The 70,598-nt window shown below is 47.0% G+C and overlaps 2 protein-coding genes and 1 long non-coding RNA gene across 4 annotated transcripts; all 3 read left to right on the top strand.

The window, feature by feature from the left end:
* Positions 1-10,847: 10,847 nt before the first annotated feature.
* KCNG4 (potassium voltage-gated channel modifier subfamily G member 4) lies at positions 10,848-32,401 on the top strand. Its single transcript, XM_048515191.1, has 3 exons — positions 10,848-10,917; positions 13,507-14,300; positions 30,438-32,401. Exons 2-3 carry the CDS (start codon positions 13,557-13,559, stop codon positions 31,215-31,217), a joined length of 1,524 nt encoding a protein of 507 aa, XP_048371148.1. The 5' UTR covers positions 10,848-10,917; positions 13,507-13,556; the 3' UTR covers positions 31,218-32,401.
* Positions 32,402-46,872: 14,471 nt separating this feature from the next.
* On the top strand, positions 46,873-64,474 carry LOC125443574. Its single transcript, XR_007246144.1, has 2 exons — positions 46,873-46,921; positions 64,008-64,474. It is a non-coding gene; the product is annotated as an uncharacterized LOC125443574 (long non-coding RNA).
* Positions 59,364-62,834, top strand: HSBP1 (heat shock factor binding protein 1). 2 transcript variants are annotated; one of them, XR_007246143.1, is made up of 4 exons: positions 59,364-59,521; positions 60,462-60,528; positions 61,680-61,877; positions 62,287-62,834. XR_007246143.1 is itself a non-coding variant. In XM_048515787.1 (4 exons), the coding sequence occupies exons 1-4, from the start codon at positions 59,477-59,479 to the stop codon at positions 62,295-62,297; spliced, it is 240 nt and encodes a 79-aa protein (XP_048371744.1). In that variant the 5' UTR covers positions 59,365-59,476; the 3' UTR covers positions 62,298-62,834. The 2 variants fall into 2 exon arrangements, 1 of the variants encoding a protein (XP_048371744.1); XM_048515787.1 differs by having other exon boundaries at positions 59,365-59,521; positions 61,680-61,796.
* Positions 64,475-70,598: the final 6,124 nt, after the last annotated feature.

Below are 70,598 nucleotides of genomic sequence, written 5' to 3'. Positions count from 1 at the left end.
AAGGGGCATGCCAGCTTGCAGGCACTCTGCAATTTCATCTTCATTTTGGCCACTGACCATCGCAAGGGGCTGTTTATCTTTGCAGGATGGAGCTGTCAGAGTGCTCTGACATTCAGATCTGAAGGTTCCTGTGTGATGTCGATGGTAGGAAAAGCCAGCAGACCACTCGGCCAAAGACTTTTTGGTTTCAGCCTGGACAACAAATCAAGAGCCATCGATGGCTGCCAGTTCTTCATTTGCAGCTATGGGACTGGAAAGGTCAGGTCTCTTCAGAATTTGATTGAGGACAGTACCCAAGACATTAAGGGTGTCCGTGTGGGTTGCGTTTTGGAGCATATCCTAAAAAAAAGACAAAGAGTTTGGATTTATATCCTGCCTTTCTGTCCAGTAAGGAGACTCAAGGTGGCTTGCAAACTCCTTCCCCTTCCTCTCCCCACAACAGACACCCCTTGTGAGGTAGGTGAGGCTGAGAGAGTTCTGAGAAAACTGTGATTAGCCCAAGGTCACCCAGCAGGCTTCATGGGGAGGAGCAGGGAAACGAATCCAGTTCACCAGATAAGCGTCTGCTGCTCGCTCACAACATAGGAAGGAGAAGGAGTGAGAAGGGGTAGGGAAGGAGTTTGTTAGCCGCTCGGAGGTTCCTACAGCTTAGAAAAGCAGGATATAAATTCAAACTCTTCTTCTCTTCTACCTCACAAGGTGTCTATTGTGGGGAGAGGAAGGGAAGGAGTTTGTAAGTGGCTTTGAGACTCCTTACAGTTGAGAAAGTGGGGCATAAATCCTCCTGCTCCTGCTCCTGCTCCTGCTCCTGCTCCTGCTCCTGCTCCTGCTCCTGCTCCTGCTCCTGCTCCTGCTCCTGCTCCTGCTCTTCTTCTTCTTCTTCTTCTTCTTCTTCTTCTTCTTCTTCTTCTTCTTCTTCTTCTTCTTTCTTTCTTCTTCTTTCTTCTTCTTCTTCTTTCTTCTTCTTTCCTCCTCCTCCTCCTCCCCCTCCCTCCTCCCTCCACCTCCTCCTCCTCCTCCTCCTCCTCCTCCTCCTCCTCCTCCTCCTCCTCCTCCTCCTCCTCCCTCCCTCCTCTTCCCCTCCCTCCTCCTCCTCCCCCCCCCCCTCCCGTCCCTCCTCCTCCTCCTCCCTCCTCCTCCTCCCTCCTCCACACCTCCTCCCTCCTCCCCTCCTCCCTCCCTCCTCCCTCTTCTCTTTCTCTCTTTCTCTTTCTCTCCTCCTCCCTCCCTCCCCCTCCCTCCCCCTCCCCCTCCCTCTCCCTCCCTCCCCCTCTCTCTCCCTCCCTCCTCCTCCTCCTCCTCCTCCTCCTCCTCCTCCTCCTCCTCCTCCTCCTCCTCCTCTTCTTCTTCTTCTTCTTCTTCTTCTTGGGACATTTGCCAGAGAACAAGGAAATGTCCCTTGTAAATGAGAAAGCTGGAACCCAGGTGGTGGCTGTTGGGTGGCCAAGTCATAAAGATGCCTGCCAATGATGTATTTCTTTGCAATTCTTAAAATTGTACAGCTGGCATCAGGCTTTTTTATCCTTGAACGCTGCAAGACAACCATTCGGATGGGTTTGCCAAATTGACTTATGGGATGGTGGACGGTGCTCAGGTCTTAAAGAAAGGGGGTTGCCAGTTATGGGGTGGAAAATTCCTGGAGATTTGGGGGCGGAATCTGAGGAGGGTGTGGTTGGAAGAGGGGAGGGCTGTCAGTAGGTTATAATGCCCTGGAATCAAACAATCTAAGTAGCTTTGTCTTCTCCACGAGAACTCATTTCAAGACTGAAAGATGCCACCTGGAGATTGGCAAGAAGAAGAAGAAGAAGAAGAAGAAGAAGAAGAAGAAGAAGAAGAAGAAGAAGAAGAAGAAGAAGAAGAAGAAGAAGAAGAAGAAGAAGAAGAAGAAGAAGAAGAAGAAGAAGAAGAAGAAGAAGAAGAAGAAGAAGAAGAAGCTGACGATGGTGGCGACGGCGACGGCGACGACGACAAAGAAGAAGACGAAGAGGAGGAGGAGGAGTAGTTTGGATTTATACTCCACCTTTCTCTCCTGTAAAGAGACTCAAAGGGGCTTACAAACTTCTTTCTCTCCCCCCTCCCCTCCCCCCCACCCCATCCCTATTCCCTTCTCCACACCCTCAAACCAAACTGTAGGATAAAAACTCTGCTAAGATCAAAATCTTTCTGAACTTAAGTATGTGGTTAGCACAGGCTCCTTTGCAGGACGGGCTCAAAAATCTTGCCTCATTTTTTCAAACAAGGATAACTCTTGCCCTGACATTTAATGTGTCATAAATGGAGTGCTGGATTTGTGTAGTAATTCAGTTTAACAGTACAGTATTAGGTGCAACAAGACAAAAGGAATCCATTTTCTCCAGTAACAACCCTCGTGACATATTCCCAGGTCTTCTGTCTATAGCTTTCATGATGTTAGAAATACATTTTTATTTGGGGAGAAGAGAAACGGGAAGAAAACCAGCATTTCAGATTCAAAATCCCGTTGATAGCCAAGAAGCCATGAAAGGATTTATATTTGAATGTAGTAATTCAGCAGTGAGGTTAATGCTAATCTCCGCTCTCCCCCTTTGTATGGGGATGTTTAGAATGTGGCCTTTTTATGTTCTTAAGAAAGCTATTGTGCAGCAGCGACTGATCTTTGCAATAACTTTCTTGCATAAGAAACGTGTTTATACATTCATTGGGGTGTTGTGTGGTTTCTGAGCTGTATGACCATGTTCTAGTAGCATTTTTTCCTGACGTTTCGCCTGCATCTGTGGCTGGCATCTTCAGAGGATCCTCCCCAGTGATCCTTAGTGGTTCCGGCCGTGATACCCCAGTGATTCCAGCCATGAAAGTCTTCAATGATATATTCATTTATTATTTACTTAGGACTTTTATTAGCCACCTTTCTTCCTTGTGGAACTCAAGGCAATATAAATAGAATGATCATAAAAATATACAATGTAATAGAATTGCAGTTGCAATATAAATAAAAATGCCATAGAAATAGAATGATTGTTTTAGTATGTCTAGAGACTCAGTCCCTCCAACAACCTCCAAATGTTGCTGGTACAAGCAATTCTTTCTTGAAAATGTTTTGAAAACATTTTCAATTGCTGTGCGATTTCTTTAAAACGTTTCCCACGCCTCTCTGCCGTCACCGGACTTCCTTGTGAACACCATTTTCTGAGCATGCACCAGCTGTCTCACACTGTATTTCTGTCAGTTTTTTTAAAAAATTGGGGCGGGGGGGTCATGTCTATGTAGCTACATAGTTCGCAGCACAAGGCTTTAAAGCTTCATAGCTAGGAATCTAAGAAGTTTAAAAAAATGGAATCGCCACAAAATGGCAGCCAGGAAACATTTTTGAGAAGGTGGACAAATGCGATTTTTTAAAAACGTTTGCAAAACGTTTCATAAGAACATAAGAACATAAGAACAAGCCAGCTGGATCAGACCAGAGTCCATCTAGTCCAGCTCTCTGCTACTCGCAGTGGCCCACCAGGTGCCTTTGGGAGTTCACATGTAGGATGTGAAAGCAATGGCTCTCTCAGGTTGTTGCCCTTGAAAAGCACCTGGACTGTTAAGGCATTTGGCAATCTCTAGATCAAAGAGGATCAAGATTGGTAGCCATAACCGAATTTCTCCTCCATAAATCTGTCCAAGCCCCTTTAAAGCTATCCAGGTTAGTGGCCATCACCACACCTCCTGTGGTAGCATATTCCAAACACCAATCACACGCTATGGAAGAAGTGTTTCCTTTTATTAGTTCCTAATTCTTCCCCCCAGCATTTTCAATGAATGCCCCCCCTGGCCCCAGTGCATTAGAGAAAGCAGAGAAAATTTCTCTGTCAACATTTTCTACCCCATGCATACTCTTATAGACTTCAATCATATCCCCTCAGATGCCTTCCTCTCCAAACTAAAGAGGTTCTAAACGCTGCAGCCCTTCCTCATAAGGAAGGTGCTGCAGTCCCTCAATCATCCTCGTCAGCTCTTCTCTGCACCTCTTCTTTTCTATCTCTTCAATATCCTTTTTTGAGATGTATACCAGAACTGAACATTAGTAACCCAAGCGCGCTCATCTCACAGCGCTTTATATAAGGGCATGACACAATCTTTGCAGTTTTATTCTCAATCTTTCCCAATTATCCCTGTAGCATAGAGTTTGCCTTTTTTTTCACAGCTGCTATACATTGAGTTGACATCTCCCATGGAACTATCAACTAAGACGCCTAAATTCCCTTCCTGGTCTGTGACTCTATAGCACCACCCCTGTAGCATGTGTATGTAGAAGTTTAGATTTTGGCTCCCCATGTGCATCACTTTGCATTTTGCTACATTGAACTGCATTTGCCATTTCTTTGCCCACTCACCTAATTTATCAAGGTCCGCTTGGAGCTCCTCGCAATCCTTTGTGGTTCTCACCACCCTACATAATTTGGTATCAAAACTTTCAAGGGATTGTGGAGAAGGGGCCATAGACTGACAGTGTGTGGCTGTTTAAAAGACTGACATGTTTTTATCCTAGCAGATGTCCTTGCAGACAAGAGCCTGCTTCATCAGATGGATATAGCAGTGGTTTCTTATTAGGCGGACACATGTCTATTGAGGTGGTTATGAGCAGAGCCAAGAACTCAATAGCCAGGCCTGGTGGCTATGAGATGTCAGCATACTGGGGGATAACAATATCGTGTCAAATTCAAATGGAAAATTGCAGAGAGCTTTCCGGATGGCAGTTATTGGGAAAACCACAGCTGCATTAGTTTTGCTAAGCTAATCAGTACCTGCCTGGGGAATGGTATCCGATTGCCCTATCTCAGTGGTGGCGAACCTTTGGCACTCCAGATTTTATGGACTACAATTCCCATCAGCCCCTGCCAGCATGGCCAATTCACCACCACGAACGTATCTTATCAGATCTTGGAAGCTAAGCAGAGTCAGTACATGGAAGGGAGGAAGACTTTGCAGAGGAAGATGATGGCAAACCACCTTGTTGGTATTTGCAAATATCTGTCACAGCTCATTTATAAAAGGGTTAACTGTAGGTATGTAAGCAAGTTGCTGAGGTCGCTGTTTATGACCTGGTCTATTGATTAGCTATTGGTCAGCCAGCCATTGCTTACATGTTAGTAAGCACGTACATCAGAAGGTATAAAGTTACCTGCTTTCTTTGTTTCAAAGGAGACGTCCACATGGACAGAGAGAAGTAGGAAGAACAAAATGTCGCCTTAAGTGTATAGTTAGTACTGTAAATATGTAACAGAGCAGTACAGCGTTTATTTGTTTTATTCCATGCAACCTGACCCCTTTTAAATTAGTAAAAACTTTTATATCAAGCAACTCAAGGTATTTCTGGCTCTCTTCTTTCCCACGGGGTGTTGCTTCCGTATCTCTGCAGTGGCGTAGGAGGTTAAGAGCTCGTGTATCTAATCTGGAGGAACCGGGTTTGATTCCCAGCTCTGCCGCCTGAGCTGTGGAGGCTTATTTGGGGAATTCAGATTAGCCTGTACACTCCCACACATGCCAGCTGGGTGACCTTGGACTAGTCACAGCTTCTCAGAGCTCTCTCAGCCCCACCTACCCCACCTGTTTGTTGTGAGGGGGGAGGGCAAGGAGATTGTAAGCCCCTTTGAATCTCTTACAGGAGAGAAAGGGGGGATATAAGTCCAAACTCCTCCTCCTCCTCCTCCTCCTCCTCCTCCTCCTCCTCCTCCTCCTCCTCTTCTTCTTCTTCTTCTTCTTCTTCTTCTTCTTCTTCTTCTTCTTCTTCTTCTTCTTCTTCTTCTTCTTCTTCTTCTTCTTCTTCTTCTTCTTCTTCTAATCGAACCCCCTTCACACCTCTTCTTAATAATTTGCTTAGAAAATTCTGTCGGGGGTCTCCATAAGTTGTCCGACAGTTGCCCGCACTTTACATACACACAATTAATTCTTGCAAAGGGTGAGGGGAAACCAGAGTTTTCTTATGCCTTTGGGGGCACGATCAAAGTAGCCCACCTCTTTCGTTCCTCCCCAGCACATCACAAGGCAGACAGCTTTTGCGTGTTGTGTTCTTTCCTAATGACAGATTTTGTACGGGTCTATTAGCGACATAAAGGTGTCTGGTCCTTTTTCAAAGCCGTTCGAAGCCAGAGGCCGTCGCGGAGCTGCAGAGGACTTTTCATCTTGTGTGCTCAAGCAGAAGAGGTGTTTTTATGCTCTCTGCGTGCAGGACTGTCTCAGAAGTGGAAGCAAGACCACGTTAATTTATCGCCTCCTATGATCACGGTGCACTTTATGTCCAATTTGGGACGAAGGGGGGAAACACGCCCAAACACATGGTTTATGACATTTCCAATTTTTCCTCTGACACAAAAGATTTTATAATCCAGAAACATCAGCAGCCGCCCTCCAGGAACTATGCAAAACTGAGCTATTTAAGAATGGTTTTCTGCACAGGCAATAGAGTTGCATTGTATAAAATGGCTCCCAAATTTACCTGGGACTGTGGTCTATATTGCTGTGGATAAGTAGAATCCCATTATGCAATTTCTGTCCCTTTTAATGTACCGTGTGAATACTTATGCTCTGCTTCAGTTCCTTTTGGTGGTTCTAGACTTCTAAAATGCCCGTGCATTGGTTAGTGGCATATCGACAGAAAATGGAGTCCGAGGCAAGAACTGAGTGTCCCCCCCCAGGCAGACCCTAAGGTGAGGAGAGGGGCTGGAGGCCAGCAAAGGCCAGCAGCCTGCGGGACCCACCTTCCCAACTTGTTCTGCTGCTTGGCGGGGCCACCACGCAGAAGGCATGCGAACGGGGCAGTGGAGAGTAGCAGTGGCCCAGTGGCATCCTCGGGGCAGTTGGCCTGGTGTACTATCCGTCTTTCCTTCCCCGCAGAGCACTGATCATGTGGGACCCGGGGGGGGGAAGGAGGAGGGGTCTGCAGGATGATTTTCCACCCCCATGTGACTAAATGGGCACCGTCCAGGGACATTTGCCCCCTTATGTCCCCCTGGGCGGTACACCCACGATTGGATGTCCCGGCTTGTCGACTATACTGACTCACTATGTGTAATTCACTAGAGAGCAGCAGTGGTGTAGGAGGTTAAGAGCTCGTGTATCTAATCTGGAGGAACCGGGATTGATTCCCAGCTCTGCTGCCTGAGCTGTGGAGGCTTATCTGGGGAATTCAGATTAGCCTCCGTGCACTCCCACACATGCCACAGCTGGGTGACCTTGGGCTAGTCACAGCTTCTCAGAGCTCTCTCAGCCCCACCTACCTTACAGGGTGTGAGGGGGGAAGGGCAAGGAGATTGTAAGCCCTTTTGAGTCTCCTACAGGAGAGAAAGGGGGGATATAAATCTAAACTCTTCTTCTTCTTCTTCTTCTTCTTCTTCTTCTTCTTCTTCTTCTTCTTCTTCTTCTTCTTCTGCGGGATGATTTTCCGCCCCCCATGTGACTAAATGGGCACTGTCCAGAGACATTTGCCCCCTTATGTCCCCCTGGACGGTACGCCCACGATTGGATGTCCCGGCTTGTCGACTATACTGACTCACTATGTGTAATTCACCTTGAGTCCCTATGAGAAAGGCAGGCTATAAATAATGGAGAGAGAGAGAGAGAGAGAGAGAAATTACTGCTATTACTTTGCATGGCTCTTGGAAGAAGCTGGAGCCACTCCTCTGGTCTGAAACTAGTATTGTGGTCCATATGACTGAGATTTTCTTCAGCCAAAATACAACCTTGGAGGAAGGTAGGCTGGAACAAGGGGGATGTGCCGGAATAAAGAGAAGACTGGATTATTTTTTAACCCCCCCCCCCCCCCGGCCTGTTTCCCCATCTCCCCAGACTCCCTATCAGCCCCCTCCTACCACCTTCCAAAATTAATTCCGTTCATGCTTTCTTTTCTCCCTGACAATACATGCTTGAAGCGCCTCTGCCTGTAACGGATACCCGGGAAAGCAATTATATTCACATTATATTTAAAGCATTTACAAACGTTGCCGGTGGTGATGGTGGAGAGTTTGAAAAGATGTGGGCTGTTCGGGCTGAATGGATGTAACAGTCTTACAAGAATGTTCAATGTTCAGAATGCTTTCTGAGCACAGAAAGCCCCCCCGGGTGGAAATGTCATGACTACTGAACAGCAGAACACAACCAGATGCTCAAATGCAAACACCCCGTCGTGTGTCTCTTGGCTGTTTTGGAAAACAAAAGTTCAGGACAGGGGGTTGCTTATAGTGTTGCCCTCCTCCAGGTGGGGCCTGGAGATCTGGATATACAGCTGGTCTTCAGACTATAGAGATCAATTCAATTCCCCTGGATAAAATGACCGCTTTGGAGTGTGGATTCTATTATAACCTCCCCTCCTCACACCTTCCCCTCCTCAGACTTCACTCCCAAATGTCTAGATCTCCGTGCCTGTTGAAGACGAGAAGGGGGAATCCTTTGTGTCTGTTACAATGTTAATAGGACCAGAAATAGTTTAGTGGTGGCAAAGTCAGCGTGGTGCAGCGGTCAGAGGGAAAGCAGAGTTTGGGGAGGAGAGAGAACTCAGCAGGGTGTAAAGCCATAGAGCCATAGAGAGCCAGCGTGGTGTAGTGGTTAAGAGCAGATGAGTTCTAATCTGGAGTCTCCGGTCCTCCACCTGAATGGCAGAGGCTTATCGGGTGAACCAGGTGTGTTTCTATGCTCCTATATTCCTGCTTGGTGACCTTGGGCTAATCACAGTTCTCTCCGAACTCTCTCAGCCCCACCTGTCTCACAAGGTGTCTATTGTGGAGAGAGGAAGGGAAAGGAGCTTGTAAGCCACTTTGAGTCTCCTTACAGGAGAGAAAGGTGGGGTATAAATCCAAACTCTTCTTCTCTGCAAAGTGACTGTTACCTACAGGGGAATGGATCTCCATCTTTTGGATAACTCCACTGTCTGAAGATCAATTGTAGATCTCCATTCTCCATCTTGAGACTGGCAGACTCATCAGCCTCCCTGATCGAGGCCACGGAGAAGAACAGGTGTCTGGAAGAGTTTGGATTTATACCTCGCTTTTCTCAACCATAAGGAGTGTCAAAGAGGCTTACAAATGCCTTCCTTTCCTCTCCACACAACAGACACCTGGTGAGGCAGGTGGGACTGAAAGAGAACGGTGAGTAGCCCAATGTCACCCAGCAGGCTTCACATGGAGGGGTGGGGAAACAAATCCCGCTCACAAGATAGGAGTCCGCCACTCATGCGCAGGAGCGGGGAATTGAGCTCTGTCCTCTGGATTACAGTTCACTGTTCTTATCCACTCCATCACACTGATTTTACAGAAGCCAGATCATGGAGTCAAGGTCCCAGTAACAACCCGCTCCCTGAGCAAAAGCAAGACAAAACAAAAAACAAAATATTTTTTTTAAACCACAGACCTTTTCCAGAATATTGTCCTGGGCTCAGTATCTCTTGCAAAAACCGCTGCCCCCAAGGCCCCTCCAAAAAGCCAACCCATCTGAGGTTTTCATGTTTATACTTCCTTTTTGTATTGCTTTTATATTATTGTATTATTTTATTACAATTACATGTTACATGCGTAAGCTGCCTCTACCCGTGGTGCCGAACCTTTGGCACTCCAGATGTTATGGACTACAATTCCCATCAGCCCCTGCCAGCATTGGCCGTGCTGGCAGGGGTTGATGGAAATTGTAGCCCATAACATCCGGAGTGCCACAGGTTCGCCACCACTGCCTGAGTCCCTCGGGAGATTGGCAGGGTGAATGAATGAATGAATGAATGAGACTACTGGTAGTGGCTAAAAGCAGGTGGACCGGGGTCTGGAGAACCGGGTTTGATTCCCCATTCCTCCACCTGAGTGGCAGAGGCGTGTCTGGTGAACCAGATGTGTTTCCGCACTCTTACATTCCTACTGGGTGACCTTGGGCTAGTTACAGTTCTCTCAGAACTCTCTCAGCCCCACCTACCTCACAAGGTGTCTTGTCATGGGGAGAGGAAGGGAAAGAAGCTTGGAAACCACCTTGCATCTCCTTACAGGAAAGAAAGGTGGGATATAAATCCAAACCACCACCACCACCACCTCCTCCTCCTCCTCCTTCCGTTCAGGGGGTGAAGGGGGAGCAGTCGAACTGGAATCGATTTGCCATTGAACATGAGAGGGGTGGGGGGAAGGGAGGAGGGGGGGGTCTCTCTCCTTCCATTCCTGGTTTTCCTGAATGTTTTTCCCCCCCTTGGCAGCCAGAAAGATCGGAGGATGCTGCGGAGAGAGAGAGCCCAAGAGAGAGGGAGAGATAATTCCTAAGCCCTTCCCTTCCTCCGCTGCCGGGACTCGGGACCGGACTGGCAACCCGCAAAAAGAAGCGCAGGCAGGCAGCTGGGCGCTTAGGGAGACCACCCAGGACCCCTTTCCAGCTTTTGGGGGGTCCGGGAGGCACCCAGCCCCTGGAAGCAGATCTCTGGGGCTGCAGAGGGGGAGCCTGCAAACCGCAGCCGGGCAAGCAGGAGGCGACGTCTTCCCGGGCTGCCGCTCCGTTGCGCGCAAAGGGCGCACCAGATGCGCGCCGCGATGGCGCTGCGCTGCGCGGCACTGCGGCTCCTGTCGCGCTTTCTGCGCTTGGCTGGCGGAGCCGGACGGCGTTTGGGGCGGTGAGTAACTTCGGGAAAAGTTGGTCCTGCCACCTGGCCAGTCGGAGGGGAGAGCGGAGGGGCTCTCTGGCCAGGGGGGGTCACCCTGGACCACTTTCCCCCCAGCGTTGCGCACAGGGTTTGGGACTCTGTCCAGGCAGCGCACATGCCTAGGGGAAGGTTCCCACAACCGGAACCCACTGGCCGTTGTGGGTTTTTCCGAGACTGCGGCCATACAGCCCGGAAAACCCACAAAACTGCTTGCAAAGATGCCCGTTCCAAGCCATAATGAGATTTCCTCTCTCCGGAATCATATGCCCGGGTATTATTCCTGCAAGCAATAGAGGGTGAGAGATATTTTTTTCTGGGATCTTTCCCTCAAACAATAGTGCGAGTCTAGGAATGCGGACCTAGCTTATAGGGCTGTGGGGGAGACGAAACGTTTGCATAAAGCCTATTTCTATTGAAAGAAAGGGGTGGTAATGGGAAAGTTTGTCCTACTGGTGTTTGCTTCTCCCAGTGTGTTACTGATCTTTTGCCAGGGGTTTTAGATGGAGTTGCACGATGGCGAATGACTCTGAGGACCCTGAGATGCAAAAAGAGAATGGAAATATTTTAAATTATTATCAATATGAATTAGTATTTAATTATCATTAGGAAACAACATATGGACAGGTTTGAAGGTGACCGTGCCGGTGTTGATCGCCCTGATTTTCGCAAGCTTTCTTGACATTCAAGGTTTTGAAATGCTGGGACTGAGTGCTTTTTGAGCTGCCCTTGAACCCAGGAATGAAAAAAGAAAGGAAAAGATGTGACACGAATCACGTAATTTTGCACATAATATTATTCCGAGACACGTAATTTTTACTCTGGCCGCTTGCTGGTTATTTGAACTTCACTGCTGTGATTTTTTCCCCCTCCAATTAAAAATAATATTTGATGAAGGGGGGGAAATGTGAATTTCTTCTAATAAAAGCAACTGCATTTATATCTTTTTGTCGGAGGAAAAGGACTCTTGCTGGGTCCCAAAACCATCAGTGGGTTAGTTAATCCGAAAGAGACTCTGAGCCACCTGCTTTCCGCATCTCAGCCGGTGAAGTTGATTTGCGGCAGAGTCTGGACAGGCAAAAGAAAGTCCTTTCTCTTCCCTACTGTTGATTTATGGATTTAGCGACTGCAAGATGAAGTGAAGGCTGCCAGCGGGTGATAATTTTAAAAATAATGAAACAGATATGAATTAGACAAATTCGCAAGAGATGGATTTGGCAATGTCCTAGCAGGGACAGCCTGGGCTAGTCTGATCTCCTCAGATCTCAGAAGCTAAGCAGAATCGGCGCTGGCAAACCACCTCAGAACGGCCCTTTCCTTGAAGACCCCACCGAGGGGTTGCCATAAGTCAGATCTGACTTGACAGCAAAAAATAAATAAATCTAGTGATGGCAAACCTCCATATTCAGGGGCAGTATATCTCTGAGTAACATAGCAAAGGGTGATCAGCACCTTTTTTGCCCAGTATCTCTATGAACCCTGACTGCAGACAGAAAGGAGGGCCAGATCGATCTTTGACCTGATCCTAAAGAGAGGCTTGTTTTCTGCTGCCTCAGAGACTAGGACACGGAGTAATGGATTCAAGGTGCAGGAAAGGAGATTCCACCTAAACATTAGGAAGAACTTCCTGACCGTCAGGGTTGTTGGACAGTGGAATTCACTGCCTCAGAGAGTTGTGGAGTCTCGTTCATTGGAGGTTTTTAAACAGAGGCTGGATGAACATATGTCGGGAGTGCTTTGGTTGTGTGTTCCTGCATTGCAGGGGGTTGGGCTTGCAGGCCCTTGGGGTCTCTTCCAACTCTACGATTCTAAAAGACTTTTTAAAATGAAACATTTCAGCCCATTATATAGCAGATCCCCCATAGATGATACTGGGTAATGACTCCAATGCATAAGGAGACACAAAGAAAAACTCAAACTTGTCGTAGAGGATGTGACTTTCTAGAGGCTACCCACTGTTTGCAGAAACGGCTGAGGCAGGCTGTTCAAAAAGGGTTCAGGCATTTGCAGAGGTCTAGATTGATGGGGGTGGGACTGTGGCTTAATGGAATAGCATCAACTTCTCAGGTTCAATCCCCGGAATCTCCAATTAAAAGGACTAGACAACAGGTGATACAATAAACCTCTGCCAGAGATCCAGGAGAGCTGCTGCTAATCTGAGTAGAGCTTAATATACTGATGATTTGGTTCAGTATAAGGCAGTTTCATGTTCCATCCATCCATCCATCCATCCATCCATCCATCCATCCATCCATCCATCCATCCATCCATCCATCCATCCATCCATCCATCCATCCATCCATCCATCCATCCATCCATCCATCCATCCATCCATCCATCCATCCATCCATCCATCCATCCTCTGCCTTTCTTCCCAATGGGGATCCTCCATTTTATGCTCACAACAATCCTTTGAGGGAGGCTAGTCTGAGAGTGTGTGACCTGCCCAATGTCACATGGCAGAGTGGGGATTTGAACCTGGGTTTCCCAGCTCCTAAACCAGTGGTGGCGAACCTATGGGAATTGTAGTCCATGAACATCTGGAGTGCCATAGGGTCACCACCACTGTCCTAAACCGACACTTTAAATACTACACCAGTGCTTAAACATGCGGCCAGGGGGGCGGATTCAGCCTCTTGAGGGGCTTATCAGGCCCATGAGCCCCTCTCGCTCTAATCTGTGCCCTCCAGGCCGTTTTGGGGCCAGCTTCCCTGCAGACCCCCTCCGACCAAGTCAAATGTACATCACATCCGGCCCTCACCACAAATGAGTTTGCCCTTCCTGTTCTATCCCAATGGGGTATTCACATGTGCTCATGTGATGGATGCTTTCATTTGTTGTTAAACAATGTTTACGATTCTTTACATTCATACTGCTATCTTTCCCAGCTAGCTCTGCTCTGATGTTGCTTCTGGATCCCTGTTGACGACCCTCAGCGATGCCTATTCTCTCTGGAGGAAGTGACCTTGACAACAGCTACAATTCCTGCAGTTCCTTGACCCACCTTTTCCCCATCTCCGCGGTTGAGGCGCCCCCAGCCAAAGGGGTCCATTACCAAAGGGCTCGGAGGATTTACCACCCCGATCAGGTCCAGGCGGTCGACCAGAAGAAGGAGGTGGTCATCAACGTTGGTGGCATCAAGTACCTGCTTCCGTGGAGCACCCTGGATGAGTTTCCGTCATCCCGACTGAGCAAGTTAAAGTTCTGCAGCAGCTACGAAGAGATCACCCAGTTGTGTGACGACTATGATGAAGACACCCAAGAGTTCTTCTTCGACCGGAACCCCAGAGCTTTTGGGATGATCGTCAGCTTCCTTGCCGCGGGGAAACTGATGCTCTTTCGAGACACGTGTGCCTTGTCCTTCCTGGAGGAGCTGAGATACTGGGGGATCGAGGAATCCAACCTGGAGAACTGCTGCTTCCGGAAGCTCTTCCAAAAGATCGAGGAGTTTGCAGACGTGTGCAAAGAGGAGGAGATGCACATGGCCACAGATGTGACCTGCGTCTTGGAGGAGGAAACCAGATTCGGACAGTTTATGAGCAAGCTCAGGGATATGGTGGACAACCCCCAGTCAGGCCTTCCGGGGAAGGTCTTTGCCTGTCTGTCCATCCTCTTCGTGGCGACCACGGCAATCAGCCTTTGCGTCAGCACAATGCCAGACCTGCGAGCTGAGGAAGACAGGGTAAGTCCCTGTTCTGTCTCAGTTATGATGGTTGGTAGTTTTACACATTGGTGGAAAGGGGAAACCAGCGTTTCCTGAATGAATTATTTTTTCAAAAAAACCCTCTGATGGATCAGTTCATTGGTTCCCCTCCACGTTTCCCTCAGTGGTTGAGCAGCTGCCCCAAAAGCAGAAGCATACCAGGTATAAATGGTGCCCAGAGACAAATTGTCTCCAGGACGCCCCCAGGCTTTACCCCTGATGTCCCCAGGCTCCACCCCCACTGCCCTTGACCCCGCCCATGTCACCATGGACATGGGCAAGGTCTAGGGTGCCGAGCTCCCCACCCCACTCCCCCTGGCAGCTGGGCTTCCAGCCGGCAGCCTGCAGTCTCTTCTGACCTCCCCTCCAGGCAGGCCAGAACAGACTGCAGTCCCGGACTCAGAGACCTTCTTTTATAAGCACTGAGGCCAGGGGGTGGGGCTTGGGAAGCAGGAAGGGGTGGGACTTCCTGCTCCCCAAGCCCCACCCCCGGCCTTAGTGCTTATAAAAGAAGGAAGGGAGGGGGCAGTCCAGGGTGGGGTTGAGGGTGCTTGGAGGCAGCAGTAGGACTTCCTGATCACATGGGGGGCTGATTTTGTGCCCCCCACGTGACCAGAAGAGTGGCGCCTGGGGACAAGGGGTACCCCTTGTCCCTAGGCAGATACGCCACTGCCCAGAAGTTTCATTCTAGGTACAAAGAGACAAAACCTGACGTGGTGTCCAAACAACAGAGGCATCCCACTTCTGAAAAGGAAGTCCCATTCAGTACTCAGTAGCTAGTAGCCATTGATGGGCAGTAGATACAAAACTCACAAAAGCATGTGCTTCTTCACACCGCACGTAGTTAACTTGTGGAACTCACTGACACAAGATGTAATGGTAGTTTACAAAGTTTTTTAAAAATGGACCAAACCACTTCCGGGAGCCAGAAAGATCCATTCTGTCAGGCAACTGGAAAATGTAGATCTGCGTGGAACTATGTGCTGAGGGTGGCTGCAGAATCAGAAAAAGTCAACTCTATGGGCACTACGCTAAGAAAATGATGCAGATCTATTGTGTGTTTGTGTGTGAACAGCCGACTTACGGAGGCCTCTTAATAGGGTTTTCAAGGCAAGGGGTGGGTTGCCATTGCCCGCCTCCGCATAGCAACCCTTCACTTCCCAGGTGGCCTCCCACCCCAGTGCTAACCAGGGCCGACCCTGCTACACTTCCACGATTGGAAATGGGGCTAGGCTGGGCCTCCCAACTCAGTGCAGACCACCTAGGCAAATTATAGTGGCGGTAAGAAAGGAGCAGAGAATCATAGCAGCAGTGGCGTAGTGGTTAAGAGCTGGTATTCTCTAATCTGGAGGAACCGGGTTTGATTCCCAGCTCTGCCGCCTGAGCTGTGGAGACTTATCTGGGGAATTCAGATTAGCCTGTGCACTCCAACACATGCCAGCTGGGTGACCTTGGGCTAGTCGCAGTTCTTTGGAGCTCTCGCAGCCCCACCTACCTCACAGGGTGTTTGTTGTGAGGGGGGGAAGGGAAAGAAGTTTGTAAGCCCCTTTGAGTCTCCTATAGGAGAGAAAGGGGGAATATAAATCCAACTCTTCTTCTTCTTCTTCTTCTTCTTCTTCTTCACTGCAAGAAAGGATGGGAGGGTTAGATTTATTCTTGCGCTAAGAAGGGGGCTAATTTGAAAAGAAGGTTGCTGGCAAACAAAGCTTGGTGGAAGAGTAAGGTTTTTTCATTCAAATGAGCTGGCGATGAAGGGAAACCTTATTCCTAGGTCTACTGCCCCCACCATTCCCATTCTGGAATGCCGATCAGAATCTATCTGTCCCCCCCCTTCCTCCAACAATCAGTCCCCCCAAGACCCCAAATTGTAGGGAAAGGGCTCTCAAACCTCCTTTGGCCTTCAACACTGTTCCTGTTCTGCATGTTAAGTCCTGTCTGGATCCTGTAAATTTGCTGCAAAGTGTAATTGCATTTTTTTTTTAAAAAAAATCCATTTCAAAAAATACCAGTTCTTTGTAAACACACTTGTTTTGATACAACAGTCTCCAAAGAGATAAAAACAAAATATAACCCGGGGCTTATTTATTTATTTTTGCCTGCAGTTGTTTTACCATTACGTTAATCCCCTTTAAATCCACCCGTGCTCGGTAAAGGTTTCCAGAGAGCACTTTCTTTTGCTTTCCATTACAAAAAAAAACCGTGTGCTTTATTCAAAGGCAGTGGCTGGTCCCTGCATAGAAAAAACATCAGCTACCTTAAAATTGCAAAACTATGTGTGTTCAATAGAGAACAAGTCCCCTAAGACCCTGCTTATGAGTGCATAGGCTGTTCATTTTTGTACATATTTCATATTTACTTGGAAATCAGTCTCTGCATCTTTACTCAGAAGTAAGTGCAGCGGTGCTCTCTGGCCCCTTCTGCACCTGCAGAATAATGCACTTTCAATCCACTTTCAATGCACTTTGCAGCTGGATTTCACTGTGCGGAGTAGCAAAATTCACTGGCAAACAATTGTGAAAGTGGATTGAAAGTGCATTATTCTGCAGGTGCGGAAGGGGCCTGAGAGTTTCTTCCTAATGGAAGCATTTTGGAGAACTGCTTTTATGGTCCAGCAGTTCGTTCATATTCATATAGGGGGAAATTAACGTAGCAATGTTTAAATCCCCTCCCTGGCAGAACTCGCAGTAATTGATTCATTTCATCGTTGGCATCATTTGCTCTTAGCAGGGGAGGCCTTCTCTTTCTGTCTGCGGCTTTCCAAACCGATTTAACTGTTGTGATTTAAAAGAATTCGTGCTTTATTTTCTCACTTTTTTAAAAGACCAAATTGCCATATGCTAATAAACTTATTAGCAAGATGCCAGTTGTTTCAGATCTCTAAATCTGTTCTGCTCAGCATTTACTAAAGTAACTTCACACGTAAGGGGGAAATAGATAGACTTCCATGCAGGATCCATACAAAAGGATGCAAAAATATGTGCCAAAGGCACAGAATTTGGAAATCAAGTTATCACTCCAACACAATCCGACACGGTGCGCTTTGAATTCATTGTTCCCGAGTAACTGACATCCTTGGTTCTCTGCTTAAAGTTATCAGCACATTTTAGAACTTTTACTTTTCACAAGGATTATCGACTGATCAAAGGCATGCAGGGTCCGCTTCTTGGCAGCTAACAACTTCTTGACCTGCAGAAACTGGAAAGGTAGAAATATTATATGGTGATAAGGGGGAATTAGCTAGTTGCTGTCAAAGGCATGGCAACTGGAACTGGTTCAGAAGTTGGTATCCGACAGCTTTGTCTGTAAGGTACGGCAGGAAACTGGTGTAAAACCACTTGCAGTGGTTGCCGGTTGAATTCTGGATCAGGGTCAGTGTTTTCATATTGACTCTTAAGCTGTCTGGGACATTCATATGTTTGGGACAGCATCTCCCAGAGAGGCAACGTGGTATAGTGGTTCTGCTCTGCTTTTAATGACTGCTCCTGGCTTTCCAAATAGATTGAATTATTGGTTTCCTGATGTCTGTACTGCCTTGCAGAGTCTATAGCAGTGGTGGCGAACCTATGGCACAGGTGCCAGAGGTGGCACTCAGAGCCCTCTCTGTGGGCACGCACAGAGTGCCCCCCCCACATCTAGGCTGGCCTGGGTCACTGGGCTCGATTATTGGCATCAAAACTAAGAACTAGTTTTGGGGAAGCAGTGTAAAGTGCTGTTAAACCCCACTGATTTTCATGAGAACTAAAGCGTGATCCTTTACCTGGGAGTAAGCTTGGTTGCTGGCAATGGGGCTTGCTTCTGAGTAAACCCTCCTAGGGTCATGATTCACCAGTTGGAAGAGTTGCACAGTTGCTTCAAAGCAAAGCCACCGACCACCACCAAGCTTACTCCTGAGTAACGCATGCCTCAGAGCCAATCGGTTTTTCTAAATAAGACCTCAGTATTCTGGTTAAATTGCTGTGTTGGCACTTTGTGATAAATAAGTGGGTTTTGGGTTGCAATTTGGGCACTTGGGCTTGAAAAGGTTCGCCATCACTGGTCTATAGTATGGAATTGTTTGGTTTTCATTATCGTGTGAAAACCACTTCCTAAGCCTTCGGAGCTGAGAGCAGGGGATAGAAATTCTGCACTCTCTTATTTGGGAGTTTCGTAGAACTAAGGGAGAACGTAGAACTTTACTACTTCTGAGTAAACCTGCAGAGGCTTGAGCGGCACATGATCTTCAGTTTGCATCTCCAAGGTGGTGGAAAAGTCAGGCAGAAAGTAATTCGCTAGCCACAAAATTAAACCCACCCCATGCTTATCTGACTTCAAGAAATCCCAAGTAAAACCACACGCAGGTTTGTTGATTTCATTTATAACCGAGCAGATCCATGAAATCGTATAGTCATTGCATGGCCTCAGACCATTGGACCGTGAAGCATATTTACTGGGAAGTAAAACTCTCTGAGCCCAATTAGGGAACCTGGATAGTCGGTTTGTGGCAGACGGTTGCACCACTTTGTAGTTTTTAAAATGATATTCACCCTTTTGGTAGTTAAAAAACAAAAAAAGCCCGGGCAAGCGGCCGTGAAACAAAAGAAAGAAGGCATATTTCCTTCATCGATCAAATTCCGTATATATATTTCTTTTTTACGACGCAATGCAACCATTTCCACATTCTATCGAACCGTGGGAGGTGAGAAAGCAAGAAAGCTGTGTCTGTCTGATTGCCCAAATGATAAGTCATTCAGAGAGTTGCTGGATACAATCCCACTGAAGTTTGGCAATTTGCAGAGAAATTCAGTGAGGACGTGCAGCGGAAGGCTGGCATCCAAGGAAATAATTTCCTATTGTATTCAGCCTGCTTTGGTTCTTCTGACTGCAGTTCTATTTTTTTTAAAAAAAGAAACCCCAAACAAAGCAGCACATTTGCCCTGAAACAGCTCTGGAAATTTACAAAGTCTTCTATATGCAATTGTAACTTGCGGGGGAGAGCAAATGGAAGATATGTCACTGCACCAGTTTTGTGTAGAAAAGCTCACAACTCATGCTGACTGTGCTCAAGGTCATATTTTGGAGTCTCCCTTGCCCAAGTACCATAAATCACCTGCTCCTCCAGCAAAGCCCATAATCAGGAGTTTTTTAAAAAAACATTCGCAGATCAAATTACTCCAGACAGCAACTGCCTACAACCCAGCCTTTATTTTATGGAACTCACCACCACAAGATTTGGTGATAATCACCAGTTCAGATTCGACAGTGAGATTCAACAAATTCATAGGCACATTGACTAGAGCAGTGGTGGCAAACCTATGGCACGGGTGCCAGAGGTGGCAATCTGAGCCCTCTCTGTGGGCACGCACAGAGTCGCCCCCCCCCCCCCACATCTAGGCTGGCTTGGGCCGCTGGGGTCGATTATTAGCATTGAACCTAAGACCTAGTTTTGGGGAAGCGGTGTAGGTAACCCTATTAAGCGCTATTAAACCCCACTGATTTTCATGTGAAGAACTAAAGCGTGATCCTTTACCAGGGAGTAAGCTCGGTTGCTGGCAATGGGGCTTGCTTCTGAGTAAACCCTCCTATGGTCGTGATTCACCTGTTGGAAGAGTTGCACGGTTGCTTCAAAGCAAACCCACCGACTACCACCAAGCTTACTCCCGAGTAACGCGCACCTTGGAGCCAACCGTTTTTTCTAAACTAAAACCTCAGTATTCAGGTTAAATTGCCGTGTTGGCACTTTGCAATAAATAAGTGGGTTTTGGGTTGCAATTTGGGCACTCGATCTCGAAAAGGTTCACCATCACTGGACTAGAGCCTCCATGCTTAGAGGGAGTATATCAGCCGCTGGGACAAACAGTGCTGCTGTTTCATTCATGCCCTTATGGGGTTTCCAAGGGATTCTTGCCATCCTGTGTAGTAAACGGGATGCTGGATTAGATGGACTTCAGATCTGACCCAGCGTGGCTGGTCTGATTTTCAGAAAAAAAGCGAATTTTAGTAATGCTAAAATTTGGCTTGTTGTGTACACCTAAATACCCTTTCTGGAAAGTAAGCCCCATTAAAAAGCAGTGCTTATCAGGGGCCTACCGCCAGGAGGACATATGGGGTCAAATGTCCCCAGACTGTGGCCATTTAGTCACGTGGGGGGCGGGAAATCGCCCCCTACACCCCTCCTCCTTCCCCCCAGGTCCATACACTGACTTCAAGACCTGGTGCAAAAAAAGTTGTTTAATCGTAGTGGGGGAGGGGGGTGGACGCCCATTCAGATTTTGCACTGGGCTACATTTTCCCTATACATGCTTAGGCTATTTATTGCTTAGGTTTTTCCAGATGCCTGCTTAGGACCTCTCTCGTACTTGGTCTCGAAATTCGCCAGAATGCGAGCAAGCGTCTAACGTCTGTTCAGTGTATGTCATGCCTTACTAGAACACATACAGAGAAATATTAATGCGTGTTATCTTCAGGTGTCCACCCAATTATTTATGTTTTTGACAAGTTAATTACATGCCTGCTGATTATCCAAATGTGCACATCGCGCACTGCAAAACATGCTATCCTATTTGCCCAGAAGGGAGAATTTTACCAGGTTCATATCCTAGTAGAGAATCATTTAACCCTTGTTCACTTCACTAGTTAACTAGAACTAGCGTGGCCTCAGTTTTTACTCCTATTTATTCATTTAGATTATTATTTTTAAAACGTGCACTGCCTTGCCAGTGTGGACTTATGCTTCAGTTAAACATGGGCAAAAATCCAATATAAAGTGATTGTACATGCGGGGTTTCTTTGTGGTGTTTCCTGAATGCCCAGAAATATAAATTGTGTCTGGGTAAAATAAGGTGACCAGGTGGTCACCTTTGTGAACTCGGACGGGCGGGTAGGTGGGCAGGACAGGGCGGGAAACGGGAGCGCCCCAGAAGGCTGTTCTCCTGCGGCTGCGCACGCAGGAGGCTGCCACACTGCCTTGCGCCCCAGAAGGCAGTGCGGCAGCCTTCCAAAAATCGGGACACTTGAAAAAACCAGCGGGACATGGGACAAATTGTTTTAAGGTGGGACTGTCCTGCCCAAAGCGGGAAGTCTGGTCAGCCTAGGTTAAAACAATGCTGGCTATTACGAGGCCATCGTGTGCGTACGATTAGTTGACTTTTTGTAGTTTTTTCCAGATAAACTTTCACATGGTTAATGTGGTGGGGGGTGGGAGGGAGGGTGCAGAGACAGATGGGCAAAGGAAAGAAAAAGCCACAACAAACTGAACAGGCCCAGTGCTCTGAAACATTTAGAAATGTTCTAAACAACATTTGGGAGGACTCCTAACGCATCTGCTGTGCTTCAGAAACAAGATCGGGCGGTATATAAATTGAAAAAATAAATAAATAAAATAAAATAAAGATCAGTAACTGAGAATTCGAACATCCAAGGTGGGGAACTCAGAAAGAAGGGGGAGAACTTTTGAAGCATCCCTGGCAGAAATTGGCCACGATCCGTTTGCGAACACAAGCCTGACTCAGAGAGTTGCGTTGATCCAGAGCAAAATCCCAAAGCAGAGTCATGCAATAACGTTTACTAAAACCGACTGGAATAATGCCCCAAAGCGGTGTTCACGTGATCACTTTCTCCAGAACACTTAATCAGGATGAATGTTAAATGTCTGTGGAGGTGGGGAATGATCTTAAGATCTCTTGTAGGAATCCAGCGTAGAATGCTAAGCAGGTTTGTAAAGATAAAATACTGCACAGAGACGCTGTCAAGTAGTCCCTTTGGGCTTCTGGGCAGCAGTAAAAATGGAAGCCGGCAGATTGAAAATCAAACGTCTGTCTATCCTGAGCCAAGCACCGTAACCTGCTTGCGTTATGGCTCATTGGCTCACAAAATGCTCTTGTCAATGGTCGATAGGGATGCAGCAGTAAATGCTTTGCATTCTGGGATTTTTTACAACAACCTGGCAAGGTAGGTAAAGTAGGACGTTATTCTTACCCCCGCCCCAAATACTACAGGAGAGTTAAAAAGGCTAGCTAGTGGTAGAGGCAATTTGGACCACAGATATCTTGATTCATGACACTGTTGGTTACAGTGAAGAAAAGGAAGAAGAGTTTGGATTTATATCCCCCCTTTCTCTCCTGTAAGGAGACTCAAAGGGGCTTACAATCTCCTTTCCCTCCCTCCCCCCCTCCCACAACAAACACCCTGTGAGGTAGGTGGGGCTGAGAGAACTCCAAAGAACTGTGACTAGCCCAAAGTCACCCAGCTGGCATGTGTTCGAGTTCACAAGCTAACCTGGTTCACCAGATAAGCCTCCACAGCTCAAGAGGCAGAGCAAACCCAGTTCTCCAGATTAGAGTGCACCTGCTCTTAACCACTACACCCCACTGGCTCCCATAGAGATGCCAGGCTCCAGATAGAACCTAGGGATCCCCTGAACTTATGGCTCATCTACAAACTTCATGGATCAGTTGCCCTGGAAAAAATGGATATTTTGGATGGAGGACTCTTTGGCGTTGTGCCCCACTGGGGTCCCGATCCTCCTCTGACTCCATCCCCAAATCTCCAGGGGTTTCCTGGATCTAGCAGCCCTCCCACCAACCCCACTGGTACCCAGGAGAGACCTGCCTACCCTACATTGCCTTCACAGACAGGTCTGCTCAGAATTTTACTCAGGTCTATACAGTTGGACTTATTCCAAGGTGACCAGACGTCCTGCTTTTGGCAGGACACAGTCCCATTTTAAACGCAATTGTCGTCCCAGCGTCCGGCAGGTTTTTTTTTTACTGTCCTACAGTTTGGAAGAGCTGCCACACTGCCTTCATGGGGCGAAACACTTTCTCCCGCCTCTGGCGACTGGGGCGGGAAACAAGGGAGTACCCCAGAAAGCAGCCCGAGAGCCTCTTGAAACTACCCTCAGCACCTCTGTAACCACATGGTGGAGCGCACTGCCTGCGGAAGCTGCCCGGTTTCCCGCCCTGTCACGGGACAGGGAGACAGGCGAGGCGCCCCAGAAGGCAGTCGGGCAGCCTCCTCAAGCGGCTGTTGCATCTGCCTTCTAAGGCGAGCTGCGCTCAATTCTACCTATGCAGGAAGCGAGGAAAATCGGGGAGAGCCCCAAAAGGCAGTGTGCTCCTGCGGCCGCGCCTGCCCGCCCGCCCACCCTGGTCCCGGTTTTAAAAGGTGACAATCTGGTCACTTTAACTTATTAATTAGAAAGTGTTCTGAGGCTGCAGGCTGAGCCATCACTTCTTCGTCAAGCTGGCTGTTTGTGCTTCAAAAGAAACACGGGCAGGAACTGGACATTTCACGAAATAAGAGCATTTTGCCTTCTCTGTCACTAGATTTATTTCTGGCTCTTTGTAGGCGGGGTGGTGGTGGGGGTGGTGAACTAAGCAAACAATCCCCAGTAATGTTTTTAATAGTGCCACCTGTGCAGCCCTGAATCATGCCCGCCTTGGAGACATTAAAAGAGCAATCGGATTCCCTGAGTGTTTGGGGCAGAGATGGGCATTAATTTGTTGAGCTGATCAGCGTGTGACTCAGTGTGGACAAGGCTTTAGTAACTCAGGCGTGCTCTTCCCGGGCATTTTCACCCAATATATTGGGACTGGCCAAATATTAAGGGCGTTTTTAAACAGGGAAAAATAACTGCAAACACTAAACTCCAAGGAGCTCTCCAAAGTTTTTAATAGTGAGGGGCCGGTGGAACGGGATTCTGCATTCGATGAGATATTTTGCAAGGGTGAGATTCTGCTTAGCTTCTGAGATCTCACCACATCGGGCTGTTTCTTGCCAACTTTCCTCCCTAAAGTTAGCACCAGCATGGCACTAATTCTGAATGTATTATATTTAAATCCCCTCCTTAGAAGTCAAGGCTGTCTCGTACCTAGGTCTTCCAGGTGGTTTCCCTCTGTAGGGACCACCCATCTCAGTACCTACTTAGCTTCAACAAGGATGCAGCACCAGTCATCTGCCTTCAGAAGATGCTTTGCGCCTTCAGCTACAGATGGCTAAGCCTTCCGAACTGAGCCTCCTCATGCAGTCACCCCCGAGAAACATGTTGGCTGGTGTCATTCCAAATCAGTCCTAGCCAGAATTTCAGAATTTAACAGCAATAACAAAAATCTTGGAAATTCTGAAAAAGTCACCTAAAACAGATTGTTTCAGAGGACAGCCATGTTGGTCAGATACAAGTAGGATGTCAGGAGGGCCTCCCGGCATCAAAGGGGTTTCTGTTCTCTGGGCTAGTCACAGCTTCTCGGAGCTCTCTCAGCCCCACGTACCTCACAGGGTGTTTGTTGTGAGGGGGGAAGGGCAAGGAGATTGTAAGTCCCTTTGAGTCTCCTGCAGGAGAGAAAGGGGGGATATAAATCCAAACTCTTCTTCTCTTCTTCTTCATGGCAATGGATCTTACTTTACTTTCTGCTTCCCACTGGCTCTATGCTTTGTAAACTGTAGTGATTTAAGGGGCACCCAAGCACCAAGTATCAGCTTTGCACTCCTGTTCTGTGTTACTCTACTTTGATATCTTGGAATGAAGGGAAAAGGGGGGGGCATTGGGGCATAAAAAGGTGTTGTTTGAAGACAGTTCTCAGAACTGGCTTTCTTGTGGCTATGCCGATGTCTGTCAATAAAGGCTTCTAACTGAAATCACCGCGTTCAATATTGGTTGCAGATCCAGGTCTTGACATAGGAATGGAGATATCTGAGTTCTTATTTCTCATTCGCCTCCCACCTTCTGACCAGGTTATCAGGACTCACCAGGGATTCCAGCTCCAGGTTGGGATACCCCTGGTGGAGTTTGAGGAGGGTGGAGTTTGAGGAGAGGAGGGGACTCATTGGGGTATAATGCTATAGAGTCCACTTTCCAAAGCAGTCATTTTTTTCAGGGTAGCTGATCTCTGTTACCTAGAGATCAGTTGTAATAGTGGGAGATCCCCAGCCACCGCTGATCTTATGTTGAGAAGACCTGCTACGTCTAGATCTTCCAGTAGAGCAGGAGCCCCAGTCTTTTTGAGCCAGTGTGGTATAGTGTTTAAGAGCAGATAGATTCTAATCTGGAGAACGGGGTTTGATTCCCCACTCCTCCGCCTGAGTGGCAGAGGTTTATCTGGTGAACCAGATGTGTTTCTGCACTTCTGCATTCCTGCTTGGGCTAGTCACAGTTCTCTCTGAACTCTCTCAGCCTCACCTACCTCACAAGGTGTCTGTTGTGGGGAGAGGAAGGGAAAGGAGCTTGTAGGCCACTTGGAGTCTCCTTACAGGAGAGAAAGGTGGAATATAAATCCTCCTCCTCCTCTTCTTCTTCCTCTTCTAGCTATAGAATCTACTATAGGATAGAAGCTAATTGTTGGCTTTAAATAGTCATGAGACTTCAAGTTCATGAACACTGATGGCCCTGCCAGATGTCCCCCGAAAGCTCTGTGATAAATCTTGAATTTTATTTAAAAGCAGCTGTGGAGAGTCAAATCAGGACAATCCCAAATGGTCAGGGTGTGGCTCCTTTCCTTGACTGTGGCATTTCTGCTTTCTACCGCCCCTGCAAATGCTGTAGGCATAATGAAACGGGTGCACAGTATGGGTACCTGCATGCCTGCTTTCCATTGTGGGTTGTTGTGCCTTTGCAAAAGAGAAGAGATGTGGACTGGGAAATATAATTTGGGGGCCAGGCAACCCCAATATGAATCAGGCCTCCCCATTGCTATGTTTATACCCAAAACCAAATGTGAGATATGATCTATCCCTGTAATAGCTACTTTAAGGCCCCTTTCACACATGCAGAATCATGCGTTTTCAGTCCAGTTTCAATGCACTTTGCAGTTGTGCGGAATAGCAAAATCCACTTCCAAACAACTATGAAAGTGGATTGAAAGTGCATTATTCTGCATGAGCGGAAGGGGCCTTTGTCTTACTCTATCCCTCCCTTTTTGTCCTCCCCCCTGCCTTCTCCTCCCCTTTCCCTTGAGTGGACTTGAATGCCCTGGGTGGATTTTGTGCTACATTTGATGCAGTTATTGGATTATATCCCTGGTTAAGGGAACAGAACAGAGAATGGTGCAGCATTTGCCTTTGTGCATTTCTATTTTTAACTGTCCATTGAGTAATTCAAGTCCTTTGAACTATTACTGAATTTTTAACTACGATTGTACTGATCTGTAATTATACATTGATGGGTTATACGCAGCCATGAGCCCGGCCTTTGGCTGGGGTAAGGTAGGGTAGAAATCAAACAAAAGTAAAGTAATAAACATTGACCTTTTAATCAGTGTGGCCCCTTCCGCACACGCAAAATAATGCGTTTTCAAACCACTTTCACAACTGTTTGCAAGTGGATTTTGCCATTCCACACAGCTTCAAAGAGCACTGAAAGCAGTTTCAAAGTGCATTATTCTGCATGTGTGGAATGAGCCCGTGTTAGCTGTTTCTCTGTGAAGGTAAAACCCAACCACCTCACTATCCGTATCAGTTCCCCAGGAGTAAAAAGCAACTTTGGAAGGTGGATTTTACGGTGCCGCAGCACTGCAGAGTTGCCCCTGCTCCCCAAACTCCACCTTGCCCAGGGTCTGCCTCAAATCTCCCAAAATTTCCCACACTGGAGTGGCCCACCCTAGTTAACGCCTCTTCAACTCCATGCTGTGCTTTCCTTGGAGGAAGCAGCAGCAATCAGTTCTTGCCTGTCCGATGACACTGCTTCACAAATGTCAGCTAAACCTTCTCGACGTTCTGGAAGGAGGCCTTGCAGTTTGCAAACCTTCTCTCCAATGCCGCTCAGATCCATTCTTCAAAGCCGTGCAGGATTACCTTTGGGGGGAAGGGTCAGCGCCATGGCTTGGAGGGCCATAAATAAGCTCGAGGACCAAAGCACCCCTTGGGGGGACGTAACTCTCCCCCTCCGAGTTCTCACCTGACATGGAGCTGATTTAACAGGAGCAGGGGGGAATTATGGGGAACGCAGCGATGATGCAGGAAAAGGATGACTCAGCAAGGCCTGCGGAAGAAATGCAGCTGTGAGATTCAGCTGCTGCAGGAGGAGCTCCGAGGCTGAGTGGCCGGTGGAGGAGGCAGGAAGCAACTGCTCAGAATCTACTTTTAGTTGCGAAATAATATCAGAGAGAGAAGGGGGCCCCTGAGCATGTCGCGGCATAGCTGGGGAGCGGGGGGCCCCAGGCACCACTCCCTATGGCAGTGGTTCTCAACCTGTGGGTCGGGACCCCCTTGGGGGTCGAACGACCCTTTCGCAGGGGTCGCCTAAGACTCTCTGCATCAGTGTTCTCCATCTGTAAAATGGATAAATGTTAGGGCTGGGGGTCACCACAACCTGAGGAACTGTATTAAAGGGTCGCAGCATTAGGAAGGGTGAGAACCACTGTCCTATGGTCATGTGCAGGGCACATTGCAGGGCCAATTGTGCCCCAGTGGTCAACTGCACCCCTGCCCTGAACTCTACAGAGAGGTCAGTGCGGGGGGAGGCAGTTGCGAGGGGGCAGAGCACAGCTGTGGGGGGGGGGCAGAGCCCCAGGTGCCGTTTTATCTGTCATCCGGAGATCAGTAGTAATTCTGTGAGATCCCCAGGCCCTGCTATTTATGGCTACCAATCTTGATCCTCTTTGATCTGAGATTGCAAATGCCTTAACAGTCCAGGTGCTCAGGAGCAGCAGCAGCAGAAGGCCATCACTTTCACATCCTGCACGTGAGCTCCCAAAGGCACCTGGTGGGCCACTGCGAGTAGCAGAGAGCTGGACTAGATGGACTCTGGTCTGATCCAGCTGGCTTGTTCTTATGTTCTTATGTTCTTATGCTTGGACATTGGCAATGCTAACTCTGAGGCCCCTTCTGCACACGCAAAATAATGCGTTTTCAAACCACTTTCACAACTGTTTGCAAGTGGATTTTGCCATTCCGCACAGCTTCAAAGAGCACTGAAAGCAGTTTCAAAGTGCATTATTCTGCATGTGCGGAATGAGCCAAAATCAACTTGTCCTTTGGCCCTGGACAACATCCAGACATCAACACCAGCTTTTTAACAGTTGTGACTTTCTGCAAAGAATTCAGGGACCCGTACTTTGGCGAGGACGCTGGGGAGTCTTCTCAGAGCTCTCTGCCCCCTCCCCTCAGAACTCCATGTTCCAAGGTCCCCCAAGGGACTGCCCTGAGCGTAGGGTAGGTAACAAACAGACATTTCTTTATCTTGTGATTCATCCTCCTACCAGCCATCTGGCTCATGATTCTCCTTCTGGGAAAAAAAAACTCTCAGAAAATGACAACAGAGATAATGCCCCTTTTGTGACAGGTTGCCAAGTCAGCATCCTTTCTTATCACTGTGATATCAGCTGTTTCATAGGGAGAGTTACATTTCTCCCATAAAACCTTGAGACGCACAGTGAAATATCAGTCAGTGGCAAAGGAATGGCTAAGAGGGGATCCATGATTGGCGTCTTTAGTATGAGAAAAATATGACCGTGTGGCTACACCGGCATGGTGTAGTGGTTAAGAGCAGGGGCATTCTAACCTGGAGAACCAGGTTTGATCCCCCACTCTGCCACTTGAGCTGTGGAGGCTTATCTGGTGAACCAGATTAGCTTGAGCACTCCAAGACACGCTAGCTGGGTGACCTTGGGCTAGTCACAGTTCTTCGGAGCTCTCACAGCCCCACCCACTTCACAGGGTGTTTGTTGTGGTGGGGGGGGGGCAGAAGGGAAAGGAGTTTGTAAGCCCTTTTGAGTCTCCTTGCAGGAGAGAAAGGGGGGATATCAATCCAAACTCTTCTTCTTTCTGGCACACAATTGAACAGCCCTGGTGGTATGAAGTAAGAATGATGACACAGTGAGAAGGACAATTTCAGTTAATGAGTTTAATGTGGAATCTGGGGAACTGTGGGGTTTGCTGGAACTTTATCAGGGGATTCCTCAAGGAGAGCATCCTGAATATCCCATTTTGGCCCAACCCCATCAAAGTTTGGGTTCCAAACAGCTTTGGCCACAGTTGGTACTTGGATGGGAGACCACCGAGGAACACAAGGGTTGCCATGCAACAGAATGCAATGGAAGAAGTTTGGATTAGTACCCCACCTTTCTCTCCTATGAGGAGACTCAAGGCGCCTTTCCCTTCCTCTCCCCACAACAGACACCTTGTGAGGTAGGTGGGGCTGAGAGAGTTCAGAAAGAACTGTGCCTAGTCCTAGGTCACCCAGTAAAAATGTAGGAATGGTGAACCAGATAAGAGTTTGCCACTCATGTGAAGGAGTGGGGAATCAAACCTCGTTCTCCAGATTAGAGGCCACCTACTCTTAACCACTACATCAGGGGTAGGGAACCTGCGGCTCGAGAGCCGCATGCGGCTCTTCTGCCCTTACACTGTGGCTCTACGAGCCGAGCCGCTGGCCCCATCCTTGCCCACCATGCAGGCAGCAGGGCAGGCGCGCCAACTGCCCACGGTCGGCTGGGCCGCGCCGCAGGCTTCCCCTCTCGCCTGCCCCATTGGAGCGGGGTGGGCGCTTTCCCGGCGGCCAGTGAGGCCGAGCCGCTGGCTTCATCCTTGCCCACCCTGCAGGCAGCAGGGCGGGCGCATTCATGCGCTTCTCAGAATGAGCGAAGTAAAAGGTTTTAAAAACCCTATATATGTCTTTATTTTAAATGTCAAAAATTGTTTGCGGCTCCAAGTGTTTTCTTTTCCCGTGGAAAATGGGTCCAAATGGCTCTTTGAGTGTTAAAGGTTCCCTACCCCTGCACTACATCACACTGTCTCTCTGCCCCTGGGGAAAAGGGCTGCTTTGAAGCATGGACTTTATGGCTTTGTGCCCCACTGAGACCCCTGTCCTTCCTGAGTTCCATCCCTGGACCTCCAAGAGTTTCCCAACTTGGGTCTGGCAACACTAACCCCCCACCCCACTGCCTGTGGCCTGGGGGGGGGGGACCTATCCACCCAACTAGAAACCTTCCAGTAGTCTTGTCTGCTTGTATGAGAATTTATCATTCATTTAAGGCCATGCTGAGTTAATGCCAATTCGTTATTTTTCAAAGGTCAGCAAACAGTGTTCTCCTGGTGGGGCCCTTGGAAAAAACCCTCCATTCAGCATTCTCTGATAAAGGTTCAGGCTCTTGCTTCTGCTGTAGTGCTTGACTCATTCATCCAGCTTTCTTTCTTTTCTGCCCGCAGGGCGAGTGTTCCCAGAAGTGCTATTACATATTCATCATCGAGACCGTCTGCGTGGCTTGGTTCTCGCTCGAGTTCTGCCTCCGATTCATCCAGGCAAAGAGCAAGTGTCAGTTTTTCAAAGGCCCCCTGAACATTATTGACTTCTTGGCCATCTTCCCTTATTATGCTTCCTTGGTCATTCTGGACGACGAACCCGCAGAAGACGGCAACGACAAGCCGAGCGGAAACTCGTACATAGAGAAGGTGGGTTTGGTGCTACGGGTCTTACGTGCCTTGAGGATACTGTACGTTATGCGCCTTGCGAGGCATTCCTTGGGCTTGCAGACGCTGGGCCTCACAGTTCGGCGATGCACGCGGGAATTCGGCCTGCTCTTGCTGTTCTTGTGTGTGGCCGTCACTCTTTTTTCCCCCCTGGTCTACCTTGCGGAAAACGAATCCGGGAAAGTCTTGGAATTTACAAGCATCCCTGCCTCCTATTGGTGGGCTATCATCTCCATGACAACCGTGGGGTACGGGGACATGGTACCCAGGAGCGTTCCAGGCCAAATGGTAGCTCTCAGTAGCATCCTCAGTGGGATTCTAATTATGGCTTTCCCAGCCACCTCGATATTCCACACCTTCTCTCACTCTTACTCAGAGCTGCGACGGGAGCACGAGCGGCTGCAGTCCCGGATATCGAGGATGAAAAATGCCAACCAGTCCGTCGAAAGCGACACCCTCAACGAGAGCGAAAGCTTCATTTTGGAAACAACCCTGTCTCCTATCAAGCACATTTCTTAAAGATAACAATAGCCTTGTCACACGATACGCTTACTTAAAATTACAAAGTCTGCCTACTGCAATGCACCAAGCAAAAAGACCCTCCGAGGCCTGCGTTCCAACCATTTGCAATGCAATTGCTTCCGCTGCGAAAAAAAAATGTGACGTCGGTCTGGGAGAACCCACCGCTTGGTCCGTATTGCTCAGAAGACACAGATGTTTGGACGACTTTGGCGGGAGGGTTCTGGATACAAAGCGGGAGGGGATCTAGCGAACTCTGCTGTCGGACAGATTCTTGGTGGAAGTCTGGCACACTGGGGCCAGCCAAGCGGTGGACTTAGGGACAGAGGTGGCTCAGGTTCTCTTTCCTTTAATCAGGTGTAGGGATGAGACAATGACACAGAATTGTGAAGGCTACAAGATTGCCTTCAAACAGGAAATGAGGTCACGAGAGTTTGTATGGGAAAGCACAAATGCATAGGTATGTGTCGTCAAGTTGTGACTGACTTTTGGCTACCCCAGCGTAGGGGTTTTCAAGGCAGGTGAGAAGGAGAGGGGGTTTATCATTGCCTTCCTCTGCAGAGCCTTCCTTGGTGGTCTCCCATCCGAGTACTGACCCTGCTTAGCTTCGGAGAGCCAACAAGAGTGGGCTATACCATGCTGCCTTCCCCTCCATAGCACAACTATGCATAGTTAAAGGGAACATGATTTCATGTTAATGGGGAGGGGGAAAATTTATAATAAGGATAAGTTACAGCCCGGTGATCACCAAGCGTCTCAGGTTCCACTCCCCACGACTCTAGGTAGAACGTCTCATGTAGCAGCTGACTGGAATGAAAGATCCCTGGAGAGTTGCTGCCGGTCAGAGCAAGCAATACTGAATCTGGTGGGTTTTCCGGGCTGTGTGGCCATGGTCTGGTGGACCTTGTTCCTAACCCACCAGAACCAGTTGAATCCGGTGGTGAAAGCCTTTGACAATACAAGCAATACTGAGTTAGTCTGACCAGTGATCTGATGCTACAAATGGCAGCTTCATATGCTCCAAAGGAAGTTAATGGTTTTAACAGGGGAGGAGCCATGCTTCAATTGTAGAAGATCACAGATAGTAAATACTGGGAAAGATGGCCAGCGTGGTGTAGTGGTAAAGAGCAGGTGGATTCTAATCTGGAGGACCGGGTTTGATTCCCCACTCCTCCACCTGAGTGGCAGAGGCTTATCTGGTAAACCAGATGTGTTTCCGCACTCCTACATTTCTGCTTGGTGACCTTGGGCTAGTCACAGTTCTCTCTGAACTCTCTCAGCCCCACCTACCTCACAAGGTGTCTGCTGTGGGGAGAGGAAGGGAAAGGAGTTTGTAGCCCACTTTGAGTCTCCTTACAGGACAGAAGGGTGAAGTATAAATCCAAAACTTTTTTTCATCTGCTTGAGATGCTGGAAGCTGCAGCAAATGAGTCTCCAGGAAGGAGTGAGATATGCCAAGGATTTGCAGATACCTGCAGATTTTTCGGGATACCGAATATACCCAAAATATATAATAAGGTATTTTCAGATATGTTTTTGGCTCGGGTATATCCGAACGCACGCCCCTAGTTAGCGAGCTTGGTAGACAGCATCGTGTAGCTGCAGAAGTTGAATAAGTTCCAGTACGCAACTTATCTGCTAGGTACAATTTGTTCAGCACGGCAGCCTGCCAATACAGTGAGAAAAATTCGTACCCTCCTTACAAAGTTCTTTCATCCAGGGGATGGAAAACAGCTTTGATATAATGGATGCAAGATACATATGATACAGAGGCTGTTCTAGTTAAGAGCCCGTTCCGCAGATCTTCTATCTCAGAGGTAGCGAACCTTTGGCACTCCAGATGTTATGGACTACAATTCCCATCAGCCCCTGCCTACCTGGGCCAATTGGCCATGCTGGCAGGGGCTGATGGGAATTGTAGTCCATAACATCTGGAGTGCCAAAGGTTCGCCACCACGGTTCTATCTGATAGGGAAGCTGAATTGAGGGGTGGTCAAAGTCTCAGAAATCTGAAAAGAGCATTTAGGTTGTACAGTTTCCAAAGCCTTCTGCCCCAGCTGGCGGCCAGTGTTGGATGTCCTGGATCCAAGTTCCGCTGTTATTGTACAAGTGTCCTGTGCAATACTGATGAAAGTCACCTGGCCAAAGCATTTGGCAGGCTGAACCTTTCCTTTTCCACCAACATTTTGCATCATGTTGATGAGACAAAATAAATGCCCACCTAGTTCCTACTTTGGAGAAACGGGATTGCTTTTGCCGGCTTCAGCTGAGCGTTGTCTTTTGAGTTTCCATTAAGCCTTCAGATACCCTTTGCATTTCAGAGCGTTGGAATAGGCTCATCTAGGCCTTCTTATATATCTTTCTGGCTGCTGATCAAAATGCTCCATGCATCAAGCATATCAAAGAGTTCTCAATGCAGATCTGCCAAAGCCAAAGGCAGAAAGGCATCATGCGCAGAAGCTTTTAAACCCAATCAGTAACTCTATGAGAATTACCTGGTTAACAACCGAGCGTGCTTTGAAATGCAGTCCGCCCTCTGTATAATTTTCACGTTAGCCGACAAATTTTCTTACACCCAGTTTATTGAGACAATGAAGGAAGAATTAAAAATGTTAACAGGAAAAAAAGAATAAAACAACTGGTTTATCTGAATTGTAACAACATCTGGCATTGTAAGAGAGCTTAAGACCTTCCTGTAATTGTCAACAAAGATAACTTCTCTTACACTCTGGTTTCTCTTCAGATTTTAACAGACACGCATTCTCCACTCAGATGTAATAAACAAAGCACAGAGAGTTCATGACTAGAAGCTGTCAGGCTTCCATGCATCTTTACCTTCCTCTCCTAGGATGTTTTAATTAAAGCAGTGGCGTAGGTGGTTAAGAGCTTGTGTATCTAATCTGGAGGAACCGGATTTGATTCCCCGCTCTGATACCTGAGCTGTGGAGGCTGATCTGGGGAATTCAGATTAGCCTGTGCATTCCCACACACGCCAGCTGGGTGACCTTGGGCTAGTCACAGCTTCTCAGAGCTCTTTCAGCCCCACCTACCTCACAGGGTGTTTGTAGTGAGGGGGGAAGGGCAAGGAGATTGTAAAGTCCTTTGAGTCTCCTGCAGGAGAGAAAGGGGGATATAGAACCAAATTTTCCTTCTCTATCTTCTCTCTTCTTCTCTTCTCTTCTTCTTCTTCTTCCTTCTCTTCTCTTCTCTTCCTTCTCTTCTTCTTCTTCTTCGTCTTCTTCTTCTTCTTCTTCTTCTTCTTCTTCTTCTTCTAAATAAGGAATACATAAATAAGTAGGTTTGTGTAGTCCAGGGATTGGTTCTACTTCTAGGAAATCTCCAGCCCCTACCTGGAGGTTGGCAACGCTAGCTCATGGCAGGCTGGGAATACGCACCAACGGCATCAGAAGAAGGGGCTGGAGTTCTGTCGCGGCTGGTGGCCCCTTGCAACATCTGTTCCTGCCACAGCCTCCTCGCCATGTAAGTTCAGACTGTGCTTCGGATGCTTCTTTTTTCTTAGGACTATGTCTCTTCCTGGACTGATTGTTTGGAAAGACACAATATGTCAAAAGGAACACTGAGTTCTTGCGGTGTTTACTTCAGCGTGGTGCAGGCGGTTTTGGCTTCGGATGTGGAGCCAGACAAGTACCGTCGCTCGCAGCAGTGCATAACTAGGCTTAATTAAAAGAGCAGTTTAGGCGTCTGGCAAACAGCTCCACTTAGCCAGAAGGGCTGCTTGGTTGTGAAAGCCATCTTCAGGGGCTCTTTTCCGGCCTTTATGGTTTTTCAAAAGCCAACAGGAAATCTCAGCCATGCGTGCAGTGAAGTTGTTAAAAAAGTGGTGGAACTTCTAACTGGAGAACTGGGTTTGGAAGTTCCCCATTCCTCCACACCGAGCAGCTTAACTCCTGATCTGGTGAATGGGTTTGTTTCCCCACTCCTCCATATGAAGCCTGCTGGGTAACCTTGGGCCAGTAACAGTTCTCTCAGAACTTTCTCAGAACCCCACCTATCTCTCAAGGTGTCTATTGTGAGAGGAAGAAGGGAAAAGGAGTTTGTAAGTTGCCTTGAAACTCCTCATGGTCGAGAAAGGTGGGGAATAAATCCAAACTCTGATAGGGAGGAGGAGGAGGAGGAGGAGGAGGAGGAGGAGGAGGATGTTGGTGCTGAAGAAGATGCAGGAGAACATTTAACTTCTTGGAACCAGGGCTGGCATCAGGATTTCTGGCAGGGAATTCCACACTCATAGGCTCCTTCCGCACATGCAGAATAATGCACTTTCAATCCACTTTCACAATTTATTGTCGAAGGCTTCTCAATGGCCGTCGAATACATTTTATGCTGGGAGCTTGAAGTTAAGGACAGACTTAGCAGAGCCTGCCTCTGATGTTGGCTAGATTTGTGGCTGGCATCTCAGAGGGATCCTCTGGCTGATGCCAGCCACAGATGCAGGCGAAACGTCAGGAGAGAATGCTGCTAGAACACGGCCATACAGCCCGGAAACCACACAGCACACTTTCACAATTGTTTGCAAGTAGATTTTGCTATTCCTCACAGCTGCAAAATGGAGCGAAAGTGCATTATTCCTCACGTGTGGAAGGGGCCATACAGGTGATGCGCACAAGCAGTCCTCTTAGTGGTTGCAGCAGCTGCAAGCACCAGCCCCTACTCTTGGGGGGTGGGGGAGAAAGCATGGATGTAGTGTGCGAGTAGGGTTGCCAACCTCCAGGTAGCCCCCGGAGATCTCTCACTATCACAATTGATCTCCAGCTGACCAAGATCAGTTCCCCTGGAGAAAAACGGCTGCTTGGAGGAGGAGGAGGAGGAGGAGGAGGAGGAGGAGGAGGAAGAAGAAGAAGAAGAAGAAGAAGAAGAAGAAGAAGAAGAAGAAGAAGAAGAAGAAGAAGAAGAAGAAGAAGAAGTAGTAGTAGTAGTAGTAGTAGTAGTTTGGATTTATATCCCCTTTCTCTCCTGCAGGAGACTCAAAGGGGCTTACAATCTCTTCCCCCCTCACAACAAACACCCTGTGAGGTGGGTGGGGCTGAGAGAGCTCCGAGAAGCTGTGACTAGCCCAAGGTCACCCAGCTGGCGTGTGTGGGAGTGTACAGGCTAATCTGAACTCCCCAGATAAGCCTCCACAGCTCAGGCGGCAGAGCTGGGAATCAAACCCGGTTCCTCCAGATTAGATACACGAGCTCTTAACCTCCTACGCCACTGCCGGTGGCATTAGACCCTGCTGAGGTCCCTCCCCTCCCCAAACCCTGCCCCCCCCCCCCAGCCTTCACCCTCAATTTGTTCTGTCAAATGCTTTCATAGCTGGAATCAGCTGGCTGTTGGGGGATTTCTGGGCTGCATGACCGTAGTCTAGTAGTTTTTGCTCCTGATGTTTTGCCTGCATCAACGGCTGGCATCTTCAGAAGCAAGTCACAGTAAGCTGTATGTTTTCTCTGGCACAGTGCAGAGTGATTGTGTGATGGGGGTATATGTTTTGCCCACCTCACAGTGTATATGTGTGTACAAGAGAGAGAGGGGGGGGGGGCGGTGCATTTGCATATGGTCAGGTGGACTAATTCTTTGCACCTGAGTCTTGACACAGCTCTAACTCTTTGCCACCAGATTTCCCTTCTCAGATGCTTGAAATAAACATACATCTACAGTAAACTGAATGCAACGAAGAGGTTTCTGTCTGCGTCGTTATTATGCCAGTCAAATGCGGCGTGAGTGCTACGTTTAAAATAATGAGCGGTGACTATATAGAGGAGCTCCTGAAGGAAATGGTGCAGGTGGGCGTGCCCAAGGTGAGAATAGGCAACCGTCAGTGAGATATTATCGGGGACTTAATTAAGACTTCGATGGCCTTTCCGAAGAAGATCATTATCCTGTGCCTAACACTCCCCAACAGAGGCTCTTGCGCTGCTCAGCTCAAGTGTGTTGCCGTGCTATTAAATCTGCAGATAGATGGCTTGAGAACAGCCAGCTGCTTGGTTAAGGCCAGAGAAGAGAGAACAAGAAGTAAATCACCTTTAAATTGTCTCCCGGAGGAACCGAACACATCAGCGCCAGGCCAGCATTAAAAGCACCTCTCTTGAATCACTGAGTCCTTTTGCAACCGACATTTGAGGCCCACGATGAATGCCCACGTTTTGATGGCAGCCATAAAACAGGAGATTAAACAACTAGTTCTGCACTCTTACACCAACCATGCAGGACTTACAGAATGCCGCATCACGCTTTAAAAAAGAAATAAGTCAGTTTGGACTCCCGCTGCTCTCAACTGAAGTCCAGATTCCGCAAGCGGGGAAACAGTAGCACTCGGTAGTCATTGGCTACAACTGTCAGTGAGCCTTCAGAAGCCGTTTTAAAAACTATTCTGTGACAGTATCCATGCAAAGGAAGTCGGTTGCCAATTCAGATGCTTTGTAGTGGATTAAGGGAAGGGTAGAGAAATACTTGGAGTTTGGGGATGGAGTCTGGGTAGAACATGGTGTAGGGAGAGACCTCTGGGGAATTCAGATTAGCCTGTGCACTCCCCACGACACGCCAGCTGGGCAAGGTGACCTTGGGCTAGGTCACAGCCGAGCTCCTCTCAGTCTCCCACCCACACCTCACAGGGTGGGTGTTTGCTGTGAGGGAAGAACAGGCAAGGAGATTGCAAACCCTTTGAGTCTCCTCTGCAGGAGAGAAAGGGGGATAAATCCTGTTCCTCCTCCTCCTCCCTCCTCCTCCTCCCTCCTCTTCTTCTTCTTCTTCTTCTTCTTCTTCTTCTTCTTCTTCTTCTTCTTCTTCTTCTTCTTCTTCTTCTTCCTCTTAGGGGATAGGGTTGAGGTTGGGCTAGAATTAGGGTTAGGGATTGAGTCAATGCATCGGTCTGCAACCTGTGGTTTCTCCAGATACCATGGATTGCTACAATTCCAGTAGCTGCCAGCATGGCCAACTGGCCATGCTGGCAGGGGCTGATGGGATTTGTAGTCCATGAACATCTGGAGAGCCGCAGGTTGCAGACCCCCGGTCCAGTGGGACTGATTTCCGTTGTTAAGAGATCAGTTGTAATTCTTGGGGAGCTCCAGACCTCACCTGGACATTGGCAACCCTGGGAAAGTTCCATCCCTGAAAAGCACACACTATCCAGTGATCTTCATGTGCCCAGTAGGCGAGATACAGTTTTGTTATTCTCCAGACCTTTTTAAAGCATCCTGGGGAAATAGTAGTAAACTACTGCGAGATTTCTGGAAAGCAACTTCCAATTATCAGAAAGAAAATGGGATCCTTACGGCCAGGGAACGACTGGTCATTGATCGTACAGGGAAAAAAACAGTTCTGGTGGGTCATTGCTCTGGGAAACCTGCTGGCAACCAGGAACAAGCAGGGCCAAGTGCCAGTCGCTTTGCTTTGCACAACATGGGCACTTCAACCTGGCTTTCCCCGCAGCTCTTTAGAGTTCCCCATCTGTGCCTGCTGGGAAACTATGAACAGTAAATATGGCAATCTAAGAGCGCCATTCAGCCAGTGTGAACACTTTCCAATGGTTGCATTTGGCCATCTGTTGCCTTTAGTGGGAAAGAAGGAAAATATCCCTCGTGAAACAAGGAAAAAAACAACCCCCCGAACTATCTCCTTGTAACATCCTCAAGAAGTGGGTCAAGACGAAATTCAAAGATGCTCTTGCCGCATAAGCCTCAGCAGAAGGGAGGAAGGGAGGTCAAAAATTAATTCCCCTTATTCCCGAGTTTAAAGCAGCCTGAAATCCGAGATAATGAAATCGATGCAGCTTCTGATATCCATCTTTGGGATTTGAGTTCCCAGATGATAACTGTCTGCCTTTGTTCTGAACTCAGAAGTCACTTCATAAAAGCCCGGCTGGGTCGAGCGGAGGAGATGATGTGTTAATCCTCATTTGGCACGTCGTGCCCTGCCGTGTTTTTATTTATTTAATTTGCGATGAAAGCATTTAATCCCCAGGAGGACTCTGTTCTTTTACCCCCCCTAAAGAAGGGAAACAAGTTATACCTTGAAGGACTGGGTTTGCCAGGACTCGGTTGGTGTGACTATATCAACTCTTTGTGAGTTAATTTTATGGACGTGTGTCTACCTCTTACATTTTCACACCACCCTTCACACAAGGAGAACAGGGCAGCATACATGAGTCATTATTTTTTCTGTTTTTATCTGCACAACAACACTGCAAAGTAGGCTAGGCTGAGACAGTGTCTGTTGTTGATGACACATAACAGTCATCACAACATCACAGTTTTGAATACAGCATCAATGCATAGACAGTAATCTCAGAGAGACTGAGGTGCCTTCCATGATAAATTAATCTGAGATCTTTTGGTCATCCAAGCCTTTGAATTATAATATTGGTGCTCCTTTGCATAGATTCCTGATTCCTTTAGTTGTTGTTTTGTTAAAAAAAACCCTGTCTTTATCTGATGGGACTAATTTAATATTCTGCAACTTGGGTCCTTTTTTTTTAATTAAGGACCTTACTTTGTTTTATTTTGTTCTCAGTCACATACTCTCAGTCCAGTCTACCGCACAGGGTTGTTGTGAGGCTAAAATGCTGCTCTAAAAACCACCGAGGTGTAAATTATTAGTAATGATGGTAACCAAAGTAATTATGAAGATCTGAATATTAGTTTTGCTAACATTAATATTTGAATATTAGTTTTGCTAACATCAATACGCGAATAAAGCATTTTACATGATTCGCCAAGTGGCTCCAGCCAAAAATGTGAAAACAAATGAAGGGCTGGAGAGCGGGAAGGAAATTTTAACACTTGTTCTCAGCCGTCACTTGTATGACCCGAAATGGGTTTTCGGTAGATAAATAACAACTATGTGCTCTATCAGGATTAATTCATGTGCTGCGCCTCTAATAGCGTTGATCCACTTTTCTAGGAGCCTGAAAGATTAACATCTCCATAATCTGCCCCCAAAGTAGGACACTGTTCCTTGTTTCTCATTAGAAGAAAAGTATTACATTTCCCCCCCAGATGAAGTCTCAGTTTTTGTCATTGAGATAAGAAATGTTCTAACGTTAACAGTTCTGCTCATGTTGTTTATTTCCATTCCGTATGCCAAATTTTCCTTCGGCTGTGTATTCAGCGGCACCCATTAGAGTTCACACCAGTATTGCAAATGAGGCCACACCATAGAGCATTGCATTCTTGGCTATTTAATTTTCAATCTCTTTCCCAATAACCCCCAATATAGAGTGTGTCTTCTTCTTTTTTTCTGTTGCACCACACTGAATTGCCATTTTCACTAAGATATCTGCTATGGCCCTGAGAACTTTTCCCTTCGTCCCCTTCTCTGTTTTGCCTTTTGTGTCTCGGCAAGTTCAGGTCCCAGTAAGTTCAGACTGGGAACCTCCCAGTGGAGATGCCCAGGATAGAACTGGTAACCTCCCATGTACAGGGTCGGTGTGCTCCCTCTGAGCTACATCTCTTCCCCTTATTTACTGTAACCCTGTGACTGTTTTAAGGAGCAGGGAACAAATCTAAATAAATAAAAACGAATAAATAAGTACGTTATTAAGATCCAACAGCTTTGCTCTGGGAATGAAGAAGAGAAGAAGAGTTTGGATTTATATCCCCTCTTTCTCTCCTGCAGGAGACTCAAAGGGGCTCACAATCTCCTTGCCCTTCCCCCCTCACAACAAACACTCTGGGAGGTAGGTGGGGCTGAGAGAGCTCCGAAAAGCTGTGACTAGCCCAAGGTCACCCAGCTGGCGTGTGTGGGAGTGCACAGGCTAATCTGAATTCCCCAGAGGTCTCTCCCTAAACCATGTTCTACCCAGACTCCATCCCCAAACTCCAAGATAAGAAGGACTGCAAGTGAAAAAAATGTAGATATTAATTACAGAAGAAGAAGAAGAAGAAGAGTTTGGATTTATATCCCCCCTTTCTCTCCTGCAGGAGACTCAAAGGGGTTTACAGTCTCCTTGCCCTTCCCCCCTCACAACAAACACCCTGTGAGGTAGGTGGGGCTGAGAGAGCTCCGAGAAGCTGTGACTAGTTCAAGGTCACCCAGCTGGCTTGTGTGGGAGTGCACAGGCTAATCTGAATTCCCCAGATCAGCCTCCACAGCTCAGGCGGCAGAGCTGGGAATCAAACCTGGTTCCTCCAGATTAGATACACGAGCTCTTAACCTCCTATGCCGCTGCTGATCCTGAAGCTCATACCATGCGTCTACCGCTTTTTTTCCCCACTGATAACAATTTGATACTTGCATCTCGATCACAGGTTGATTCTTGCTGGAATCCGACATCACAGTGTCAAAGACAGAAGCTCAAATTTGTTAGCTCTTCCAGGCAAAATGGGGACATTTTCTTGCATGCCCAGTCGTCTAGCAGAGCAATTCCCTTTTCGTTGTAGCTTTCCACTTGAGAGATTTAAGATTCTGGCCCTGCGTAGTTTCCAGCCTGCTTGCAGCTGGCATTACAGAAGATGTTTGCATCTTCTCACCGTTCCTGGGAAGATATTTGCTGGTGCTTATCAACACAACAGCACCCGAGAGGATTGTAAATAACGGTGTTTGTGGAGGAAGGAAGACAGAAGGACAAGCTGCCTCTGGTGTTTGTCCAAGTATAATCATTTGCTGCCAGTTGGCCATAAGACCTGACAACTGTAATTCTTTGGTGATGTGCTTTTGGATAGATAGGACTGCTAGGGCCAAGTGTGTTGCAACAGATGGCGGAAGTATAGGTTGAAGTGGGACTTGCATTGAAATTAGATGCTGGATATAAGCAGCCCAGGGAACAGGACGAAGAATTTGGATTGATACCCCACCTTTCTCTCCTGTAAGGAGACTCAGGGTGGCTTACAAGATCCTTTCCCTTCCTCTCCCCACAACAGATACTTTGTGAGGTACGTGGGGCTGAGAGAGTCCTGAGAGAGTCCTGAGAGAATTGTGACTAGCTCAAAGTCACCCAGCAGGAATGTAGGAATGCAGAAACACATCTGGTTCACCAGATAAGCCTGTGCCACTCAAGCGGAGTGGGGAATCAAACCCGGTTCTCCAGATTAAAATCCACTTGCTCTTAACCACTGCACCACGCTGGAAGGCAATGCCCTTGGGCAGTGGTGGCGAACCTTTTCGAGACCGAGTGCCCAAATTACAACCCAAACCCACTTATTTATCACAAAGTGCCACCGCGGCCATTTAACCTGAATGCTGAGGCTTTAGTTTAGAAAAAAACGGTTGGCTCCGAGGAGCAAGCTTGGTGGTAGTCAGTGGCTTTGCTTTGAAGCAACCGTGCAATCTCTTTCCAATGGGTGAATCAATACCTTCATAGGAGGATGCATTACCTCAGAAGCAAGCCCCCATTGTCAGCAAACCGAAGCCATTCTCAGGTAAAGGATCGCGGCTTTTGTAGTTCTTCACATGAAAATCAGTGGGGTTTAACAGCATTACACTGCTTCCTCAAAACTAGGTCTTAGGTTTAATGCTAATAATCGAGCCCAGAGGCCTAGGCCAGCCTATAGATGTAGGGGCACTCTGCGCGTGCCCACAGAGAGGGCTCTGAGTGCCACCTCTGGCACCCGTGCCATAGGTTCGCCACCACTGCCCTTGGGTATGTGCATTAACATGGGCCATTTATATGGTTGCAGTCTGCCCCACAGTGAGCCTACATTCCTCTTGGGTCAGATTTTTGGTTGTGCATACAACCCCCCCCCCCCTTCCAAACTCACCACGCTGCTGATCAGAGAAGCTGCACTTTCTGGAAGTGGGCAATGTACAGCTTTTTCCCTGCCTGCCCAAGGAAAGGGAAGGAGAAGCTGTGTCCAAATTGCCTGTTTTGGGTTTTCTACTTCTCCCCATCCTTCTCCTGACCAAACAGTAGAAGCAAGCCTTTATTGGCATAGACAGCAGTACAACAATAATAAAAACAGATTAAAAAGCATATACAATACCGGATATACATGTTAGGACAAAGGAAATCTACTGGCATTTAGTAATTTCCAGGAGAAAGTCTGCCACTAACATACAGAGAGCAGGATCAGGGTTGTCCAACAAGTAGTGTAATCTAAATAAATCGGGAGATGGGTAAATGCTAAAGGAGTGAGATTCTCATACTTGGATCTGATTTCCTTGAATCTGAAAGGACAGTGAAGTAATTGGTGGGCCAGGAGATTCAACTGAGCCATCGCTACATGGGCACAATCTTTTTTAGCCTTTTCTTTGCTTATCAAATCTGCCTGTGGTATCAAGGCAGAAGGCATAACATTAAACCTGGCCTAGCATTTTATGGCTCTCCTTTGAACAGGGTTTATTAAGCAATACGGGTAGTGTGCTAAGTGGCCCCGTTCAAATGGGAGAGAAAAATACAGGGGGGGGTGGTTAATTCTTGGCTGCCTTGTGATTAGTAGGGTGGAGAATTCTCTATCCAATAGTTGACCTTTTAATTTCCTATAAGCTTCTGAATAGGACAAAGGGCAAAGTGAATCCACTGACAGTCCGATAGAGGCAATTTTTTCTTCAGTCCTGCCCAAACAGGAGCATTTCCTCTTCTCCCCAAATTCTGCCCTCCCCAAGCTCCACCCTGAAATCTCCAGGAACTTCCCAACGCAGAACTGGAAGCCCTAGATAATCCAACACGACTGGTCTGATGTTATCTTTTGTGACTGAGAGCTTTGAAATGCCATTGCTCTCATACCAAGTAAGAGTTTCCAACCTCAATTACACCTCATACATGCTGTATCAGTTTCCTCTGTGCAAGCCTATTTTTCATGGATGTCTAAAACAACAGCAGCATTTGTTCACGAGGGTCAACAAGATATATTAGAAAAGCATATTTGTCTGATAGTATGTCATTCCAGCAGCAGAAATGCCCTATATGAGTGGTGTGTGAAATCCTGGGATAACTCCATTTCTTATCCAGAGTCTGGTTCTAGAAAACCTGGTTAGGAAAAGGTTCACCACAAAATAAATCCTATGAACAAAAAATTAACACAAAATAAAATGGAGACATTTTAAACGCATGATGGTTTGCATTAGTATACCCATTATGCCCAGCTCCCTTTTTAATGGTGAGCCCTTTCGAGGTAGAGTACAATACAGTAGAAAACGATGTGCTCTGGTACAGCAGTGCCCAAAAAATAATTAGCTATTCACCTCCACACACAAGGAAAAATAATTCCTTATAATTAAATGCATCCGGCTTGGTCTGTCTAGAGCAACAGAAATGCCAACGGGTCCTCGTGGGGCTCTTCAAGGAAAAAAATATTCTGCTCCTGTGAATTTAAACTACTGGAATGATTCATATATTAGATCCAAATGACGAGATCTGACCAAGTATCCGACCCAGATTCCGCACCTTCACTTCTGTAGTTGGTAAATGAGCAAAGAAAAGAGTTGAAAGAAACTTCCACTGGTGTTTTTTTTTAAAAGCAAGGTTATTTTGAGTAGAAAGGCCTTGCCATTTCTATATTCTCAAGGGCGAGAGACCTGATCCGCAATGTCTAAAAACTCGAGAGTTCGTGCATAGTTGTGAGAAGTTTTTCTCCATGAGATTTTCTCCATGCGGGATCATGTTCATAGCTGTCATGTACACAATGATGTTCACATTATTTTAGGGCAGTGATCTCCAGTCTAGCACCATTGGGTGTCCTGATGTCTATCACGTATTCCTGAGCCTCCACATAATTATGAGTCTTGGAGATACAATCTGAAGGTCTTTTAATGACACAGAGGGGGAAACAGGAGTTTGGGAGACACTCATAGTCATTACCAAGGGTCTTGTGAAGCAAAGAGCTGGACTCATCTCAGATAATTGGGTCACATGAGTTGTGTCCCTTTCGTAGGGTTGCTGGCTTCCAGGTAGGTTCTGAAGTTCTCCTATGACCCTTCACCCAGGCCTTCTCATGTCTCTGAGAAGAGGACCCTCCCCTTTGTTTTGAAGCAGAAATGAAGCAACATCTGGCCCTCAAAGCAAAGAGATGATCTCTGTTTTGTGATTGCCCCTCCAGGGGCACACTGCAGAAAATGGTGCTCGGGGTAAGCACTGAAACTGTGCCCCCCCACCCCAAAACAACCCAACTTTGCAAAGGGAGGCAGCAGGGTGCCTGGGAAGTTCTCCCCATCTTCATAGGCACTTCTTCTCCATTTGCAAAGCTGGATTCTGGCTTTGCAAAGGGGGGGAACTAAGATGATGCTCCTTCAGAAAGTAATGAACAAAGCAATGACCCAAATTGGGACGACCCTTCAAAAAAAAAGAATGACAAAAACTTAAAGATCACAGCATTGAAAGGTGATTGCGAAACGGCTTGACTTTCCCAGTTTGCTGCCATGGCGACTGTCTAAATATCAGGACTAGAAACTTTTTTAAAAAAATAATTTTTATTGTATCATTTGAATATTCCATTTTATACTAATACTCTTCTTCATTCGTTTTCAAACAATACATTTTCCCCCTTTTCCCCCTCCCCCCTGTATTTTCTTCATAGTTTTATCAAACAAAGCAGTAAGTTCATTCTTTGTAATCTCTTCTCCCATATCTCCTCATTGACTCCAGCTTCTTTCATCCAGTCCGCATATATAGTCCATATCTTCAAAATTTCGTTCTGTTTATCTTGCCACAGTTTATTTTTTGTTATTATTTCGAAAATGTCCAGTGTCACTTGTTCCCAGATATATTGCAACCATTTCTGGATTGTCTGTTTTTTCTTTTCTTTCCAGCCTAAAGCTATTGTTGCATGTGCTGCTTTGATCATTATTTTATACATGTAGGTAAGGACTAGAAACTTAACCTTTTAAAAAAATAGCCAGGACTCTTGCTGTCGCAGAGTGAATGTTGTCATTTTATGCCATTGCCAACAACAAGGTGGTGTTTTTTAACCTTGAATTCCTCATGCATTTGCAGCGCTTGTGATTCAGGAAAGGGGATTAAACTTTGCCTGCCCGTTTCGTAGAATCTCATTAAACCGGAACGGTCACTGGGTGATGCGCTACTCCTGCGCTCAATTTGTGTAAGACAAAAGCTGCAACCGGGAAAAACAAATCCGAAGGCGGGGTCTGGACTTCGGAGCATCTTCTGCTCCCACCTGTTCTCAACAATGCTCAGAAGCAAGATCAGTTTCAAAGGATGCTGAGCCAATTGGCCTCAGGGAATCATGCCCCCACCTTTCAGGACTGAAACCTTCGTACCCTGTCTTCGCAGCCGCAATCCTGATTGAAGAGATAAAACCAGGAAATCTCGGGCTTCTTGCAGTCAGAGGGCCAACACTGTCAAATGAGTTCCATGTATGCTATTCCTGTAGGTCAGTGATGGCGAACCTTTTCGAGACTGAGTGCCCAAATTGCAACCCAAAACCCACTTATTTATCGCAAAGTGCCAACACGGCAATTTAACCTGAATACTGAGGTTTTAGTTTAGAAAAAATGGTTATTCGAAGGCATTACTCAGAGGTGTTTTAAGGGTACTGTGGCTTTGCTTTGAAACAACCGTCCAACTCTTCTAATGGGTGAATCACGACCCTAGGAGGGTTTACTCAGAAGCAAAATCCATTGCCAGCAACCAAGCTTACTCCCAGGTAAAGGATCGTGCTTTAGTTCTTCACTTGAAAATTAGTGATTTAGGGCTTAGGTTTAATGCTAATAATTGAGCCCAGCGGCCGAGGCCAGCCTAAATGTGTGAGGAGGGGGCACTCTGTGCGTGCCCACAGAGAGGGCTCTGAGTGCCACCTCTGGCACCCGTGCCATAGGTTTGCCACCACTGCTGTAGGTGATTCGGTTTTCTTCCTGGGACAGCGGATGGAATTCAAAATACAAATACTGCAGTGGGGGGGGGGGGGGGGGAAAGGCAAGAGCTTTCTCTACTGGATGGAAGGGAAATTTGGTTGGGCCTATTTTGACCGTTCACACTCCTGCCCAGGTTTATGGTTCAGTCAGAGGAAAGTTTCCACTTGTTCTTGTTGGGGGAGCGAAGCAGCAACTTTTAATGAAGCTGCTAAATCATTACTTGCCTGTGACGAGTTTTCTGAGACTTCAATGAGATGCCCGATGGGAAGGAAATAATTAATTGGAGGAAGACACTCTGCTTCAAAAAGGCACATCCTGTAACCACCTTGGCTCCTAAAATATTACAGAGCATTTGCTTGTTCATTTGCAGTGTTTTGGACAGTTTTATTGCCTCTTCCCCAGAAAGGGCTGCTCCAGGGATCTGGGGGGTGGGGTGGGGTCTATTCACAATGCCTTCAGTGGGCTCCCTTCTCTATGTCTACTTCCTCTCTGGTGACAGCTTAGAATCATAGAATCATAGATTTGAAGTGGCCATACAGGCCACCTAGTCCAACATCCAATTCAGTGCAGGACCAGCGTGGTGTAGTGGTTAAGAGCAGGGGCACTCTAATCTGGAGAACTGGGCTTGATTCCCTGCTCTGCCGCTTGAGCGGTGGAGTCTTGTCTGGTGAACTAGATTAGCTTGTCCACTCCAACACGTGCTGAGCTGGGTGACTGGGCTGAGTCACAGTTCTTTGAAGCCTTCTCAGCCCCCCACTCACTTCACAGGGTGTTTGTTGTGAGCGGGGAAGGGAAAGGAGTTTGTAAGTCCCCTTGAGTCTCCTTACAGGATAGGAAGGGGGGATATAAATTCCAATTCTTCTTCTTCTTCTTCTTCTTCTTCTTCTTCTCCTTCTCCTCCTCCTCCTCCTCCTCCTCCCCGCAAGACCTCAATTTTGGCCCCTATTTCCCATCCAGAACAACACGCTACATCAAAAGCCATCATCACCATTCAAGTCATAAAGAAAATCTGAACATAGCTTCATTGTTCCTTCACTATGATCACAGACAACAGATCCGTAGAACGCAAATTCATTAGCTTTGGCTTCCAAGAGCACAACCTGTAACGTGATCCGCGTGATTCCTAGGCATTTTCCTCACGCAGCACTGATTCACCATTTAGTGTAACATATTGCCCAATCTCCTGCTCCGGGAGCATTTCCTGCCAGTGCCGGGTGATTCATGAAAACTGCTGAGTCTGGATTGTTGTTTTCTCTTCTCCTCTGTGCTTGTTTGATTTCTAATTACAGCCTCGGTTAAGATAGCCCCAACTTCATTTATATTTGAAAACCCCATTCAGAACACTCCCAAAGCGCCCCTGCCTTTTGGCTCTTCACTTAAGTAAAGGGAAAGGGAGCAAAGGAATCCATAACGCTTTTCTTTCCACCCTTGGCTACCCACATAGTAATTGGTGTATTGCAAAATTCATTTTCACATCCAATAACTTTTTTGGATTCTGCCGTTTCCAGTGGCCAAGACTGGAACAGAGAAACCGTAGTGTGGGTTTGTAGAAGGCTTCAAGGGGATTGGCAGCATGATTCACCAACTATTTAAGAGGGGAATGCTGGCATTTTAAATGGCTACCCAGGCTAAAGTCAGCTGCAATAGAATCCTCACCGAGATTCACACATTTTTTAAGATGCTTTGGCGTTTATTATTAGAGAATGCCTGATTACTAGAGAGATTCCAACTTCATTCAGAAATAGCAAGGATGCATCAGCATGCACCATAAAATTAAGGAGTAACAGTGCACATCTTCTGAGAAACATCTGGCTCTGCCTACATCAATTATTCACACAAATGTTCAAAGGAGGGAGGAGGAGGAGAAATGGTTTTATACTGATTTTTAAGTAGCCTCAAAGCAGCTTGTAAACTCATTTTCCCTTCCTTTCCTACAACAGACACCTTGTGAGGTAGGTGGGGCTGAAAGAGTTCTGAAGAACTGTGACTGGCTCAAGGCATCTATGTATAGCAGGCTCCATGGGTGCAGAAGGACTCAGAGTAGGTTTTCCAGATTAAGCTGGCCCACCCGTTTTTTTTTAACCACTACTATACTATGCTGGCACTTCCCAAATTGGGGCACAATTTGATGTTATTCCAGGGCAAGTGAGAACAATGCATTGTTCCAGATGGTCACCCCTTTAAATCTTCATTATAGGTCTTGAATGGGAATCTCATGGTGCTCCAGAGAGTATGAAGCTCATCGGAGCTTCTTCTCAACCAGCTGTATATAGGTTTGGAATATTGTGCACAGTTCTGGTCAATGGAATACAAAAAGCAATAGTGCAGATCTGGAAAAGAAGAAGAAGAGTTTGATTTATAATTCCCACCTGTAAGGAGAGACTCAAGGTGGCTTCTGCTCCTTTCCCCTTCCTCTTTCCACACAACAGACACCTGGTGGTGAGAGGCTGAGAGAGGGACTCAGAGAAGAACTGCCACAGGAGGTGGTGATGGCCACTAACCCGATATGGCTTTAAAAAGGGCTTGGACAGATGGCGTTAGTGGTGGAAAGTCCATTTATGGCTACCAATCTTGATCCTCCTTGATCTGAGATTGCAAATGCCTTCAAGAGACCAGGTGTGATCGGGAGCAACAGTCGCGAGAAGGCCATTAGCACGTTCACATCCTACATGTGAGCTCCCCTCAAGGCACCTGGTGGGCCATCATGAAGTAGCAGAGAACTGGACTAGATGGACTTTGGTCTGATCCAGCTGGCTTGTTCTTATGTTCTTATTAGAACTGTGACTGACCTCGCAGGTCACCCAGCAGCAGGAATGTAGGAGTCTTGCGGAAACACAACATCTGGTTCACCAGCTAAGTCTCTGCCACTCAGGTGGAGGAGTGGGGAATCAAACCCTGTTCACTCCTAGATTAGAATCCACCTGCTCTTTAACCACTACACTGGCACAGAGGAGGGTATGCAACGCTGTCACAATGTAAGGGATTAAGGAAGGAAGGTTGGAAGAGGAGGAGACTTTTCAGTCCAGAAAAGAGAATTTTTGCAAATAGGAGCTGTCCATGGTCCTTAGCATCTTGCTTCTCACTCCAGGCTTCTTTGCTCGTACTCTCGGCTCTCTTTCTCTTTGGACTAGTCAATTATTGTTTCTGTCACTTGATGAAGAAGAGCTGGATTTTAGTCCATGATTTTTCTCTCACCCCTCAAAAGGAATCTCAAAGCTTAGCCAACAAACTCTCTTCCCTTCCTGTCTCTCCAAACAGACACCTTGTGAGGCAGGGTGGGGCTGAGGGAGTTTGGAGAGAACTCGTGACTGGCCCAAGGTCGCCCAGCAGGCCTTCATGTGAAGGAGCTGGGAAAGCAATCTTGGTCCACTAGGGTTAGAGTCCGGCTGCTCATAAACATTACACCGTGCAAGGGCTGACTTTGCTGACTGTTCAAGGCTCAGTGGCCATAGCTCCACAGGTTATCCTGACTCCTGGCTCTAGGGAGGAGTCTTGAGCTCACAGAGTCTTCCAATCCTTATCAGCTCTAAGCATTCTCTCAGATTCCTCATGCAAATAACAAGCTAAACAACGTTATTGAAAAGGCTGAACCTTAGGCAAGGTCTGCCCTGATCTGAAATGGTCCAGGCAATGGCCTGATCTTGCTGTAGATCTTGGAAGCTAAAGCACCCTGGTTAGTATTTGGATGGGAGAACACCAAGTGAAACACACAGAAATGCACACTGAGCTGGAGGGCATCTCAAGGATCACCCTTAGGTCCAACCCCTGCCCAGTGCAGGAAATGCACAACCCCCCTTCCTCCCCCCCCACATGTCCAGTGACCTCTGCTCTATATGCCCAGAGTGGGAGAGGAGAAATACTACTCCAGGATCTCCCCACTCCAGAAATTGCTTTTGCAGAAGCAGGCAACATCAAACCACTTCTGTAAGTCTCTCTTGCCTTGAAAACCCAACAGGGTCACCAACCAGTCAGCTATGACTTCCATGGCACATTATATATACAGAGAGAGAGAGAGAGAGAGAGAGAGACAGAGACAGAGACAGAGATGCTTGGTTTAAATGTGTGAAGTGAAGAAGGCAGGGTGTGGAAGCGGTAGAAGCAGCAGTGGCGTAGGAGGTTAAGAGCTTGTGTATCTAATCTAGGAGGAACCGGGTTTGATTCCCAGCTCTGCTGCCTGAGCTGTGGAGGCTGATCTGGGGAATTCAGATTAGCCTGTGCACTCCCTAACACACACGCCAGCCTTCTGGGTGACCTTGGGCTAATCACACAGCTTCTCGGAGTTTCTCAGTCTCCCACCCACCTCACAGGGTGTTTGTTGTGAGGGGGGAAGGGCAGGAGGAAGATTGTCAGCCCCTTTGAGTCTCCTGCAGGAGAGAAAGGGGGGGATATAAATCCAAACTCCTCCTCCTCCTCCTCCTCCTCCTCCTCGTCTTCTTCTTCTTCTTCTTCTTCTTCTTCTTCTTCTTCTTCTTCTTCTTCTTCTTCTTCTTCTTCTTCTTCTTCTTCTTCTTCTTCTTCTTCTTCTTCTTCTTCTTCTAGAATCAGCAATTCCGTTTTAGACTGCAAGTGGGAAATCACATTTCTAAATTTTCTTCTGCAATAAAAACTCTTTGCATGTAGAAAATCAGCACACCAGGCAAAAAGCTGGCTTAGAACCGTTTCTCTCTGCTGTGCTATTTCGCCTCTGGGTAGGGAACTTTCAGGCCTGGAACCGTGACTCTCAGACTGGCATTCTGGAAACTAGTTCGCCTACAAGCAGAACCAGGCCTGCCCTTGGCTGCAGTACTAAGCAGCAGCATTGGAGACATGCATTATGCCTTGCTACGATCTCCTCTTGGCTATAAAAACACGTGACACAGAGAACAGGGATGAGCTGATGGCTTTTTTGCTAGATCTAAATGTCATCACTGAATTACTGTCGCCTCTTTATAGACCAACAAGACAATAATTTCCCTTTCAAAGGCAAGCAAAAGTACTGAATGAATACCGTCTGGCTGCCTTGCACGCTATGCAGTGCAGCACTTAATAAGCAAACATTTCTCGATAGGAGTTAAGAATCAAATTAAGTAATTTGGCAAACATACCCTGACAGCAAGCTTAATCACCTCTTCATATCTCCCCTGCTGGATGAACGGCTCATGGCTTTCTATGCAAAAGAACCTCAGGAATTGCCTAGAGACTGAGGAATGCTTCTGGATGTTTACCTCCAGCACTGGGATTCAGAATCCTGACTGTCTCTGGAATGTGTCGAATTTCACTGCTTAGGACAGTGATGGTGAACCTACTATGGCACGGGTGCCAGAGGTGTGCACTCCCTCAGCAAGCCCCTCTCTGTGGGCATGTGAACACAGAGTTTGTGTCATGTGGGGGTGGGAAGTGCATCACTCCCCCCCCCCAACACACTACTATCTAGAAGGGCTGGCCTGGGCCACTGAGCACAACTGCTTGATGGCACACCAAGGTGAGAGAAAGGAGGACTCAGCTGGCAAGCTTCTGGTGCCTGCGCTGCTGCCCATGCGGTGGCTGCCGCTGCCCGGAGGTGGGGGGGGGTTGCAGAGGAGGCAGAGATGCTAGAGAGGCTGCTGCAGAGTGGTGTGCGTGGGACTTGCTGGAGACTTAGAGCAGGCTGACCCCCTGCTCGAAAGTGGTTGGGGTGGAGGAAGAGAGGAGCCAACCGTTTTTTTTTTTCTAAACTAAAACTTCAACATTCAGAGGCTGCTAAATTGCCAGGGGTAATGGTACCTTGCACAAATAAGCAAAGTGGGGTTTGGGTTGCAATTTGGGCACTTGGACCAAAAAAGGTTCACCCATCACTGTGTGCTAGGGAGGATGCAATATACAATACAATACTAACAACCTTTTATTGGGCATAAGGTTAAAAAAGTTGTTTTCAGCATAACCAGCAACCCATTGGAACAGGGAGGCAAACAAATTGATAAAATAGCAATGAATTATCAGAAGGAAATAGAAAATTCAATCTTCTACTTAAAATATTATTTTAAAAAAAAAACACAATAGATAATTACAACATATATAATGAATAGAACTTAATAAATTTTACAATTACCAACACAACATTACTATATTAAAAGGTCCAAAGTTGTATATTTCTTGTAAACAAAGAGCAGATACCTGCAAACTTCTTTCAAGCATCACTATTATTGGAGGGGAAAGCCAATTTAGATGCTACTATATTATTGACCCCAGATTTGTCCCAGGCTTAGATACACTGCAAAGCAGTGGGACTTCTAGCTTTTAGTATTTGGGACTAATCAAAACAAAATATGGCTGATTGATTCCGAGGCTGATTTGGGCAGAAGATCACCAGGGCACTCTATCCTGGAGCCGAATGGACTTTAAAGTGGCCCAGGATGAGGGCTGATGGGAAGACATTAAAGGCCTTGTTTGCCCAAGTTTGGGTCCACCTCTGGGCACTGTCAGAAGATCAAGATATTCTGGCTGTATGCCTGTGGATAAAAGAGAATGATATTATGATACTGCTAGGAATTGATTGGATATGAAACTACAGACAGAAGTAATGGGTGAATGAAGAGGAAAGCTGTCATGTGACAAAGTGCACACGGCCCGTTGGTAGGACCAGAGTTCTAATTCAGTGTTGAGTATGTTTACCAACCTCCAGGTTGAGCCTATAAATCATCCAGCATTGCAATTGATTTCCAGATGACAGAGATGAGTTCCCCTGGGAGAAAAATATGGCTGTTTTGGTGGTGTGGACACTAAGGCATTAGATCCGGATGAGACCAGATCTAAACTAGAATCTCTTCAAAGACCCTGCTCTTTACTTCGGGATATTATTTCCTAAATCTACAGGAATTTCCAAACTCCAGAATTGGCTATTTCCATTCTAGCAAAGCCTCCTTTTATTGGTATAGACAGCAGTACAACAATAATAAAAACAGAATAAAAGCATATACAATACAGGATATACATGTTTCAGGACAAAGGAAATCTACTGGCATTTAGTAATTTCCAGGAGAAAGTCTGCCACTATCATATACAGAGAGCAGGATCAGGGTTGTTCAACTTAAGTAGTGTAATCTAATTGCAACTCGCTGGGGAGATTGGAGTAAATGTAAAAGGAGGTGAGATTCACATACTTGGATCCTACAGATTTCCTCCTTGAATCTGAGAGACGAGTAGAAGTAATTGGTGGGCCAGGAGATTCAACTTTGAGCCATCGCTACATGGGCACAATCTTTTAGCCTTTTCTTGCTTATTAAATCTGCCATGTAACAAGGCAGAAGGCATAACATTAAACCTGGCGAGCATTATGGCTCTCCTTTGAACAGGGTTTATTAAGCAAAAAGGTAGTATGCCAAGTGGCCCCGTTCAAATGGGAGAGAAAAATACACGGGGGAGCACGTTTTCTTGGCTGCGGTGAGTAGGGTAGAGAACTCTCTATCCAATAGTTGACCTTTTAATTTCCTATAAGCTTCTGAATAGGACAAAGGGCAAAGTGAATCCACTGACAGTCCAATGGAGGCAATTTTTTCTTCAATTATGGAAAACCAGGGGTAGAATTGGCTATTGAAAGAGAGCAAAAGAGAATGGCAGAACAGGGATTTGATCATGGGACTCCTAGTTCCTAATCCGATACTCTAACAACTACACCACACTGGCATCTAGAAATAGGCAGGGTGTGTGTGGGAATCCAGTTGAAATATAGACCCTGGGACTCTAACAAGCTTTTCTAGTTGTCAGTACGACATTATTAGACCACACAGCTCTTTACCTCTGAGTACAGGTGAAAAGCATTTCCATGCTCTAACAAGCACCTTCCCTTGAACACAAATCTGAATAATTTCTTTGCACCAACGTTTTTCCCTCCAGAGTGCCCTCGGGGCATCAAGAGATGCAGATTCCCAGGTGTCTGTTGGATGATAGCAGCTGCTACAGTGCAGAAAAGAAAGTTAAACGATGGGATGGAGGAAAGGAAATAGCGCTTAATGTCATGTCAGCCCAGGTTAATTCCGTCAGGAAACAGGGTTTTAAGCACTCAGGAGCAGAAACACTTTTTCTTTTTTTATTGTGACATGGCAAGTCTATTGCAGATTATATCTGTGGATATTCTGTCCTCTGCGGAAATCGTAAATCAACACAGCCAGCCTAGGCAACATGTGAGCGAATGGCTTCTCTCTACCGGAATGCTTGATGCTTTTTAAGCTGCCAGCATGTCTTGGTAAACTGTATTTTGCTCCCTTCTGCCCAGCATCCCCCACCCAATTTTGTAGCTTTGGTCATTCCCTAAAAAGAAGAAGAATTTGTTGTACCTCCATTTAAGAACATAAGAACATAGGAACTAGCCTGCTGGATCAGACCAGAGTCCATCTAGTCCAGCATTCTGCTACTCGCAGTGGCCCACCAGGTGCCTTTGGGAGCTCACATGCAGGATGTGAAAGCAATGGCCTGCTGCTGCTCCTGCTCCTGAGCACCTGGTCTGCTAAGGCATTTGCAATCTGAGATCAAGGAGGATCAAGATTGGTAGCCATAGATCAACTTCTCCATAAATCTGTCCAAGCCCTTTTTAAAGCTATCCAGGTTAGTGGCCATCACCACCTCCTGTGGCAGCATATTCCAAACACCAATCACACATTTCTCTCCTGTAAGGAGATTCAGACGGGCTTACAAACTCCTTTCCCTTCCTCTCCAACAGCTCTTAAAAACCCTACCCAGAATCCTGCCTGGGAGCGGTTTGGTAGCCAGTGTAATTGTTAGAATATCAGGATCACACAGTTAACATTCATCCTTATGAAGCTCTAGACTTATTATAATTTTGTCCTGCATTCTGCAGTTTTATGGAGAACGTAGAACCTCCGCTTTACATGGAGAAGCTGCCAGGTTTCATCCCTGGCATCTCCAGTTAAGGCTCAAATGTAGAAGCGCTAGGGAAAGAGTTGGGGAGTTGCTGCTAGCTGAAGCAGTCAGCATATGGTGGCCGGATGGCCCAAGGCTCTGATTGCTTCCTGGGCTTAACCAAAAATAAATCTTATAAGCCTGGACAGCCATTTCTCTGCTCCAGCAAATATATTGTGAATCTGGAGAGCTCTGTATCTTTGCGGAATGCTAAATCTGACCAACTGCTTCCCCTGCCTATTTATTTAGTGGATGCAAGTAAGTGGAAATGAGATATAATTGGTTAAAGCACGGCAGTTTCACGGAGGACAGCTGCAGCCCGGTGAAGAAAACTGTATTAGAGGGATCAATAGAAGACGTGGCAATTAGGTTCTAACCAGACGGATGGAGAAGCGGAGAGATCAAGTCAGGGAGGGCAATCCAAGCAAAGAAGTTAGTTGGATGAGTCACTGTGGGGGATGGGAATGAAAAAACCTTGCAGTGACAAGACAAGATGTATCACCTCGACCAGCAACCCCATTTACGGGGCTCGGACCTTTCCCAGCCAGCCTGCAAGAGAATGTTTCTAATTCAAAAGCAATTGCAACAGCAATTTTGCAAGGCCGACACTTTTCAAGGCAAAAGAAAGGTTTCAGTGCAGAACCATATTTCCTGCAAGTGACACAACCCTTCTAAATCCTGGCCTTGAAAACCAAATAGCGCTGCCGGTTTGGAAATACCTGGAGATTTGAGGGTGGGATTTAGGGAGAGGACCTCCGTAAGGCACAATTCCAGGCAGTCCCACCTTGCAAAGTAGCTGTTTTCTCCAGAAGGAGAAAATACTCGGTTTCAGTAATCGATAATAATAGGTTTTGGTAATCGGAAATAATCTGTAAAACTCCTACCTCTGTAGCATCCTAACTGGGGAGCTGGCAACCATCTATCATAGCATGCCTAGGGGGGAGGGGGGAGTAACTTTCAAAGATTTCAAAACTACTGTGTTTAAAAGGTTCAAACTGGGGGCGGACCATTTTCAAAAACAATTTTGGGTCTTATCCCCCCAACAATGCAAAACCTATTTGGAATATGTGGTAAAAATGAGTGAGATGGGGAGGAGATGGGTGGAGGAGGCCAGAGCCGGGGACTTTGAAGCATTATTGCAGTTGCTGGTGCTAGACCAATTCTATTCCAAACTCTCCAAGTGACTGGACAGCTTCCATGCGTGTCCGGAAGCCCGCAGCATGTCCTGATACCCCCTCCGTGTCCGGATGTCCCCATGCTTTTCTTGACGCCCCCTGCGTGTCCTGACAGCCCCCCTGCATAACCAGATGCCCCCCCCTTCATTTCCGGACACTAACCTGCATGTCTGGACCCTCCCTGCGTGCCCAGTTGCCCCCCTGCGTGTCCAGATGACCCCCCTGCATGTCTGGACAGCTTCCGTGCGTGTCCAGACAGCCCCCTGCGTGTCCGGAAGCCCCCAGCATGTCCGGATACCCCCTGCGTGTCCAGACGTCCCCCTGCTTTTCCTTGATGCCCCCTGCATGTCCTGACAGCCCCCTGCGTGTCCGGACGCCCCCCCTGCATGTAATACTCGGTTTCAGTTATCTGTTTCGGTAATCAGTAATAATCGGTAATACTCGGTTTCAGTAATCGGTAATAATCGGTTTTGGTAATCGGTAATAATCAGTTTAAGTAATCGATAATTAGTAATAATCGGTTTCAATAATCCATGATAATCGGTAACAATCAGTTTCAGTAATCATAAACAACCGGCAATAATCGGTTTTGGTATCGGGAATAATCGGCAGTAATCCATTTCAGTAATTAGTAATCATCGGTAATATTTGGTTATAGTATTCAATAATAATCTATATTGGTAATCGGTAATAATCAGTTTTAGTATTTGGTAATAATCGGTAAAAATTGGTTTCAGTAATCGGTAATAATCGGCTTCAGTAATCGATAATAATCGATAATAATCAGTTTCAGTAATCGGTAATTATCGGTAATAATCCGTTTCACTAATAGGTAGTAATCGGAAATCATTGGTTTTGGTATCGGCAATAATCGGTTTCGGTAATCAGTAATAATGGGTAATAATCGGTTTCAGTAACTAATAATAATCTGTAATACTCAATTTCAGTAATCGATAATAATAATAATTTATAATCAGTTTCAGTTATCGGTAATAATTGGTAATAAACGGTTTTAGTAATCAGTAATTATTGGTAACAATCCATTTCAGTAATAGGTAATAATCAGCAATAATTGTTTTGGGTATTGGTAATAATCGGCAGTGATCGGTTTCAGTAACCGGTAATAATCGGTTTTGGTAATTAGTAATAATCGGTAATAATCGATTGATTCCAGTAATAAGTAATAATCGGTAATACTTGGTTTCAGTAATCGATAATTAGATTCAGTAATAATTTGTTTCAGTAATCGATAATAATCGGTTTTGGTAACTGAAATAGCTGGCAATAATCGGCTTAAATAATCGGTAATAATTGGTTTCGGTAATCGGTAATAATTGGTAATAAACGGTTTCAGTAATCAATAATAAGAAAGAAGCAATCAATGTTGCCTGGATGTTGGCTATAATCCCAGGAGATCTCTGACATCTACTGAGGGTTTGTAGTCCTAAAATTGAGAGATTGGGTGATTTTAGGGTTGCCAACCTCCAGGTAGGGCCTGAAGATCTCCTGGAATAACAATTAAATCTCCAGGCTACACAGCTCAGTTTTTAAAGCGTTATAAGTTTTAATTGTTGTAAGTTTAAAATTAAATGATATTTTAATGGTATGGATTTGTAAATGGTGGGAACCGTCCGGAGTCTGCAAAGGGAGGGGTGATGTAATAAATAAATAAATCTGAACTCCAAACCATGCTTGCTAGGAAATCAATCCCAGCCCTGGATTGGGAAATTCCTGGGGTTTTTAGGATGGAGTTTGGGGAGGATCCTGTCTAGGGAGGAATAAGGTATCTGATTTCCATGGAAAGCAAGTTTGAACCCAGGGGCATCTTGAAGAGGAACAAAGTTTTATTTTTTACAGAAGCTTTGGGGCGCATGCCAGCTTCTTCAGGATGCATAGAGTCCAAAGATTCCGTTTCCTCCAAAAGAACTGGTCTTTGCAGTCTGGAGGTCAGTTGCAATTCTGGAGGATCTTAAAGCGCTACCTGGAGGTTGGCAACAATCAACCCCGTTACCACTGAATTGGAATCTGAGGCCGCGCCTTTCATTCTCGCAGACTACATTTCCCACAATGCCCTTGTACAAAGCTAGGTGACGCCTAGAGCGGCACTGCCTGAAGTCCCGGTCGGCATTTCCGGTGCACGACTCTTCTTTTCCGCCCGGAAATATTAACTATTCAGTACTTTTTATTACATACGTGCAATCATAAAGAAGAGTATTGTTAACGAGGTTTCAGGCGGCTGAGGGAAGAGTGTGGGGCTCTACCTTTTCCGTGCTTTAAAGGACCCGGTTTAAGGGATACTTTAAAAACTACATTTCCCAGAGGCCTTATCTCTCCGTGACGTCACTCACCCATGCGCGCCTCCGTCTGTCGGGGACGTTTCACAGAGAGAGGAAATCGCCGAGCGAGGCCCGGAAGCCCTTCGCGGACGAGCCAGGCCGGGAGACTGAGGGGCAGCCGGAGCGAACCAGAATGGCAGAGACGGACCCCAAAACCGTTCAGGACCTGACCGCTGTGGTGAGGCGGCCTCGGTGGCCCAAAGCCGCCCCGGGGGGTTATGGGAGAGTGAGGTGCAGCCGTTGGGGTTGCTATGGAGACGGGAGGGGCCGGCAGGAGGCCTTTGGGGAGGGGCAAGACCTTGGTGTTATGGAGACTGCAAGGGCTAGCAAGAGGCCTCTGGGATGGGACAAGGCCTTGGTTGCTATGGAGCCGGCAGGAGCCTTCTGAGGAGGGGCAAGGCTTTTGTTGCTATGGGGACGGGCGGGGCAAGGGGAAGCGGAGCCCAAGGGGAGAGGGCTGTGGTTGCTATGGAAACGGGGAGGAGTACTGAGAGAGGATGCAACTGTTGCTATGGAGACGGGAGGGGCAAGGGGAAGCGGGAAAAGGAGTCCAAGGAGGGAAGTCTGTGGTTGCTATGGAAACGGGGATGATTGAGGGAGGCTGTAGCTGTTGCTGTGGAGATGGGCGGGTTTACTGTCAGGGGATGGGCTCCTGTCCTCTCCTCCTTTCCGCAAACTTGTAAAGCGCCCCAGAACTGTGAAAAGGAAGACACCAATGGCTGTTAGGGGATGAGAAGCATGAATTGGAAATTAAGCAAATAATATTCTTTTACTGTTGTTATTCATGTACTGTTTGCAACAATACTGGTAAATTGCAGCATCACTTAGTTTCTTTCATGCCTGCCTTCTCTCTCTCCTCAAAAGAATGCTGTTCTCACCCGGTACACAGAGGAAATTTCTTTTCTGCCCAAGAAATTTCACTTTTCAATAATATTCACTGGGTGTTAATCTAATTCCAGTTTGAATTGGCAAAGTGCCCTCCAGCAGCTTAGTAATTTTCCAGTCACTGCGTTATCTGAGACAGTTGCTTCTTAGTGAAAAGCAAAACATCTGGCAATATTTGTTTCTGTACATTTTAAAGATTTATGCATCAAGCAAATCTTTTCTTTTCCCATCAGGTGCAAACCCTGTTGCAGCAGATGCAGGACAAGTTTCAAACCATGTCGGACCAGATTATTGGCAGGAATATCCTTTGGTTTTCCACCATGAAAACAGTGCTGTTTGTTATCAATCAGCAACCCCCTAACTGTCTTGCTCCCAAAGCAGACCTTTCAGTTTCTCTGGTGCATTGAAAATCTTTGTGACCTGCCAAAAGACGCCTCATTTGGCAATATGTGTTCAGTAGCTTGAGCTACAGCTTCAAACTCTGTAGTGGTACAATATGTATTTCTTCCCTTTTGATTGCAGAGATGCAATCTAGTTGACGGCTGAAGTCTTGTGAAGCACTATGGACCCTTCTGCGCATGCAGAATAATGCACTTCCAATCCACTTTCAGTGCACTTTGCAGCTGGATTTTACTGTGAGGAATAGCAAAATCCACTTGCAAACAGTTGTGGAAGTGTACTGAAAGTGCATTATTCTGCATGTGCAGAAGGGGCCTATGTCAACTCAGATTTGTAGTTTTAGTAAGGCGGTTTCCGCACAGCCAAGGGAGAGACCCTGCATCGGCATTAATCATGCCGATGCAGGGTCTAGGGTCGTTCGCACAAACGGGGCCCCAGCTGTGTATTCCCCTCCCCGGCCCCAAATGCCTCGTTACCTTCTGCTGGCAGCCGTGTTGCTCTATCATCGCTCTGAGGAGGGAAGGGGACACGCCCCCCGGCCACAGTGACAGTTGAAGCACCGGAGACCAGGGGGCGTGTCCCCTTCCCTCCTCAGAGCGACGCGGCTGCCAGCAGAAGGTAATGGGGCGTTTGGGGCCGGGGAGGGGAGGGGAAAACGCCGGCTTCCACCCGCTGCCGTTCGCATGGCAGCGGATGGAAGCCAGCGTTTGCAGGAAAACTCGCTCCCCAAGCGAGTTTTGAATACACCGTTTTGGCAGACACAGAGCGCTGCTGCATAGATTTGGCAGCGGCGCCTGTGCGAAGGGTCCCTGCCAAAACGGTGTTTTACCGGGCTGAAGCTGTTGCTTTCAGCCCGTGCAGAAACCGCCTAAGTCTTTGATATTTTATTTCAGTCTATGCTGCGTTAAAACCTTACCTATTTTTCCAACCTTGAGCTTTAAGAGTTGGATTCACTTGCTCATTTTGCTAACATCAGATTCCAGAGCTTCTGTCTCCGTTTTTGGCCCCGGGAAGTATCTTTTCCTGGTTTGTTTTCTTTAACTGAGAGTCACTTGATGACATGAGCTGTCGCATCGACGACCTGGAGAAGAACATAGCGGATCTCATGACTCAGGCTGGAGTCGAGGAACTAGAAGGCGAGAACAAGACCGCTGCAAACAAAACTTCAAGTGAGAGCAACTTTGAAACAATTTGATGTCTGCTGACCAAAGTGTGCAGGGATGGCCAGTCCAGAGTCGTGGCTGCTTAGGGTACGGGCAAAACAGAAGGGTTTAGGCCTCTAGCATTATGGGAGGGTGGGAGTTGCATGCTGGCCTCGATGGTTTGTCCTGGGAGCACCACCATGTCTTTCTTTTCTGTTCCTTTTTTCATCTGCTATTACTAGAAATAGAAAAACAACAACAGACAAACGTTTTTTTAAGAAGGTGTATGTGGGGGCCTGCTGAATTAGCTGGATTTTTCATTGGATCATTTTTTAAAAAACTAATTGAATAGCCCCATTTCTTGAGTTACGTTTCAAATCACAAAGTGGCCACTGGCCGTGTTAAGAACTGCATACTGAAAAGGAGGTTAGTCAAAAGTGCGTTTGACAATGTGAACGCAGTTTCTCTGGTACTGAACCTGTCAATCAACATCTGTGTCTCTTATTTTCATTGACAGGTTCCCAGTAATCCTGGACTGGTGCCAGAAAGAGAACATTTTTATGAGCTTGCAGGGATTTCAAGATGGCGTTTGTTTGGCTTTGATTTTTCAACTTCTGTGTATAAAAGCATTTTTCTACAGCTGTAGAACACGCATTCCTAATGTACCTTGTATAGCTGGTCCTGGAACTGTTTCTATTCTGATATATTGCAAATTTGTGGATTTCACACTTTTTCTTTTTTGAATGGTCATGTTTTAAACGCTTCAGTTATTAAAAACACAGTTTTGATGGAGTTCAACTATAATACTAACATTTGGATAGATTTTTGTGAAATTGTCTTTTTCAAAAAAAACCTTATATGGGGTTTTTTTGTGTCATTTCTTTTCGTAATTCTTTTCACTTGGATGGCTAATTTTTTGTGATCAGCCTGAGCAACAGATTTGTCACATGCGCATGTGACAGTTCTGTGCAGTTGGGCACAGGAATGAAAACTCTGTGTTCTAAAATCTCTCCGAGTAATGCATTGAGTATAGTGACTACAACATTAGCTGTTAAGTTTAACACACACACACAAAAACAACAGTCTGGGCAGGGGGCCACTGTGAGCCATCATTCTTCGTTATCACCAGTCCAAACATTTGGGGATTTCAGCTTGTGGCTTTGGACAGATAATATCAATATTAAGCTCATATTTTAATAAATTGCAGCTACCACTGCCACAAAAATAACTTGAGTGTGGGAGAATCCCAGTTAGGAGAGGTAACCACTCACAGGTACTAGTATGAGATACTATGAAAAAGCCCACTTTTAAGAAAAATATGAGGCAGCAAAGCCAAATGGCCAAGTTTGAGTGTGGCTTTCCATACCCCTTCCCTTGATTCCTGTACTGGTTGCTTTTTTAAATGTCTGCAAGTTACATTTGTTTTGGATGTCTTGTAAATACCACGGTATAAGACAGCTAGACGAAATGTGGTTATCTTTCCCTTCTCGTTTTGAATGCATTTTTAATAGGCAGTCCAATTACTGGCAGTCATGTCCCCAATGACCCTGTGAGGACAAAAGAATCTTGGAATAGAAATTTATGTCCCCATATTGGACAAATTCAGCACAGGTGGATCAGTCAAGAGCAGTGCTTTTCTTGACATTTTGAACTCTGTGAGAGTAGAGGTTCACCTTTTCTCCTCTGTTTTCCCACCGCACAGGTGAATGTGCCAAGCTTTCCTTGTACATTTTATTTATTAAAATCGTTTATTAGCTGCCTTTCTTCCCTACAGAGCTGTAGGCAGCTTATAAGATAATTAAAAATAGATAAAATAAAGTGCACAAAAATTCCTAAAACCAAAATCCCAGCTTTAATCCAATGCAGTCCTGAGTAAAACTAGCTTCCTCCTGAAGATTGAAAGTGGGGGAGCGAAATTCACCTCCCCGGGGAGTTTTTCCATAATTGGGGTGCTGTGTGGTTTCCGGGCTGTATGGCCGTGAAACCACACAGCACCCTAGTGAATCCGGCCATGAAAGCCTTTGACAATACATTTTCCATAATCATTGGGTTGCCGGGAGAAAGGTCCTCTCTTGTGTTAGGGAGAAGTCAGCTATTGCCTAGGAGAATTGGTGGCGAACCTTTGGCACTCCAGATGTTATGGACTACAATTCCCATCAGCCCCTTCCAGCATGGCCAATTGGCCATGCTGGAAGGGGCTGATGGGAATTGTAGTCCATAACATCTGGAGTGCCAAAGGTTTGCCACCACTGGCCTAGGAGAATTGGTGGAACTGGGTTACTAAAGCAACACGAACAGGGGGAGAAGGCCGGATCATCCGTGGGTTGTTTTTGAAGCCACAAAAATAGACTTACCGTTATAATAAAGCAAAACTTCTTCCTGGACCCTCCTCTTTGCTAAGTCAACTTGAGACTGAAAGGGCAGAGGAGGAGGTTTGGGTAGGCAGTTACCTTTATCAGTCCAAAAATGACAGAAGTGTGAATAGCCCAGAATTACACCGCTCTTATTTGTGTGAAATGTGCTATTTTTCCCCCCTTGCAACAATGTGCCCCTCACAAAGCATGACTGCTGTTACCGGTGTTTCTCAAAATGTCATGTGTTAGAAAAGCAAAGGTGGATTGTGGCGAGGAGGGGGAACTTTTGTACCACCAGCCTTAGACTTTCCTGCGGTTTCAAAACACTCTAATAAAAAAATCTGAAATGTTGCTAAAGCGGAGTTGGGTTATATGTAGACCGCATATAATTTCCTTTACTCCTGCCAGGTGTGCGTCCCTCCTACTTTACACACATGTGTGTGTTCAGCACACATGCGCCATTTTCTTGTGTCCATCCCCACATCCCCACTGCCCCGTTCGTTCATTCTGTCATGCAATTCTCCAGCAAGGCCGGGAGCTCTGGGGTTCTGTCATCTTAGCCTGACTGCATTCTTTATTGCCTTGTCTGGGGGGAAGAATTAGGACTAATAATGCTGGGGGGAAGAATTAGGACTAATAAAAGGAAACACTTCTTCACGCAACGTGTGATTGGTGTTTGGAATATGCTGCCACAGGAGGTGGTGATGGCCACTCACCTGGATAGCTTTAAAAGGGGCTTGGACAGATTTTCATGGAGGGAGTGAAGTGCGATCTATGGCTACCAATCTTGAATCCTCCCTCCTTGGAGTCTGAGATTGCAATGCCTTTATATACAGACCCATTGTGGTGCTCTCGGGAGCAACCAAGCGAGAAGGCCATTGCTTTCACATCCTGCATGTGAGCTCCCAGTGGCACCTGGTGGGCCACTGCGAGAGTAGCAGAGAGCTGGACTAGATGGACTCTGGTCTGATCCAGCTGGCTTGTTCTTATGTTCTTATGTCTTGGGCTGTCTGGTTATGGAGGAGGCAAAGGGAACAAAACCGAGATGCGGAGGAGAGAAGGGGTGTGCTGGGATTCAGGACAGCACTTCAGATTGATTGGCAGGGAGTCTCGCCCTGTGAGTCTGCAGGCCCCTTTCTCTCACAGCCTCAGAGAGGCCTGGATGAAAAGCCAACATGAAACTAGAGACTCAAGACAGGAGGCAGAAGCCATGGGATCAGAGAACCAGAGGAAAACCTGGGGAATTTCTAAAAAAACTCTTGGCAAGAACCAGGAAAGGTGTTGGTGAGCACCCATTTTTGGGGAGCCCTGATCTAAATCAGCAGAAGGTAGAATTGGCGACATCAGTCGAGTCTTCATTTTTAGGGTCAGCCTACTTTTGGAACGTGCATGGATGTGGGCTCCTTGTCCTGTGCCGTCCTCGCTGTGGCCTCTTGTGTCCAACTGTGAGCTTCTCGAAGCATCTAGGACAGTGATGGCGAACCTGTGGCACGGGTGCCAGAGGTGGCACTCGGAGCCCTCTCTGTGGGCACGCACACACAGAGTTCATCATGTGGGCAGGTGGAAAATCACACACCCCACACACAAACATCTAGGCTGGCCTGGGCCACTGAGCACGACGTGCGCACACTGTGGTGAGCAGGGAGGACTCGGCTGGTGGGCCTGGTGTCTGTGCTCTGGGTGGCTGCTGCCTGAGGGGGAGGGGCACAGAGGAGGCAGGGATGCTAGAGAGGCACAGAGCAGTGCGCACGGGACTTGCTGGAGGCTAGAGCAGGCTGGCCCCCGCTCGAGCGGGTGGGGCGGAGGAAGAGGGAGCCAACTGGTTTTTTTTCTGGAATTAAAACCTTTTTCAGCATTCAGGTTAAATTGCCGGGTTGGCCCTTTGCGATAAATAAGAGGGGTTTGGGTTGCGATTTGGGCACTCGGTCTCAAAAAGGTTCGCCATCATTGATCTAGGACAGGGGTAAGGAACCTGCGGCTCTCCAGATGTTCAGGAACTACAATTCCCATCAGCCTCTGTCAGCATGGCCAATTGGCCATGCTGGTAGGGGCTGATGGGAATTGTAGTTCCTGAACATCTGGAGAGCCGCAGGTTCCCTACCCCTGATCTAGGAGGATATTCTTGGAACAGGATGAGCAAGGGAGGCGTTCAGTCTGATCCAGCAAGGCTCCTCCAGTGTGGTGCGGCAGCTCTTGTTTTGACAGTGAAGACCTTACACCGTATGACTCACAGCATTTTAAGGAGAAGGACTTGGATATCGCTCTCCTGCAACCCACTCTTCCTCCTACGGCGAGCAAATCCACAGTGTCATCAGATGTTTCTCCCGGAACGGTGCGGTCTTTGCCGAGAAAGATAAACAAACGGCAACAAGATCAGCAGAAGGGTAACAAGCAATAGTCCTGGGTCAGGAAAAGGAACCCTACAAGGAAAGGTGGAAGGATCTGGCTTTTAGCCTGGAGAAGAAGAGGAGGAGGAGTTTGGATTTATACCCCACCTTTCTCTCCTGTAAGGAGACTCAAGGTGGCTGACAAGCTCCTTTCCCTTCCTCTCCCCACAACAGACACCTTGTGAGGTAGGTGGGGCTGAGAGAGTCCCGAGAGAACTGTGACTAGGCCAAGGTCACCTTGCAGGAATGTAAGAGTGTGGAAACACATCTGGTTCACCAGATAAGCCTCAGCCACTCAGGTGGAGGAGTGGGGAATCAAACCTGGTTCTCCAGATTTGATCTCTGCACTTCCTCACAGAGCAAGACTAGATTTCATGGGTTTATGTTACAGGAGGGTTGATTTGGTTGATCAGGGGAAAGAAGAAGAGGAGGAGGAGGAGTTTGGATTTGTACACTGCCTTTCTGTCCTGTCAGGAGTCTTAAGGCAGCTTACAAACTCCTTTTCCCTTCTCCCAACAACAGACACTTTATGAGGTAAGTGGGGATTGAGAGTGTTCAAAGAGAACTGTGACTAGCCCAAGGTCATGTGTAAGAATTTGCGTGCAGGAGTGAGGCATCAAACCCAGTTTTCCATATTAGTCCACTTGCTCTTAACCACTGCATAACACTGGCTCCCCGAGGATAAGAACCGTTTGACAATGGAACCAAATTACTTTGGGTGGGGCTGTCCCTCATTGGAAGGTTTCAGAGGCTGGTTGATCCTCTGCGAGGGATGTTTTACCATTGAACTTTCTGTGATTGAAGAGATAGAAAAAGTGCAGAGAAGGGCAACGAGGATGATTGAGGGACTGGAGCAGCTTCCTTATGAGGAGAGGCTGCAGCGTTTGGGACTCTTTAGTTTGGAGAGGAGACAGCTGAGGGGGGATATGATTGAAGTCTATAAAATTATCCATGGGGTAGAAAATGTGGACAGAGAGAAATTTTTCTCTCTTTCTCACAATACTAGAACCAGGGGGCATTCATTGAAAATGCTGGGGGGAAGAATTAGGACTAATAAAAGGAAACACTTCTTCACACAACGTGTGATTGGTGTTTGGAATATGCTGCCACAGGAGGTGGTGATGGCCACTAACCTGGATAGCTTTAAAAGGGGCTTGGACAGATTTATGTAGGAGAAGTCGATTTATGGCTACCAATCTTGATCCTCTTTCATCTGAGATTGCAAATGCCTTAACAGACCAGGTGCTCGGGAGCAACAGCCGCAGAAGGCGACTGCTTTCACATCATGTATGTGAGCTCCCAAAGGCACCTGGTGGGCCACTGCGAGTAGCAGAGAGCTGGACTAGATGGACTCTGGTCTGATCCAGCTGGCTTGTTCTTATGTTCTTATGTGATGGCCACAGAGGCGTATCTAGGGAAAATGTATCCTGGTGCAAAATTTCAGTTTTCTGGGGGACCCCTCCCCCATATGGGTGGCTGCCCTCCCCCACCACAACCTAACAACTTTTTTTTTTGCACCAGGTCATCTCAAAGTCACCATCCCTTATGGTGGCGAACCTTTGGCACTCCAGATGTTATGGACTACAATTCCCATCAGCCCCTTCCAACATGGCCAATAAAGTTTAGGGGAAGGAGGATGGGTGTGGGGGGCGATTTTCCACCCCCACGTAATTAAACGGCCACAGCCCAGGGACATTTGACCCCATATGACCCCTGGATGGCCAAGGGGTTGGACTAGATGCTCTCCTTCCAGCTCTAATATTCAGTGATTAATACTGGAGAAGCTAAGAATGAAGAGGGATGTTTACTCTTTGCTTTGGGGTGGGCGGGGGTCACATTCAAACTCCCTTAAGTCTTTTTCTACATTAATGGAGACCGCGCATTAGCATTCCATTTGCTCACTGCTCAACGACACGGAAGAAGGAACATCGCTTGCTGGTGAAAGGAGCGGAAAGAAAGCCCAACTCGAACGTTCGCTCTCTCTTTTCATTTAAAGCTGAAAGTACAAATATTTAACCAATCAAATAAATAAGAGGTTTGCTTCTCTCAGAGCTGCCGCTTCGAATTACAATCCGGCGGCCGGCTCTGAATATTTCATCATAGCAAGCCCAAAAGCCGGGCACATTCTTGCTGGTGGAGGTCTCCGCCTTCTCTTTTCGTTAAAAGTTCAAGAAACTCCTGGCGCATGAGATGGTTTTGTACTCATTTCGAACTGGAGAATGAAAGAGCAGACCTCCCAAAAACGTAAAAAGATGGAATGGCACAAAGGTAGTGTGGTGTAGTGGTTGGAGTCTCAGACTAAGATCAGCGAGACCTGGGTTCAAACACCTCCCTATGGCTGATCTCAGCCCAAAGCATCTTACAGGCTTTTGTGAGGATAAATGGAAAGGGTATTGAAATCACAGGGAGAAGCGCTTCCGAATCTCCCTTCAAGAGTTGGTTTTACATCCTTCCTTTCTCTCCTGTAAGGAGACTCAAAGGGGTTTACAATCTCCTTCCCCCCACCCCAAACAAACACCTGTGAGATGGGTGGGGCTGAGAGAGCTCCGAAGAACTGTGACTAGCCCAAGCTGGCATGTGTTGGGAGTGCACAAGCTAATCTAGTTCACCAGATAAGCCTCCACAGCTCATGTGGCAGAGCAGAGAATCAACCCCGATTCTCAAGATGAGATTGCACCTACTCATAACCACTACACCATACTGGTGTAGCTTTTCTGGTGGGCACACAATGTTGGAAGTGAAGGACTTTGCATTGTCTCCCGTCTCAATGACAGAGGGGGACTGATCAGTAAGTCAGATAGCTTGAGGGGGTCAAGCATCTTTTCTCTACTGCTCAGACACCATCCCTAGATACTCCCAGGAAACTCCCTTCCTTCCTGCTTCTTCTCCACACATACCCCATTCTTGCACACATTCCTCCATCTTGCACCATACATAAAGAAGAAGAAAAAGAAGAGTTTGGATTTATATCCCCCCTTTCTCTCCTGCAGGAGACTCAAAGGGGCTTACAATCTCCTTGCCCTTCCCCCCTCACAACAAACAAACAGATGAGGCTGAGAGAGCTCCGAGAAGCTGTGACTAGCCCAAGGTCACCCAGCTGGCATGTGTGGGAGTCCGCAGGCTAATCTGAATTCCCCAGATAAGCCTCCACAGCTCAGGCGGCAGAGCTGGGAATCAAACCCGGTTCCTCCAGATTAGAGACACGAGCTCTTAACCTCCTACGCCACTGGAGATAGGAGGCATGCAGATAGCATCCCTCACCATCCAACTAGTTAGAGCAGAATAGAGAACCTCTCTCTCCACTCTTCTATCCAGAATGGAGTTCACCAATAAAGTGTTGGAATAAGCATGCCTGGACATTGGGGTGCGCTATGTATCTCTAAGCTGCTCGATTGTTTGCTCTCCATGTCTAGGCTCCGCCCACCAACTCCTCCTCCTTCACCCTGCAGCCAATTTCTTTCTTTGCACTGAGCACAATGGTAGTGGGTACCTGCTCCTGGTGCGGCTTTCCCATAACACACTCGCCCATATGCGATGGCGTGTTAGAATGCTCATTTGTGATAGGGAAGTTATCTCTTTAGACTAGGGTTTCTGTCTATCTACCTTTCACATGGAACAATGCCTGTGAGCCGAAGTTACTTGAAATAAATGTAAGTGCAGCAGTGGCGTAGGAGGTTAAGAGCTCGTGTATCTAATCTGGAGGGACCGGGTTTGATTCTCCGCTCTGCCGCCTGAGCTGTGGAGGCTTATCTGGGGAATTCAGATTAGCCTGGGCACTCCCACACACGCCAGCTGGGTGACCTTGGGCTAGTCACAGCTTCTCGGAGCTCTCTCAGCCCCACCTACCCCACAGGGTGTTTGTTGTGAGGGGGGAAGGGCAAGGAGATTGTAAGCCCCTCTGAGTCTCCTGCAGGAGAGAAAGGGGGGATATAAATCCAAACTCTTCTTCTCCTCTTCTTTTTTGCATATATTTGTTTGGAAGAGCTTCTTTCACTGCACTCGCACACAGGACTGGGCTGCTCCATAGTCAACTAACTCCAGCTAAAGACTCTCCCATGCAAATGCTAACCAGCTCAGCTTCCAAGATT

The sequence above is a fragment of the Sphaerodactylus townsendi genome, linkage group LG14 (genome assembly GCF_021028975.2).
Source record: "Sphaerodactylus townsendi isolate TG3544 linkage group LG14, MPM_Stown_v2.3, whole genome shotgun sequence".
NCBI classification, from domain to species: domain Eukaryota; kingdom Metazoa; phylum Chordata; class Lepidosauria; order Squamata; family Sphaerodactylidae; genus Sphaerodactylus; species Sphaerodactylus townsendi.
This window is presented reverse-complemented; position numbering and strand designations above follow the sequence as displayed.

Excerpts from the sequence above, each read along its gene's own strand:
- KCNG4 (XM_048515191.1), top strand. The coding sequence starts at position 13,557 with ATGCCTATTCTCTCTGGAGGAAGTGACCTTGACAACAGCTACAATTCC. Across the intron at positions 14,301-30,437 it reads TGCGAGCTGAGGAAGACAGG|GGCGAGTGTTCCCAGAAGTG; the intron begins GTAAGTCCCTGT and ends TTCTGCCCGCAG.
- HSBP1 (XM_048515787.1), top strand. The coding sequence starts at position 59,477 with ATGGCAGAGACGGACCCCAAAACCGTTCAGGACCTGACCGCTGTG. Across the intron at positions 59,522-60,461 it reads TTCAGGACCTGACCGCTGTG|GTGCAAACCCTGTTGCAGCA; the intron begins GTGAGGCGGCCT and ends TTTTCCCATCAG. Across the intron at positions 60,529-61,679 it reads GGACCAGATTATTGGCAGGA|TTGATGACATGAGCTGTCGC; the intron begins ATATCCTTTGGT and ends ACTGAGAGTCAC.